Here is a 70,352-nt window from a genome sequence, read left to right on the forward strand (position 1 = left end):
GAGTGGCCAGTATAGGGCTTTCCTGGTGGCTCTGCGGTAAAGAATCCACCTGCAATGCAGGAGTCACAGGAGATGCAGGTTTGATCCCTGGATTGGGAAGATCCCCTGGAGGAGGGCATGGCAACTCACTCCAGGATTCTTGCCTGGAGAATCCCAGCGATGGAGGAGCCTGGAGGGCTGCAGTCCAAAGGGTCGTGAAGAGTCGGACATGACTGAAGTGACTTAGCACACGTACATGGTCAGTATCACATGACCCATAAATAGTCTTATGTATGTGCCCAATGAATATCAGTTTCCTTCCCTTTCTTTTATGAAGGAACTCCACCACAGCTCATGCTTCCATTTAAGGATGAAGAGAGAGCTTACTCCCTATGCTGTTAGGTCTAGACCCTCCTCAAGCCCCAGGAGCTGAGAACTGGAAAAAAATTGGCCAAACTCTGGAGCTCATGGTGGGAAGAGAGAGAGACCGAGGTGACAACTAAACAATGTGATTCTGTGGCTTCCAGGTCAGCTCCTCGCAGGCTGCTGGGCCACCCCAGGGAGGTTACTCAGGACATTTACCAAAACAAGCAGACCTGTACAAGGGGGCCTTTGTTAGCTGGCCTCACCCAGGCCAGAGGGAACTCTGAAGAAAAGGGAGGGAGACCAGGGACTGGAGGGAGGGAAGGCAGGCTCAGGTGTATGGCCTTCCCCCAAGCCTCTTCCCCATCCCTCCCCACCACATGTAACTTTCTAGGGTCCCCACAATCATTCAGTCCATAAAGCCTCCCATGGAGGAGCTAACTTTCCACCAACTGCAGCTCTGCTCAGAGTTAGCAGCTGAAACTCAGAGGGTTTACAATCAGCCAGCTCTGTGGCAAGTACCCCCACGAAGTTCCTCCTATAACCCTCTCATCATAGGTGCTGTCATTATCACCATTTTCCAGCTGCATTAGCTGAGGCTTAAGAGATCAAGTCACCAGACCTGGGTCAGGGGTTCCTAGTGGCAAAGCTGGGGCTGAGGCCAGACCTGTGCATAAGGCTGCCACACCACACAGCCCCCTTCACACTGGGTTTTTATCTGCTCAGGGAAGGGAAGCCCGGCAAGCTGCAGTCCATGGGGTTGCAAAAAGTCAGACAGGACTGAGCAAATGAACAACGGGGAAGGGAAACTGAGGCTCAGAACAAGGAAAGGAGTACAGTCACCTGCAGTGGGGAGGTGGGGAGAGAGGGCCGTGCCTGGGCCTTGGGGTCCTGGGAGGCAAGCCTCCTCTGAGGGGGCCACCCAGAATTTGGAACCAGTGAGGAAAAGCCAACCAGCTCCAAGGGTGAGACCCCAAACCACAGGCACCTGCCGCTTCAGCCATCCTGAGGTTCCCTGAGGCAAGGGGTGGGGAGGGGTGAGAGGCTGGGCCCCAGGCCACTGACCTGTGGTTCTGTCTCATACTGGCAACCATCACTATTTTCCCTCTTAGGTGAGAGGGTCTGCGCGTTCCTCAACCCTGTGCATGCCGCTCCACTCCACGGCCCCAAAGTGATGGCCACAGAATCTCCCATGAAAACTCCACACATATCCTTAAGTTAAGGGATGGACAGATGGGCTGGGGGAGGTAATAAGAGCCAAAGAAGACCTGGCTGCCCAGGAAGTCAGCGCCCAGGCAGCCACAAGTGTTCACCAGGCCAGAGGAGGAGGAAGCGAGAGTGCAAATATGAAAATATGAGCAGGAGAGGGAGAGGCTACGGTTATTGACCACAGTTTCACTGGGACAGGACCCAAGAGGGGAAAGAGGGGGGCAGGAGGGGCCGACCAGAACTGGCCTGTGCTGCCTAGAAGGGGCCAACCCTGGGCATCGGGCTCCCCCTGCTGGACACCCAACTTCCCCAAGTGGAGAAGCCAGGTAGGAGGAGTTGCTTAAATTCTTCAAGTCCCCTCAAACATCGGGGGCGGGGGACGAGACCAGGCTGGACTGAATATTTACATCATGCATGGCTGATGAGCTTTTATTTTAGACTTGGCACAGGGACTGTCAGACAGAGGAAAGGAAAGGAACAGCTGAGACCAGGCTCAAAGCAGGGGGTATACACAGACCCCATAACATAACAGGACAAGGTAGGGAAGGGCACTCCAGCACCCTCTCCTGCAAGTGGCCGCATTGTGCCTTCCTGCACCCCCCGGCTTAAGGAAGCCGGTGGGGGTGGAGGGTGGTCAACACCCAGAGGGCTGCTCTTGGAGGAGGCAGTCAGTAACAGACGCCAAAGCACACACCCATACAGTGGAATGAAGCACAGTTTACAGAGTTGCAAGCTCAATGGCCAATGTATGCAAACAGTCAGTTCTCTGATCCTGGCTTAGTCACAGCAAACATTTGCCCAGCCTGGCTCCTCTCCGCAGCCTGGAGGCCACTCATCCACGTTATCCCTGGTCACCAGACTTGTGCTCGAAGACATAGACTATAGGTCTATACCAAAGAATCCAGCTGCAGAAGTGGTTGGTTTAGAGGTTGAGGCTAATCTGGTTACGTGGAAGCGGGGGTGGTCTTGTTTAAAGCAGCGTGGGAATCAATGGATCTGGGTAGGCTCCCAGGGGAAGCCAAAGCTGCTGGCCTGTGGACTACACTTCAAGTGAATGAAAGTCGCTCAGTCGTGTCTGACTCTTTTCGACCCCATGGACTAGACAGTCCATGGGATTCTCCAGGCCAGAATACTGGAGTGGGTAGCCTTTCCCGTCTTCAGGGGATCTTCCCAATCCAGGGATCAAACCCAGATCTCCTGTATTGCAGATGGATTTTTTACCACCTGAGCCACAAGGGAAGCCCCACTGTAAGTAGCAAGGATCTATTAACATGGGCTCTCAACCTTGGCTGCACAGAATTCCCAAGGACCTTTGAAACTTCCCCAAGTCCTGGCTGTACTCACACTGGTCAAATCACCTTTGAGAGTGGGACTGAGCAGCAGGGTTTTTAAAGCTCCTGGGTAATTCCAGTAAAAATTCAGTAGGGGTGGCAGGGAGGTAAAGGGATACGTGTCAGAAAAGTATAAGCTCTATTATTTAATTTTATATCTGGAAAAAGAAATACATATAAATGTATGTGTATATGTATTTCACATACATATGTGCTGTGCTAAATCACTTCAGTCGTGTCTGACTCTTTGTGACTCTATGGACTGTAGCCCACCAGGCTCCTCTATCCATGGCATTCTCCAGGCAAGAACACTAGAGTGGGTTGCCATGCCCTGCTCCAGCGGATCTTCCAGACCCAGGGATTGAACCCACATCTCTTACCTCTCCTGCACCGGCAGGTGGGTTCTTTACCACCAGCACCATCTGGAAAGCCCTCACATACATCAAGTTTTTATAAACAAATGTGGAAAGGAAGGCCTGATGAAAATCTTCCTGACCACAGATACTAGCATGAGTTTCTTCTACAAAACTCCTGTCTGACAGGGACAGAACACTCACTACCTAACCTACTCCCTCTTAGGCAGCCCCAACTGAAATTTCTTCCCATACTGAGATAAAATCTAACTTCATGTAACTTCCACCTATGGGTCCTTTGGAGCTACAGAGAATAAATTTAGTCTCTTTTCCACATTGCTCCTCTTCAGATAATGGAGGGCAGCTATCAGTTGGGTAAGAGGTTTAAAAATATCCTACTAGTAAGTGAGTTAGTTAAGGTTCTTTTTTGTTGCAAGCAAATCAATTCTGACTGGTTTAAGCCAAGAAAAAAAAAAAAAACCTCTCTCTTTTTTTAGAGATAATGGGGGTTTTCTGAGGTAGAAGGAGGAATTGCACAACCCCAGGCATGGGAAGGAGGGATCCGTGGATCGTTCAGGGAATTTGCAAGAGCAGCAGCCAGAAGTTGCTGTTTCTAGGCCGCCATTATTTACTTGGCGGCTACAACGGTTCCGATGCTCTGAGTCTCTAGATTTCAAATTTCAAATTTGAAAGAAAAGAAAAACTGATTGGCTAGATTGCCTCGGGTGCAATTGGCTCTGGCCAGACTCTGTCATGTGATAACAAACAAGGCTGCTGGGGGCCCACCCCCTGTCACCGGAAAAGGGAATCACATCAGCTCCACCCCTACAGGGAGCTATTCCAATAAATCATAGTTAAGGTGGAGAAGAAAATTACGAGATTTTCCATTTGTGACCATCTGTGCCACTGTTAAACTCCACTAGACTAGCTGACTGCGGAGAATTCTGAGGGTGAACACTGAAGGGCCCTGAATGTCAGAGGCAGGAAGGGAAATGGCTTGAGTTTAGAAGGGTCTGGCCCCCCATCCCATACCCTCTCTGGGGCACTGGCCCCAGCTCCACTCCGTGCCAACAGATGGGGAGTCAGGGCGCAAGTCTCTCATAGAGCCAGTCTTCCTCCCCTTGGTGGGTCATGGGCCCCAGAGGGGCATCTCCGGTTAGTAGGCCTCGTCGAAAGACGATTCGGTCGTGCAGGCGGTTGGTTTGGCCTTGCCAGAACTCCATCACCTCTGGGTACAGGATGTAGCCACCCCTACAAGGAGAAGTAGATGGTTTGGTGCTCTGTGCATCTTTCTAACCAAGCAACCCTCACCACCATCCACGCCATCCCAGAGTCCCGTGAAAGAAGCTGCTGGCATGCATCTGACAAGGGTTGCCAGGGAGGAGTGTATCTGGAATTCCAAGGACAGCATGGCTTCAAGGAAGCATGAGGGTCCCAGTGTCCCTTTCTAGGTGACCCCCAGTATCACTCACCAGTATTTTGGCTTTGGCACCTCCTGTTCCTGGTAGAGTTGCTCCAGTTCCTTATTTTTCTTTCTCAGATACTGTCCAGGGGAAGGAAATGAAGAAAGGGCCAGACTCAGTCAGTGCTTCATTGAATCACCACTTATAGGGCCTGTGCTCTGTGCCAGGTGCTGGGGACACAGGTGACCTCCGCGGGCACAGTTCAACAGGAGGGTCAGACAGACACCGGAGGCCTGTTCCCTGCTCCCCATATTCACACCCCCAATTTTCCCATCCATTTCACTTTGCTGGAAAGAGAGAGCCCTGGCATCCCCTGGGGACAGCCTTTGGGGCTGAGTCAAGGCACCCAACACTCAAAGGACTAAGGAGAAGCCCCACTTACCTCCCTATCTGGGATCACGGAACTCTGGTGACTGACCACAGCCCCAATCTGGCTGCTCTTGGGGCGGGAGTGGAAGTAGCATTCAGCCTCCTCCTCAGGCAGCTTCTTCACGGGCCCCTCCACACGCACCTGCCCAGGGATGGCCTTGGTTAGACAGCATTCAAGGCCACCTGCCCTCCCAATCAGCACTGGCCCATCTTCTTTGTTCTTCTCTTTAGCCACTGCCCTATTGCACCTGACTCCAGGTAGCCCAGCTAAGTGAGAGCCATTTGAAAGGCAGGATGTTTGCGCAGCCTGGGGACCTTCACCAGGTTCATCCATAAACTCAGGCCCCTCCTACCTCCAGTCCACCCCCTATCTCCCAGGAATGCTCACTCACCTGACGGTGCAGGGGCTCCCAGTAGAAGACAAGGGAAGCAAAGGGATTCGAGTCCTGGAAATGGAAGAGAATCCACAGACAGTCATCAGGACAGGAGAGAGGATGCCTGAGCACAGGGGGAAGGTAGGGGGTCTGCACCGCACAGGCCCACTGAAGATGCATTTACTGTAGCATCTCATTAAGTTCTCAAAGGTAGGCCTACTTTTACAGGTGTGGAGATAGGCTCAGAGAGCTTCAGTAACACGCCCGGGTTCACAGGGTCAATGGAAGACCTGCACTGAAAACCTCAGCCAGATGGACTCCAAAGTGAGGCTTGCCATGTCTCTCACCCACAGATTTGCAAATCCTCTGAAATGCACATTTGACTGCACTGGACTTGGGGAGGGCTACTCATTTTGGATTCATTAACTGAACGCATACGAAGTGCCAGCTCTGTGCTCAACACCAGGAGAGGTGCTGGGGGTGTAACAGAGACACCTCAGAGGCAGCCTTGCCCCCACGGAGCTTACCGTTTAGCAGAGGACATAAACATTGATCACATAACCCCCCAAATACATGCAGTTAGAAACTAAAACAATGGCAGAAAGGAAATTTGTCAATTATAGTGACCGCACACAGTGAGAGGGGCTGGCTCAGCTCGGGAGTCCAGAGGCTTCCATGAGGAGCTGATGTGGGGGCTGAGACCCGAAGAAACAGGAGCTACTCAGATAAACAGCTAGGGAGGTGGAGGTGCTTAAGGCTTGCCCTCATTCACAGCAGAGAGAAGGCAAGTGCAAAGGCCTCTAGTCAGGACAGTGCCTGAGCACGGCTGGCAGGTGGACTGGGGCAGGCATGGCATGAGTAGGGGACCAACAAGCCAAGGCTGGACGCTGCAGGCCCAGGAAGGATTTACCGTGAACCCTCACCAGCTCTTTTCCCTTTCGACTCTCGAAGTTAGTGAAGAAGCGGAAGCCATCCTTGCCAAAGCCCTTCAGCAGCACCATGCGGGCAGACGGTTTCCCATCTCTGGGGCAAAGAGCAGAGCACCATGGTCAGAGACCCTCCCCAGAGGATGTCTGAGCACCCCTACACCTGTGCCCCCTTATTCTGCACTCTCTGGGCACTCAAGCTGCCCATGGGCATTTGTCCCAGAGGTGCAAACATGACACCGTTGCCTAGGGCCCTATAATGGACTCAACTGGGTTCCACTAACATTTTTGAAGCCCTCACTCACAATGTGACTGTATTTGAAGATGGGACCTTTAGGGAATGATTAAGGTTAAATGAGATCATAAGAGTGGGACTCTAATCCAGTAGGACTGGTGTCCTGATAAGAAAAGGAAGAGACACCAGAGAACTCCCTCTCTCCCTGCATACACAAGGGGAAGGCCATGCGAGAACACAGCAGAAAGGCAGCCATCTGTAAGCCAGGACTCGAGAGAGGCTTTGCTAGAAACCAACTCTGATAGCACCTTGAGTTTGGACTTCTAGCCTCCAGACCTGTGAGACAACAAGTTTCTGCTATGCCACCCAGTCTGTTATGGTGGCCCAAGCAAACTAGCTCTGGGGGATAACCAGGGGCACAGCACAAGAGCCCTGCCTCCAAAGCCTTACACTTTAGTGAGGAGGGAGAAGAAGAGTTGAATAAGAGGCTAATACAAGCGATGTCTGAAAGAATTTATGACAGATTGTCAAATGAATGATACAAACCAGCACTGTGCTAGATTTCAAGAGAGGGAGATAGCTTTATGGAGATCTACCTCCCCAGATGGGAAGTGGGGAGACTGGGAGCTGAGGGAGACAAGGGTGTGTGTACTGGGAGGTAGAAGCATCAGGGGCAGAGATGAATGAGGCACTACATTTTATCACTAAATGTAATTGAGTCAAGTGTAATCTTTGGTTTACAGGTAAGGACACTGAGGCCCAGAGAAGACAAATTACTTGCCTGAGGTCACACAGCATGTTAATAATAGAACTAGAGTCACAAAGTTGTCATCCATCAAACTGAGAGCTTCCTAAGTTTCCTACTTCATCTGTACCCACCTACAGAAGGGCCCACGGCTGTGCCTACCTCGTACACGTAGCCAGACACATGGCGTTGGCTTCCATTATCTCAGGACACTGAACAGCCTCCTCGAACCAGGCAGCAAACTGCTTCACAGGGTCCAGGGAGGTCAGATGAGTCTCCTCAAATGCCTGGGATAGGAGAGTTTTATTTCATTTAACAAACACATAGAGTGTTTACTGTGTACATGCTCTGTTCTAGGCACTTTTCAAGTGTTAACTCATTTAGTCCTCATAACAAAAACCCGTCCCCAGGAAGGTTCTGTTAGCCTCATCTTATAGGCGAGAAAACAGGTTCAAAATGGTGACTAATTTGACAAATCAGGGTTTCATGTCAAACCTATCACCTGGGAAGCCTAAAAAAAAAAACAACCCTGGGCTCCACCCAGTAAATTCTCATTCAGCAGGTCAATTGCAGGAAGGGGGACCCCTTCCAGGGCCTGAGAGCGGGCTCTTGTCTGACACTCAGAAATGAATTGTCCAAGGAGGTACACTTGCTGACAAAACAAGAGACTTTATTGGGACAGGGCGCCCGGCTGGAAAGCAGCAGGGTAAGTGGACCCGGGAGGACTGCTCTGTCACATGGCTTGCAGTTTCATGTTTTATGGTGATGTTGTTGGTTTCCGGGTTGTCTCTGGCCAATCATTCTGACTCAGGGTCCTTCCTGGTGGCACGCGCAGTGCTCAGCCAAGATGGATTCCAGTCAGAAGGATTCTGGGAGGTGGGTAGGACATATAGACTGTCTCCTCTCTCTTTTTGACCTTTCTCAAATTCTTCTAGTTGGTGTTAGCTTGTTAGTTCCATGTTCCTTCCCGGGACCTCTGGTTTAAAATAACTCATGCAAGTGGTTACTTTGGGGCCTGGCCAGGGCAGGCAGTTTGGGTCAGTGGTTCCCCTAACAAGTCTGAGATTTAATGAAAAACTGCATGTTTAACAAGCATTTCTGGAAAAGTTCACATGCAACTAGATTTGGTAACCAGGCTCCGGGCCCTAATTCCAAAATAGTTCTCTTGGTTTCTCTTCTGAGGAGAGAAAAGGAAGTAAGATCCAGGAGCTTTCTCCTGCACTCCTGGGTAAGTTATTCCTCCTCCTCAAAGTGTTATTTATTTATCAAACATTTATGGACTTCCCTGGGGTCCAGGGTTTAAAATCCACCTGCCTATGCAGGGTGCTGGGGTTTGATCCCTAGTCTGGGAAGATCCCACATGCCGGGGGGCAGCCTGAGGGCCACAGCTACTGAGCCCATGGGCTGCAGCTATGGGAAGACGGCACACCTAGAGCCCCATGCTCCCCAATGAGGGAAGCCTTTGCCCAAGGAAGACCCAGAGCAACCAAAAATAGACAAAATAAATTAACTAGTTACACTTAAAAACAACAAACAAGCTTCCCAGGTGGCTCAGTGGTAAAGAATCCGCCTGCCAATCCAGGAGACACGTGTTCTAATCCCTGGGTCGAGAAGAGCCCTGGAAATGGCAACCCACTTCAGTATTTTTGCCTGGGAAACTCCATGGACAGAAGAGCCTGGTGGGCTTCAGTTCATGGGGTCACAAAGAGTTGGAGACGACTCAGTGTCTAAACAAGCTGATTATCACTGTTCTAGGCACTTTACTAGCTTTACTACTTTGGCCACCTGATGTGAACAGTCGACTCATTGGGAAAGATCCTGATGCTGGAAAGATTGAAGGCAAAAGGAGAAAGCGGGCAAAAGAAGAGGGCAGCAAAGGATGAGATGGTTAGATAGCATCACCGACTCAATGGACATGAACCTGAGCACATTTTGGGAGATACTGAAGGACAGGGAATCCTGGCCCGGTGCAGTCCATGGAGTTGCAAAGAGTCTGACGCAACTTGGCGACTGAACAACAGAGGTATTTTACAAATATCAAAGTCCATAACATCCCCGTGAGGTCAGTGATATTACTTGTGAAATGAGGAAACAGACCCAGAGAGGTGAGTAAGCCGCCCAAGAAGTGTGCACAACGACTGGCAGGATTCCTCCCAGGCAATCCCCGAGTGAGCGTCCTGAGTGCCTATAAAGAGCTGCCTCTGGAGTCCACCTTCATCCTCGTTTCTCCAGAAACCCTCCCCCATTGATGGTCTTTGAACCCCCGCTTCTCCCATAGGGGTAACCCCGGGGTTAGGATCAGAAACCCCAGGGGATCCCTTCCATGCCCCTCCCCTCGGGAGATGACTGCGGAGGCCCTGCAGGGCAGCGCACCTCTGGGTCCCCGCGGTAAGTCTTGCGCATCGGTCCTAGGTCCATGGCAGCACCGCGGCTGCAGAGGTGGCGGAGGCAGCGGGGCCACTCGGCGGGTCGCCCAAACGTCACGATGACGCTCCGCAGCCAGAATGTCATGGGGCCGCCGGCCACGTGACCCGGCGTGGCTCCGCGCTGGGTTCCGTCGGGTTCGGAACCAGTGTCTTAGCCGGGGAATCTTCCGGTAAGGAAGAATTTACCAGTCACCAAGACAGGCCGACAGCCTAAGTCCTCCGAGCCAACGGGAGCCAATGGGAAGCCAGAGTCGGTGGAGGGAGCCGGGAGCGGAGAGGCCATTGGTTGGAGTTTTCCATGAGCGAGGCCAATTAGAACACGAACAGAGGAACCCGGCAGCCAATGGACGGCGCCTCCCGGGGCGGGAGCAGAGAGACAAGGAAATGCTGTCACCGCGGTTAACACGCACGTGGAGGTTTGTTAAAGGTATAGGGACCGCAGCGGCCCAGGCGGGAGGGGCAAGGGAGGAGCCGCCGCGGGCTTGTGGAGATAGTCAGTCTTAAGAGGCCTGCCCCTAGCAGATGCCCGAAGGCTAGCTTAGAGATTGGCGGCCTGGAAAGGACAAACGGAAAATGGAATTAGGGGCCAGACTCTGAGGCAAGGTGAAGTGGAGACACAGAAAGGGGCGATCTGGTGGGGGGATGAAATTTGGGCTCGAGAGTGGGAGAGGTTGAAATGTGACTTCGGGTCTCGCGGGATAGGCGTGTGTATATAGTGAGTATGGGGAGGTACCCTGGTGTCTGGGAGGAGCAGGTGGGTCAGGAGGAGACTATGGGTAGGAAAGCAGATGGCCAAATGGGAAGAGGGAAATTTGGGATCAAACCATCCCAGATGAGAACCATCTTCCTCTTTCAGCTCTGAATCGCCGCTCTCCAGCCTCATTTCTGTAATGCAGGTCAGAGCATGCTCCTCCCTTTCCTCATGGTTTCCTCTTTTGTGGTTGCCGCAGAGCTCATACTACCCAGTGTTCCAGTAGATGGAAGGATTGCCCCACTGCTCCGGGGCCACCTCCCTCTTTGTTGTTTCCCCCTTTTCACATTTTGCCCCTTCTAGGTAGTTGGAGTCTAGTTCCCAGGTCAGGGCCAACCATAATTAAGGGCACAGGGGAGCAGGTTGCCATGCAAAGTCACTTCCAGGCTGTGGACTAGAGGCTGAGTAATAGGACACTTGCCAGTGCCCATTCCAGCTTTGACTTGGCTGGGCAGCCTAGGGTCAAGGCCTCTCTGTAGTCCTTCCTGAACATCAAGAAGGAGAACTGCAAGAGCCTTTTAGGCAGGCACCCCAGGACTGTGTCAGGAAGGGGAACTTCCCTGCCCTGCCCAGGTGTTTGCATTACTGCCAAGCTTCATTAAGCCCTACGTTAGATGACTGTCATCCTTTATCATGTGCACGTAGCTTGAGCCAAATGGCATCTGGAAGACAAATTTGCTGCAAAGAAATAATTCATTTCAAGGTTTAATGATGTTGATCAATGGATTCTCCACTGGTTGAAATTTTTTTATGTGGCCATCATTTTTCTCTATTGACGCAACTGAGAGAGAGGTGACTGGACTTTCTTTCTTGTTGAGGTTGTTCTTCCACATATGACCATTTCTTCCCTCCTCCCAAGGCCCTGCACTTGAACCTGGATAAGGAATGATTAGTACTCTTCAGCTCACATGATTTTATTCATGGGGCTACACTCTTAGCACTGCTGGGTTATGCTACCCTGGGCCCAGATTCTGGGGCACCAAGACTAGGATCATTTGAATGGTTTGCTTAAAATTTAAAAGCCAAGGGCTCAGTGTAGTGGGGAAGACATGTGTTAAAGACCAGGCACTGAGCTAGGTCTGAGAATATGAAGACAAAGATGCATGGTTCCTGCCCACAGGGGGCTTACACTCTGTAGGGGGAGGCAGATCTGTAAACTAAGGAGTTACAGGAACTTTAACAGATGTATCTGCAAGGTAAAGGGGAGCAAAAATGAGAACATGGTCTCCAAGGGTTACACAGTCAGAAAAGGCTTCATAAAGGGAGCAGGCATTTGATTTGTCTTAATGAGTAAGTGATCTCCAGATGAACAAAGAACAGTCATTCCAGGAAGAGGGAACAACTTGAGTGTGATACTGCCAGAGCAAGGTGGTGAGAAAACAGGCCAGGCAAGGAGGCAGGGGCTAGGTGACTGCTAAAGATCAGACAGGTGGCAAGGGCCAGCTTTAGATGTCTCTTCTCAGTTTTCTTCCTGTGCTGCTGTCGAACCAGGGTGTCTAATTCCTGGTTTTTTAAGGCCAGGTAGCAAGAAAAAGTACTAGATTCTGACAGCCTCTTCCATTCTTGGCTGTTAGTGAGGAAATTTGCAACTGGTTGCCTTTTTATATTTCCCCTTTGTCTTGAAGATAATCAGTAGGCTTGTATTGCGCTTTTCTGCCCAGTGGAATTTGGTGTCTAGATCACAAAGGGGTCCTGCAGTGCAAACGAGTGGGGACATGACGCCCGCTGTGGGTGCTGATCCTGCTTACGACCCCAGCAAGGGGCTTGACTGCTTGGGAGAAATGAATTTCTTTTTTACTGCTTTTCTTAAATATTTTGCTTACCACCCCCCAACTTTGTAAAGTTACTAATCTTTCCTTGGAGGTCTTTAATGAATAGAAGCTATATTACAATACTGCATTGTACAGACACCCCAGTTTCTCAATATGCAGCAAAAGGTTGGAGACTTTGTTTGGGGACTACACCATGCCTGTTTTCTCTTAACGCTTTTGCATTTATGTTCTTAAATCACCTTTTTTAGTCTAATTGTTTGATTAAATTACACATTTCAGTTACATCTTGGTGATTGTATTTTTGTTTGGGGACATGGCTCTGGTGACCAATAAACAGGTGATGGGCAAAGGAGGGTGAGGCAGTGCAGGGAGACATTGGGAGATGCTGTTCTCTAAGCTAGAGCTGGGAGTGGGGAGCCTGATGCCTGAGTTTGGGGGGTATGAGGTAGAGAGGAACGATTTAACTCAGCAGGATGCCTTTAAGTGAGCTGGGCGGTGAATGAAAGTGAAGTTGCTCAGTCATGTCCAACTCTTGGCGACCCCATGGACTGTAGCCTACCATGCTCCTCCATCCATGGGATTTTCCAGGCAAGAGTACTGGAGTGGGTTGCCATTGCCTTCTCCAGAGGATCTGCCCAACCCAGGGATCAAACCCGGGTTTCCCGCATTGTAGGCAGACGCCTTACCGTCTGAGCCACCAGGGAAGGTGCTATTCTTTAAAGTGAGGGTGTGTTGGAGGAGAGGTTTCAGGGAAAGATGAAGTCACCATCAGGCCTGTTGAGTGTGAGGGTTTATGGGACAACCCTGTGTGGTCAGGTTGAAAAAGCACTTCTGAAGCTGGAGGAGAGGTCTGGACTGATGGGATGGTTTAGGTGTCATGAGCCTCCAAGGTGGCACTTGAAGCCATAGGGAAGGATGAGAATGTCTGGGAAGGGAAGGGAAGGGAACCTGGGGGAGTAGTTAATGATGCTTGTGCAGTACAGCCCCCAGCTTTCCAGGGAACCAACAGCAGGCTGGAACCAACCCCAGGTGTGCTGGGGGCCCAATCTCAGGAATTCTCTGGCCCGGCCTTGGGTGAACTCAGTGTGGAGCCTCAGAGCGCACAGATGGGTACTTGGTGCTCTGCTGGTAGATGCCTGAACCCTGAGTATGGTTACCAGGGGAACTAGAGCAGGGTGCAAGGAGGCTGACCCTTACCCAAGTGCCCCGCTTGTGGTTATGGGGTTAACTCCTCATGTGATCCTTTGCATGTGCTCACGGATTGCTCCCCAAATATGTCCCTTTGTTTTCATATGTGTACCCCATGAGAAGCTCCTTCATGGGAAGGACTCCTTAATATCCCCGTCTCCTTCTCACAATCCCAGCCAGGAAATGCTAATGTGTAATATTTATGCATAATCTGCTCTTCTTAAGCTTCTCTGAATCTGGTGAGTGGGGCATGGGGTTTTTGGCACCTGGTAGGACTGCAGGGATGTCTAGGTTTCCAAGGCTGGGTGAGCTCTGGGGCATCTATCTTAGCCCCGGCACTGAATGAGCCACAGGAGCGGGAGGAGGCCTGATGGGGTCTCAGCAGGCCCAGAAGATATGACCTGGTGGCGCCTTAGTTTTATTTAAGGACTCCTGGTCGATTATCTTGACCTGACCTGTGGTCATTTATTTCCTCTTGCCCACGATCCCAAAGAGCAGGTATCTGATGCTCCTCTCCAAGCCCTGATTCTCTGCTTCTCCCTCCATTCTTTGCTCTTTTCACCCACACCCCTGTTCTTTATTCCATCCTCCCAGGCTCACTTCCTGCTCTTCTACTCCCTGAGGGCCCCTTTACTAGGAAACCCAACTGTCACCTGTCCTGAGATTATATTGCAGTTCCTTGAGTAGCTTCATCCCAGCCCCAGAGACCTTGGTCAGGTCACAGAAGGTCCCTGACCCCCAAGTTAGATTCCCTGAATCCACCACCATCTAGACCTCAGCCACGAGCCCCTGACAGGTCCAGTGACCTGAGCTGCTACAGGTAGCTCCCGTCATTAAACTCAAGTGTGGGGCCTCAAAGGGTGATTGTCAAGATGGGCTGAGTAGTTTGAAGGATGCCTGAGTTCTACTTGCTGGTTTAGTTAGGAAAAAATAGTGCCCGATGTGCCTTCAGGAGAGGAGTGTCTTTCCCAGGCCCCTTTTATTTCAACCTCATAATCCTAGTATCTGGGATGGGTGAGCCGCAGCGTTGAGCTTTGCTGAACAGACCAGAGAGGTGGCCTTGGAGCACAGGACCCTGGGCGGGGAACTCAGACTGTGTGACCCCCCCCTCTCAAGCTGCTGGGGTGGCCTGATGGGGGTGGCATTTTCGACCAGGGCCAATCAGGTGTCCTGGGGAGGCCTCTGGCCTGGAGTGAGCTCGGGCTGCATCACTCTAGCAGTCCCCACCCCAGCAACTCTTAAGTCTCAGTAAGGGATAGATTGAAGCAGATGAGGGCTAATTAGCCACTGGGTCTCTCTGTTCTTTCCTCAGGCCATTAGCCATGCCAGGCAGAATACATCTTCCTGCTCCCCTTCTAACTCAGGCATCCCATAGGAGGCAGAGATGATCAGGTATGTGTCTCACTGGAGAAGGGAAACCCTGAGTGACAGCATGCTGTTCTGCCCATTAGGGGCTGGCACCTCATTTCCGAAGGATGCCGAGGAGTCAGGTCAGCTTCCGCCCTTGAAGCATAAACCACAGTTCCCAGGAAAGGATAGTTCTTTGTGCCTGAGAGCAAAGCCGGTGGGGAACATGTGGCAGAAAGAGATCAGTTGTTAACATTCCCCTTCTTTCCTCTAGTCCCAATCCAGAACACAGTGAGGCAGTTTTCTAGTCACACATTCCACGCTTGAGAGTGGGTTGAATATACCTCATGTCTTCTGCCTCCTGCCCGTGCAGCGATGACATGTGGGGCTGCTGGGCTGGGTAGGAGGCTTCATGTCAGGGAAGTCAGTGGTGGGTCTGGTATCACTCAAACGGCTTAAGTATGCTTGTTGGACGGGCCTCCCTGCCTTAATAAAGAAGTGATCAGGGCAAACAAACCTGTGATCCATCTTATTTCTTCAGCTGATGTGAGAGTGTTCAGGCTCTAAAGACAAGATGTTTGCTTGCAAAAATGCAGGCCGCTGGTGACAGAGGAAACCGAGTAAGGGGATAGAGAGCTCCAAGCGAGCCCTGCCACGCCTGCACAGAACAGCCACCACGGCTGGATCCTTCTGAGGCTGGTTAAGAGGAATTGTTGATATAAGAAAAGCACACACCGTTCTCTATATGCTTGAGAACAACTTGTCTCTTCCTTCAGCCCAGATGCTCTTCAGGCCCTTCCTAGGTTTAAACACAGGTACTGAACTGGCTCCAATCTCAGCCTGCCTACCATCACAAGCCCTGATCTCCTCATAGCCTTGCCCCATCCCCACCCCTCCAAAAATTCAGATCTGCAGCACTTGCTGAAACCAAAATTAGCCTGCTGCCCTCCCTGGGATGCTGGGGTAAGGGGATAGAAGGAAAACAGAATCTGTGGCCAGGGTTCTCTCTTGAGCTGGGTTCTGGCCTGGCCCTCCACCCTGGGAAGGGGTCTTGGGGAATTGTTTTCTCCAGATTCTTTAGCCTTCTGCAAGTGACTGAGGTGAGGTCCTTTTGGGTTTCTCTCCCAAGCTTCTTATTAACGGGCTCGGAGGCCAAAGCCCTCCTCCAGGGGTTGGAGAGTTGAGTGGAGGAATTCACTTGCTGGTAAGGAAGGCAAGGCATTGCTGTTGACTTGAGTCTGTGGACAGAGCCTGCCTGCTTTGATCTGGGCAAAACCAGGCAAAACAAAGCAAAAACTCCTGCACCAAGCCCAGCCCTCTAGAGTCCCACCAGGTGTTCTGGGGGCTTGTGCCAATGCCAGGTCCGTGTGGCTGAGGCCCTTTCTGGGCTGTGGCCTGGATTTGCCAAGGTCAGAAGGGCAAGGCCCCACCCTGGTCCCAGTGTGGATTGCTCTGAAGAGACCAGCGCTCCCTTCTCAGGATTCCCTGCTACAAGGGAAAAGACAAAGGAAGCTGCATTGCCAAGTTGCAGATTTTGCCTCAGGCAACTAAATTTATTAGCAAGAAAAAATTTTTGTCAGCCCAGCGCTGACCAACAAAGTACATCGTTAATAAAGGATAACAAATCTGTCACTTAATTCATAAAACATACCTCAAGCAGTTACAACTAAAAATAAAGTTGGATTTTTGTTTTAATTTAAAAGCCTCAAAAATAACAAGCAATATGTTTTTAAACATGTAGTAGACACAATTGTCTATTATACAATATACACTGTACACATGTAGGGCTTGGGCTGGTCGGGGTGGGTGAGATGATGAGGAGAGGGATGAGGTTCAGGATGGGAAGGTGTTTTATCTGAATCCAGATTTGGGTTGAAATGCTGTGTCATTTAGAAAAGAGAATTGCTAAAGTGAGAAAAAAAATTCATATGCTCATCATTGCCCCCCAGAAACCCTAAACTAAAAGCAGGCATGGGGGAGGTGAGTAACAAGGACAGGAAGAAGGGAGCAATTAAATAAACTTCTTTAAAGCACACACAATACACAGTGTTCATCATCGGAAGTAGAGTATAAGGCAACGTTCTCCATAGAAAAAGAGGGGAATCAGGGAGTGGGTGGGTAGCTTTACTTTTTAAATAGAAAGTTGGAATGTGCTGGAGGAGAGTCGGGGTGGGGTGGGGCGTGTGGAGCGGAGGCGGACTGGCTGCCAGTGGAGCCCTGGGGGCAGGACCCTGGGCGTCTGGGCGTCCGGGCGTCCTCGATGGCCGAGGGGGCCAGGGAGGTGGAGGGGAGGGAGGGGGCATGGCACGATGCGACTCCGGCAGTGTTGTGGGGAGGGGGCTCACTTCGCTCCTCGACGGAGTGAAATTCATGTTTTTCCTTTGGAAATAAGGGTTCCCACTCGTCCTGGTTTAGAACGTCTCATTGGGCATGGCCAGTGTCCATGGTTTGGGCAGGCCAGGAGCTTGTGGTGAGAGGGGAGGGCCAGGGCGGAGCCAGGGGGGCTTCAGAAGGAGGTGCATTTGGGGGCAGCAGAGCCCCTTCCTGTGGGGACAGTTGCACAACAGGAAGGGGGTCGAGGTGGGCCCATGAAGCGTGGGCCTCCTTTCTTCCAGAGGCCCAGGCAGGACACGGGCAGGTCTGCGTCTGTGGGGCCTCCTGCCTCAGTTGGCCTTACAAGTTCTTCGTGACCAGGTGGGTCTTATAATGCTTGGTGAGGTGGTCACTCCTCATGAAGCGCTTCTGACACTGGGCACACTCGAAGCGTTTGTCCCCTGGGAAGAGGAGATGCCTGTCACTCACAGATATGTGTCCCTCTGCCGAACCCCGTCTCAAAGTCCTCCCCCTCACAGAAGCCCTCTCCCCTCTGACCTGCCAGCCTGAGAACTAACAGCCCGAATCACACCCACCCACCGGGGCTGGGTTAGCTACTGTTCTGAGTATTTACTCCGAGGCTACAAGGGTGGGTGAGACCTGCCCCTCACACTGGCCTCATGTCCCAGGCCCAGGCCACGTGTCTGCTCACTGGGAGCATCTGCCAGAATAGCAGTTCTCAAAGCATGTGCTGTGGACCACTGGAGGCAGCCAGCACAATCTTAGGTGATAGATGGATGAACATTTTTCTACCTTATAGTTTTATATTTATTTGCCAGTACATTAAAACACTTAGCTGTGGTCTCAAGCCTGTGATGTGAAAAGTAATCCTTCACTGAACATAAAAGAGTAAAAAGAGTGAAATGATTTAAGGAAAACCATTTGTTAAATAACTGTAGGAAAGTTGGGAGCCAGAGGGCCTGTGTTTGAACCAGCTCCGCCAGTCACTGGCTATGTGACCCTGCCCCCTCTCCATGCCTCAGAAAATGGGCATAATCATAGTACTGTTCCCACAGAGTCGTATGGAAATTAAATTGTTAATGAGTAAAATGTCTACGAGATTGCAAGACTGAACATCGACATCTTAGGAATCAGTGAACTAAAATGGATGGGAATGGGCCAATTTAATTCAGATGACTAATTCCTTAGAAGAAATAGAGCAGCCCTCATAGTCTACAAAAGAGGCCGAAATGCAGTACTTGGGTGCAACCTCAAAAACAATAGAATGATCTCGGTTTGTTTCAAAGGTAAACCATTCAACATCACAGTAATCCAGTCTATGCCCCAACCACTGATTCTGAAGAAGCTGAAGCTGACCAGTTCTATAAAGACCTACAACACCTTCCAGAACTAACACCAAAAAAAGATCTCCTTTTCAGTACAGGGGTGGAATATAAAAGTAGGAAGTCAAGAGCGACCCGGACTACAGGCAAGTTTGGCCTTCCAGTGCAAAATTAAGCAGGGCAAAGGCTAACAGAGTTTTGTCAAGAGAACACACTGGTCATAGGAAAATACCCTTTTCCAACAACCCAAGAGACAACTCTATACATGGACATCACCAGACGGTCAACACCAAAATCAGATTGATTATATATTCTCTGTGTAAATAAACATAGAAAAGCTCTATACAGTCAGTAAAAACAAGACCTGGAGCTGCCTGTGGCTCAGATCATGAGCTCCTTATTGCAAAATTCAGGCTTAAATTGAAGAAAGTAGGGTAAACCACTAAGCCATTCAAGTATGACCTAAATCAAATCCCTTGTGATTATACAGCAGAGGTGATGAATAGATTCAAGGGGTTAGATCTGGTAGACAGAGTGCTTAAAGGACTATGGATGGAGGTTTGTAACACTGTACAGGAGGTGGTGACCAAAACCATCCCCAAGAAAAAGAAATGTAAGAAGGCAAAGTGGTTGTCTGAGGAGGCTTTACAAATAGCTGAGGAAAGAAGAGAAGCAAGAGGCAAGGGAGAAAGGGAAAGGTAAACCCAACTTAATGCAGAGTTGTAGAGAATAGCAAGGAGAGATAAGAAGGCCTTCTTAAAGGAACAATGCAAAGAAATAGAGGAAAACAACAGAATGGAAAAGACTAGAGATCTCTTTAGGAAAATTGGAGATATCAAGGGAACATTTCATGCAAGGATGGGCATGATAAAGGACAGAAACAGTAAGGATCTAACAGAAGCAGACAAGATTAAGAAGAGGTGGCAAGAATACACAGAAGAACTATACAAAAAAGATCTTAATGACCCTGATAACCATGATGGTTTGATCTTTCACCTAGAGCCAGATATCCTGGAGTCTGAAATTAAATGGGCCTCAGAAAGCATGACTACAAACAAAGCTAGTGAAAATGATGGAATTCCAGGTCTGAGGAGTTATTTAAAATCTTAGAAAATAATGCTGTTCAAGTGCTGCAGTCAATACGTCAGTAAATTTGGAAAACTAGGCAGTGGCCACAGGACTGGAAAAAGTCAGTTTTCATTCCAATCCCAAAGAAGGGCAATGCCAAAGAATGTTCAAACTATGTACACTTGGGCTTATTTCACATGCTAGCAAGGTTATGCTCAAAATCCTTCAACAATATGTGAACTAAGAACTTCTAGATGTACAAGCTGAGTTTAGAAAAGGCAGAGGAATCAGAGATCAAACTGCCAACCTTTGCTGGATCATAGAGAAAGGGAATTAAAAAAAAAAATCTATTTCTGCTTCACTGACTATACTCCTTTGACTGTGTGGATCACAACAAACTGGAAAATTCTTAAAAAGATAATACCAGACCATCTCACCTGTCTCCTGAGAAACCTGTATGTGGGTCAAGAAGCAACAATTAGAACTAGACATGGAACAACTGACTGGGTTCAAAATTGGGAAAGAAGTACAACAAGGCTCTATATTGCCATCCTAGTTATTTAACTTACATGCAGAGTACATCAAATGAAATACTGGGCTGGATGAATCACAAACTGGAATCAAGATTGCTAGGAGAAATACCAACATCAGATATGCAGATGATACCACTATAATGGCAGAAAGTGAAGAGAAACTAAAGAGCCTCTTGATGAGGGTGAAAGAGGAGAGTGAAAAAGCTGGCTTAAAACTCAACATTAAAAAAACACCAAGATCATGGCATCCGGTCCCATCACTTCTTGGCAAATAGAAGGGGAAAAAGTGGAAGCAGTGACAGATTTTATTTTCTTGAGCTCTAACGTCACTGCAAACGGTGACTGCAGCCATGAAATTAAGACACTTGCTGCTTGGAAAGAAACCTAGACAGCATATTAAAAAGCACAGACATCACTTTGCCAACAAGCGTCCATCTAGTCAAAGCTATCCTTTTTCCAGAAGTCATGAGAGAGTTGGACTATAAAGAAGGCTGAATGCTGAAAAATTGATGCTTTCAAATTGTGGTGCTGGAGAAGACTCTTAAGAGTCCCTTGGACTGCAAGGAGATCAAATCAGTCAGCCCTAAAGGAAATCAACCCTGAATACAGGAAGGACTGATGCTGAAACTCCAATATTTTGGCCACCTGACGTGCAGTGCCAGCTCATTGGAAAAGACCCTGATGTTGGGAAAAATAGAAGGCAAAAGGAGAAGAGGACAATAGAGGATGGGATTGTTAGATAGCATCACCGACTCAATGGACATGAATCTGAGCAAACTCCTGGAGAGAGTGGAGGACAGAGGAGCCTGGTGTGCTGTAGTCCATGGGGCTGCAAAGAGTCGGAGATGACTTAGAGACTGAACAACAACGTGCTTGGCACAGTGCTTGTTAAATAACTGTGCAGCTGTGGCAGAAGTCATCAAGGCCATGTCGTGCAAGTGTCCTCACTGTGGGAAACACTGTAGAAAAGGAAAGGCTTTCGAGAACCTCCCAGTAGGCCTGCGCTGGAGAAGACAGTCTGTGCCCTGCGCTCAGTGTGGCTGGCAGTACCGTGACCAGGCCAGGAATCTCCATGTCGCTGGTGGGAAGCTGACATGGGGGTGGGCTGGAGGGCGCTGCAGGGGAGGGAAGCAGACCTGTGTGGGTGCGGGCATGCCGCTGGAGCTCGTCGCTTCGTGTGAACCTCTTGCCACAGAAGAACCAGTTGCAGACAAAGGGCCGCTCGCCGGTGTGCAGGCGCACGTGAGCCCGCAGCAGGGACGTCTTACGGAAAGTCTTGCCGCAGTCAGGGATGTGGCACACGTGCTTCTTCTTGCCCTGCTCTCCAGACCTGGGAAGTGGGTTGAGGGTAGGGTAGAGGAACAAGCAGAGAGAGCGGGAGGTAGAGATGGGGCAGGACAGGGTGGAGAGAGGACGTGGGGTCAGCACAGGAAGGGGAGGAGGCCAGGTGGCAGGAACCGCTGCCCCATCCCCTCTCTGTGTCCCAGGGAGGGCTTGGGGAACAGGGCACATGCTGGGCTGGCCACTTGGCCAGTTGCCTCGAATTACCTCTTGTCCCCATCCTTGCAGTTGGGACACGTGCAGGCCATGCGGCGCCGCTTCTCCCCAGGCTGGGCCTCTCCAGCCAGGGCCTGTTCCATCTGCAGCTGGATCTGGGTGGGGCTCAGCCCACTGATGGTCAGGTTGTTCCCAGAAACATTCTGCACAGTCAGCTGCTGTTGTCCTGTGGGGAGGACGCGGACAGAGTCCAGGGTGAGGAAGCCCAAGGGGGCAGAGGAAGGAGCCTGACCCCTGTCTGCCCTCCTGCACAGGGTGAGGTTGAGAATCATAGTGGCTAACAGTTTTCAGCCTGCTTTGTGCCAGATACCATTTTAGAGATCTTAAATGTATTTAACGCATTTAAGCTTCCTAAGCCCATGAAATAGGTACTGTCATCCCCCTTTTACAGATGGAGAAACTGAGGCTCACAGTCACACACAGTTCTACAGGCCAGAACCTGTAGAACTTGGATCTGAACCCAGGTCGTCAACTTCAGAGTCAATGCCCAGAACCACTATGCTCCACAGGCTAAAGTCACTTCCAGACAACTGCCCATCTGGGTCTTATCTTGAAATGCTTTCCTGGAATCTCCTCCAGCTTTAGGTCCTTGTGAGACACCAACTCTGCTCCCAGAAAAGCATCCAGGAATTATTATTCATAGAGGGAGAGACAGTGCTTTGCGCTCTGGAATAAAGCAAGTCCCCTGGGACCTGCACAAAGCCATCAAAGCAGGGGAGTGCCTGCAGGCGGACTCCTCCCAGCTGCTAAACCAAAGGCGTAAAGTGCCCGAAATTCATTTAAGGATGAAGAGAGGAGATTCAGACAGATTCCACTACTCTGAAAAGTGCCCTTCACCCAGCTAAGGAATGCAATGCACCATTTTTGCTCGGTAACTAGTGTTTGATTATCTGCAAGGTGGTTTTCATACTGAAGATATTACTAAATATTTTGCCACTGAACTGAGTGCCATACAAGCCAGTCTTGCTGCCAAAGGTTCCCTTCTCTTCTATCAACCTTAAGTCAAGACTTTATCAAGAAGCCTTCCTTCAAGTACCTTTACCCAGAGCCTCCCTTGAACATGCCTTTGGTCTGCACCAAACTATTTTGTATGCATATGTTAGTTGGAAAGTTTTCCTGAGTGTATCTTATGCTCTCCATCATATTCAAGGTCTTTAGCTGTCAGGAAGGGCCAATATGTGTCTTAAACTATCTTACAAAGCTGCTCTAAGGACCAAGGGAACATGCTTTTAAGCTGGAACGGACCAGGCAAACGTCAGGCCTATGTGTGGGACGCACAAGCACGCTGCCCACACCCCGGCCCAGGGGACTCCCCTCACCGCCAGTGTTGGTGATGGTGACGGGCACGCCCTGGACCTGGACACCGTTGATGTTGATGGTCTGCATGGCCTGGGCGGCCGCTGCCAGCTGTGCTGCGTTCAGGCTGATGATGCTCCCCGCAGGAGCAATCTTTGGCAGGGGTCGCTCTTTCCGGAGAATTGCCGCCGAGTGCTTTTTGCTGGTCCCACTCAGATGGGCAGCACGGGACGCGGGGCTACTACACGTGGTGGTGGAGGCAGTCGCAGCTGTTGCCGGGGGGCTGTCCTGGACAAGGACCGTCTGTACCTCACCAGAAGGCGTACGGATATAGACCTGGGAGGGGCCAGAGAGAAAAAGTCAGTGCACCCTGAGAGTCCTGGCGCCTGCCACCTTTCAATGCAACGCCATCTCCCTGCCCCAAGGAAGAAACGGGGACCTCTTTGTCCACTCAAGCCTTCTCCAACTAGCCCAGACCTACATTTGCCCGCTGCTGATGCCCAACAAACAGGGCTGATGGCATCCCTGTACTAAGCTGACAGATGTTATCTGCTGATTTGAAACAAAACAGTTTACTTAGCATAGAAAAATATAATGCCAAATCTCTGAACTGAAGAATTAGAAGGCAGCTAAATGATGATCTCACAAAAGACACACTGTGAATGCTCATTGAACAAATGAAAACAGCCTTTAGGAGATTCTTTTGCCACAAAGGAATCTCTGGGGCAAGTGGTGAGACCTGAATGGAGTCTCTGAATTAAAAGTTAGTGTGCTTCCTTGCTAGTTTTCTATGCTTGAGGGTTGTGCTGTTGTTATATAGAATGTCCTTCTTGTGTATGAGAATTATACACTTTCTATAAAACATTCGGGAGTAACAGGGGCAAGATGATAACTTATACTCAAATGATTTGTTAAAAAAAATTCTGCTATGATTTTGATTGGAGTTATTATTTTTTTTTTGATTGGGATTATTTTTTGATCCTTGAATTATTTAGGACCATATTTCTCAGTGAAAAGCAAACAAACCTCATGTTATGTATTATTTAAGTATACATCTCATCCTCAATTTTCTGGTATGTGCCTGCCCCTTTTGCAAATCATTGCTATTTTCTGCATATCTGAAATTTCTGTTACTAGAACATTTTCTTTCTCACAATATAGAGCAGAGTCCAACACACTTTTTCTCTACAGGGAAGATAATACATATTTTAGGCTACGCAGGTCTTGAGGTCTCTGTCTTAACGGTGAATAACCACAAAAATTGGCCAGATGTGACCTCAGGACTGAGGACTGAGAACCTCTCTCATAGAGAGTACAGTACATTTTTAAAAACATGCCTATCCTTTGACCCACTGTTAGGAATTTAGTGATAAGATTGAAATTAGCCTAGAAGATCCATAGTTAATAGCTGGGTTTTAGCTGGATAACAGACAGTACCTCAGGAAATGTACCATCATTAAAACATAACGTTGTAGCACTAAATCATTCTGCACATGTATTCTTACTTCCTTAGGAGAACCCGATTTTAAGCCCTGCCTCCATCAGTCTCAAGACCCAGGACCTTGGGGAAGAGAGGGAGGCACCTGAAGGCTGCAGCACCTGAGCAGTATTGCCTCAGGTCTTCACCATCAAGGTAGGTCTGATAAGGGAGGCTCACACATGCTATAACAAATTACACTGATTCATAGAAAGCCACTTGGCAGTGTGCAATATACCAGAAGGGAGGAGGCACTTGAGGGCAGGCCTCAGATTCCCTCCCCGGGGTGCTTCTCCCCTGCACAACTCCCTACTGTCATCTCTCACCCTGATGCCCTGCTTCTCTCTACAGACAGCTGGATTATAAATTCCTCCGTGGCAGGAGCTGGTTTTTTATATTCAAAAAGAAATCCTTATACAATTTTAAGTGTAGCCCCTGCCACACATAACACACAGTGAGCCAGGGTGGAATAAGGGAAAAAAAAATGTGGGTCTGAAATCTGAGTTGAATCCTGGCTCTTTGGGTTGAATCCAGTTATTTCTGCCCTATTAGATCTGGATATTAATAATTTCCCTGAGTTTCAGGTTCTCCACCTGCAACATGGGCCTAATCTCTGGCTTTTACTAAATTTACACAAAGTATAAATGCTGCCCTGCAGAGCCACATAAATTTGAATATTACAGCCCCCTAATAAATGTCAAAAGTAAGTTCCTGTTTAGGTCAGCATCACAGATGGATCTATCCTAAATGTTCCTGCTATAAAGCTAGGGAGGGGTGCCTCTTCTGAACTTTTGTCATTAACAATGATTAGCATTTTTCTCATTAGTTTTCTTACTTTTTATCAAATTCTATGGTTCTGACTAGAATTTTTTCATTCTTACTATCATTCTGAGTACATAGTTCTAGAATAAAAAAAATAAAATTTTTGCAGCATGTGGGATCTTAGTTCCCCTACCAGGCGTTAGACCTGTGCCCCCCTGCAACGGAAACAGAGTCCTAACCACTGGATTGCCGGGGGAAGTCCCTGAACTTTACCTATCTGCCACCTACTCATCCCCCTACCAAAAGACTCCCCTAAAGGAAGTTTTCAAAATATAGGTATATATGCATGTTGTACCTGATTTCTAAAGACAAGCAGTATGTGGCCCTACGATCTGGCAGAAATGGGCCCTTACTACCCATCCCAAACGATCCTGACTCCCAACTCTGAGGTCAGATGGGAAGATGCATCAGCATCACCTAGGCAGGCGAGCCAAGTGGAACGGAGCATCAGCCGTTTCAAGCCGAGGAGAGGGGAGTGCTGCAGGAAGGTGAGCGTGGTACCTGAGTAGGTGACGGCTCAGCAGCCTGGATCTGGAAGTTCTGGGAGGGCTTCTGGGGGACGGTGGGGAGTGTGGCGGACGCTGCCTGCACCACCCGCAGGGCCTGCTGTGGAATCTGCACCACCTGCTGCTGCTCGGCCTTGGGGGGCACCACCTGGACCTGCTGGACCACGGCTGGCTGGCCCCCGCCAGGGCTCTGAACAATGAGCAGGTTGTTTCCAGCTTGGATGATGTTGTCCGCGGTGGTCTCAATCAGCACCGTCTCCACCTGTTCGGCCACGGCCACAGGGGGCTGGGCAGCAGGAAGACTCTTCTTCCTGGCTTTCTTGTTAGTCTTAGACAGCGGGGCAGGGGGGCTCTCCGTGAGGAGCTGAGTGGTGGCCCCGGGGTCGCTGGTGTTCACGAGGTTGTTGACAGGCAGAGTAAGGGTAACATTGCCGCCGCCACCTGTCAGCTTCACCACATTGGCCCCACTCTGTGCCGGAGTGGTGGTCGTACTCGACTTCTGGACAGGGGCTGGCTTGATGGGGACAGGCTTGTGACTGGACGGGGATGGGGTGATGATGGCTTGGTTGGTGCCAGGGATGATCTGGATCTGGTTGGCGAGACTGGGCTGCACCTGGATGGTCTGAGGACTGCTGGCCTGGATCTGAGGGACCGCCTGGTACTGGATACTGGTGTTCGATCGGGTCCCTTTGTTGACCACGGTGGGGTTCTGTATAGCAAACACCAGCTGCCCCCCAGGGTAGGACGTGCTCAGCTGTGACCCCTGAATCTGAAGTATGTTTCCCTTGGAGGACAAGATTCCAAAACTATTCTTGCCGGGGCTGAGAGGGAGAGGGGCGGGTTTGATAGGGACGAGTTTCCGTGGAGTGGGCTGGGGGGGAGCAGGAGGCGTCACCGCAGCTTCAACAGCTGGAGGGCCGATTTTGCTACATGTCGCGGCAAGCAGCGCTAAGGGAGATGGCTGGGAGTCCTGCAAAACACCAGGAGGAGACCAAGAGTGAGACGTGAGGCCTGCTGCCCAGCCACCCCGCCCTTTAGGATCCTCTCCTCCTGGCAGGCTCCTCCCCACCTGACGAGTGGGGTGCCAGCATCCTTCCCCTGAGTTGTCCCCGTTTCCCCATCCCCAGTGGTTTCTCCACTGAGGAATTAGCGGAGAAAAGGTAGGAAGTATCCTTCTCAGGAACTCCCCAGAAGTACCCCTTGGCAGGGTGAATTAGCAACATGAGCTGACCTCTTACTCCCTGGGCCTAATGGTGTCTAATGGGGACCTGGAATCACCCTCAGTTTGTAGACGGAGCTCCGTTAGCCTCAACCCTACCCCAGCGATAAAGGATCCTTGAGTCATCAAGTGAGGAAGAACTGAGGAAGGGAAGGAGGGAAAGACAAACGGAGTGGGGCAGGAGGAATAAACCCTTTGTAAAAGGGTTTTCCAGTGCTTGGGACATGACATTTTCAATGGAGGAGGGCTGCTCTTTCGAAGCTACAAGGAAAGAGCTGCTGGGGTGCAGGGACAGTCTCTGTTTTCCTTGTATGGTCAGTGGGGTCTGGTGGAAGGACCTTGAGTTGCATCCTGCTTTCTCCCCTGACTCAATTGTTGCACCTTAGATGAGCTGCCTTGGTTTCTTACGTCAGAAAAAGTGAAAACCTGAACCCTCCCTGGTCTCATAGCCTTGGGGAGTTACAGTGAGCCAGCACAGAGCTTCAGTTGTGGTTTCATGTCAGCTTCAGCAAGTCCTTCCGGGCTGATGCAGCCCCCAACCCCCAGAGCCCACTGCCCACTCGCCTGGGTGGTAGAGGCGGCAGGCTGCAGGTAGTCACTGGGACTGACAGCGGCAGTGGCAGCCATGCTGGTCTGTGGATCTGTTGGAAGAAAAGCGATGGAGTAACACCCATGATGCTTGAAAAGAACCCACGTCCCGTGGCCTCAGATTTTCTTTTTGCCTCTACTGGCCGTTGCTTCCCCATGAGAGGTTGATGACCTTTCCCCACACTACCCTACTCAAGGTTAGCAACCCTACAGAGACCTTCTCTCTTTCTCAGACTTAGCCATCCAGGCTGTGAGGACAGCTGGTCAGGCCTCCACTGGGCTGTCTTCCAACCATCAAAAAGTCTAGAATAACGTAAAGGTACCATGAAAACACGGGCTTCAGTAACTAAGCGGTGCCACCTAATGGAGCCCCTACATGGTTGGCATGGGCGTCCCCGCTCCCAGCTATTCCTGTAGCTCTGACAAGGGCTTCTGCTCACTCCTGCTGTAACCAGATGCCAAGCCAGTCTGGGAGAGGTGCATTGCTGAGCTGGGATCTCTGACAAGGAGGACACACCCACTCCATGTAAAAGTCTAGATAGCTTTATGCTCAGCCTTTAACACATGAACACAATGGACTAGGTATCGAGCTATATACATATACAGAGAGAGAGAGAGAGAGAGAGAGCACGTGCGTGCATGCACATGAGTAATTATTGTAAATGAATTTATGGTTTTACACAGGATGATAGGCATGGCCACATAGTATCACCGAGACTAGGAGAGTTAATAACTGAATGTAATGAGAATGAAATATCATAAATCCTACTTTTTCTTAAATGTGTATGTAATTCTATATATGAATGTAGCAGGAAAAAAATCTATTAAAAAAAAAAAGGCTACAATGTTAAAAGCCATTATCTCCTGGTGGTAGATTTTTGCTTCACTTAAAGAATTTTTCCCATTTTTATGTATATTCTCATTTTCCCCACAATGAACATACTCTACTATACTTTCGTTTTAAATAAAGGAAAATAAAGAACGTTGAGGAAGTAATGAAGGAATCTCTACTCTGAACTTAGGTCTGATCTAAAAGAAACTGAAGACAAGTAAAGTGGAAATCAGGGGAATTTGAGACTCAAAGCCATCTTATAGTTTATAGATCACAAGGAAAAGAGCACCATGCAGAGTCAGACTTGTATATACCTCAGACCTTTGGAAAGCAGGTTTCAGGAAGTACAGAAACAAGAAGGGTATCACTCAGAGATGGGGAGAGGCAGAATGGCTCAGGCCTTGAGCCCCTGGAACCACTCATAGTTTGGCTGGTCTCTGGCTTCTCTTTGGGAGAATGATGCTTAAATGGGAAAAAGTAAAGAAAAGGTAAAGTGGGAACTGCAGCCCAGGACACGTTAGTAAGCAGGCTCCTCAATGCCTTAAACGGTTTCCGGACCCCGAGGCCACGTGAGCCGCACTCCACAGTAGGCAGAGACTTTGCAGCAAACTGTGTGAGGAGCCAGAAGGCAGCTCTGGGCAGATCGCACAGGTGGATCCTGAAATATCACAGACACTGATCCTCAGCAAAACCCTGAAACAAATAGCTGAACAGCGCTACAATTACTCAGGTAAGGAAGGCAGTGATCTCAAGGAATAAGCATGGGGTTGCTAAAACCGAGTCATGCTGAACAAACCTATTTCTTTTTTATGGGGCTTTGGATGGCTACACTGAGAGAACAGTATACAAAAGCTCCCTGTGTATCAACAGGGCATTTGACTGAAATGGTCATAGTATTCTTATGAACAAGAAGGGAAAGAACCACACGCAGGATGATAGTCTAGTTTGGGGGCTAAGCTGAACATGCCTCCACCTAAGTGCTGAGATCCAGTCTGTCCTGAGCAGGGTGCTGCTGTGAGGTCAACCAGGGTCTCCTGCTAGAGGTGGGTCTCCCGACAGAGTCAGCAGGGTTCCCCTCGGAGGCTCATGCTTTCTCTAGCAGAATGTTTTATTCTTGTGTTTTCACTGCGATGATCATCTTTTAAAGATGAACATACACTGGGACTTCCCAGATGGTAGAGTGGTTAAGATTTCGCAGTTCCGCTGCAGAGGGCATGAGTCTGACCGCTAGTCAGGGCTAGGATCACACACTGACTCGTAAAGCAGCCAAAAAAGAACATGTAACTACAGATGACTGAGTAACTGCTGCTTCACCAAGATTTGCACGTTTCTGGGCCTCTGTGAGTGTGTACAACTGTATTGGTACCAAGTGGCACCACTCTTAACTACATGGGCTTAAGACAACTTAATTCTGCACATTTAATTCATGGCACATTTGTGCAAAGTGAGGGATGATGGCTCTTCAGAAGCCTGGGAGGACCACGCTGCTGGACAATAGACGCTGCAGGGTGGGTGTGCAGAACTCAAGGAGCCAGGGTGTCAAATCTGTGCTGAACGTATACTGATAGCAGCGATTTAGGTTCAGTCAACTTTTCCCCCCACCAAATGAGGCTGTTGATTATATTGGCTTTTCTTTAGTTAATTAATTTTATAGGAACTACATCTATGAACTGATAAAACAGATTGAGGTGTATACATAATTAAGTTGCAGTCTTACAGTGAAAACAACCTAAGTTGACTGAAAAAAACATCTTCCCTTTAGAGCAGTGTTCAAACTATTTAGACCATGAACCACAATCATAAAAACAATTTACATCAAGAGCCAGTATATGCACATACACCCCCACATACTTCCCTGTCCCGTGCTCATGCAAGAAGAATTTCCTGAAATAAAATTTGCCCTTGCTACATGTGATCCGCTTTGATATTTTTCTACCCTATTTCATTTTTTTTAATGCCAGTTGTGACTCACTAAATTGGTTTTGTGCCCTACAGGCTGGAAACATGGCTTCAAAGCAGTCTATCCACCACCCAAGTTAGGGAAACCATGCAAAGACCTAGAAGGCATTTTAACTTTATGAATGTCACAAAACTGAGGATTGTAAACACAATGGGTGTCTGTACTAGGGTTCAAAGAGAACTTAAAGAACCCAGTATGTGCAGTGCTTAAGAGCATGAGGCTCCAGACCAAAATGAGCATTCATACTGTGGGACAGCTGGGGCATTCCTCTCCTAGCCTCAGCATACCACCTGTAAAACAGAGGTAATGTCATCCTGACACGATTCTAGGAGGCATCAGTAATGAACAATATTGAGCCTAGAGTGGGTAATCAATAAATGGTGGTTTAAACTTAGAAGCTGAGTAAACACTGCATTTGAGTTAAGAAGAAAAAAAAAAAAAATCACATGCATATAGGACGGGAAGACAGAGCTTAATTGTGTTTCTCATGTGAAAAAGCCCCAGTGGTTTTGACTCAAAGTTAAATGGGAAGCAATAGAACCTAGATGTGGTTGCCAAAAAAGCTACTGCAATCTTGGACTGCATTTCCAAAAGTTCAGTCATAGAAGAAAATAATAGTGCTCGTCTGCTCTGTACGGGGCCCCGCCTGGAGTGTCAGGTTCCGTCCTGAGGGATGTTTTGAAAGAAGGACTTTCAAGTGGAGCTTGAGGGCAGCTGTGGTGGTGACCAGGACACCAGAGCAGCAATATCCACCAGGACATTTATTCCACATGTGTACTGCATGAGAAGAACCAAGACTGTGGGGTGGAAATTTCAGTTTACTAGAAGGGAGAACTTTCAAATGATGGGATCAGTTGCCTCCTGAGGAAATGTTCTCCCTTCTCTGGAGTCATTTAGCCAGAGGTGGGGTGTGTGTCCCTCTGGTGGGGTGGGAAGGTGGATGAAATGATCTGATCTGAGAATTTAAATTTTTTTATAATCCTCAAAACTCACTGCCGATAAAAACACAGGATAAGTTAGTTGCTGGCAGGGCTGGGAAGGGCAGGCAGGGGCTCTTCCAGGAGGCTCCCCTGGGCTCAGGTTCACTTAGCTAAAAATGGTGAGTGACTCTCCCTCTGACATCCCCTGTTATGAAACAGGAGAACACCAGAAAAGGATAGAGTGCAAACAAAATGACAACTGGCCCAGTGCTTATTCACCTCCCTTTCCCATCTCTCTCCCTCTGCGGTTATTAGCACCCTGGACTCAAAGTGTCTAGAGATTTGGCTGGGCTGAGTGGCTTTTCAGTTAGGAAGTTATAGCAGAGTCCTGATGCCAGCGCAGGCTGAGGGTGTTCCCCCTGCACCATCTTGGTTGGTTTCATTTTCCTCCCTGGCCAGCCCCTGAAATATTCCTCTAGATCTCAAACCACTGGCTTCTCTCCTAGAGTCTCGCAGAGCTTTGTGGCTCCCGGGCTGTGGAGCTGGGCAACCAAACTGGAGACTCATCTCCCTGCCACTGCAGAATGACATCCTGGGATTACCCATGAAAGGGGAAAGACACATTTCCAGCTGGTGTTTGGAAATGAACAGTGGTTAAGAAGTGATACAGATGCATAACTGCAGGACTAGAGTCAAAGGTACTTTAGAACCTCATTAATTTGGAACCTTATGTTTAAAATGTGTAATCTGGACATAAATTGTACTTAACTTTCCCTTCATACTTTGAAAGCTAGGCTAACTAGTGTATGAAGCCTGCAAAGGGACTCTTAAGGCACCGTTAGGGAACTGTTTCACACCACTGCCACTTTTAATTGCACCATTTGCTTTAAACAGCAGTTTATAGCTGTTCACTGAAACCTACTTTAGCAACATTGGTAAGTGACACTGTTGCATATTCTTGGAAGAAAAGGCTGCATTTTCTTCAGAGTGCTATCATTCAGACTTTCATTAACTTGGGTTGGCTAAAACTTTCCCACCAGCTCCCTGGCTCATGAAGTTTTCTGGTGATTTGCTATACCAGCAATTGCAGTTCTTTTAGGCCTCAAGGAAAATTTCCAAGGCTGTCACACAAGGCTTCCAGGCAGGGGTTGGGGGGTGTTCAGTGCCTGACCAGTCCACCCTTGATTTTCCTTTTCCCTATACTGGAAACCAACTTAATTCCAATTTAAAACTGGGAGTGTCCCAGATCTGGATGAACAAATGATGGTTCATCTCCACCTCCATCCCTCCAGCTGTAGCTTCCTCACTCTTTGGCCAAACTTAGTGGAAAAGCTGCCAGCATCCTGCTGTCCCCCTCCCCTCTCACCTGCTCACTTGGACTTTCACCCCAGGTCTCTGCTGATACTGCACTTGCCAGGTCACAAGGGCCCTCCTCATTGTTAAATCCAAAGGACCCCCGACCCTTTGACCATTCCCTCCTTTTGATCCCCCCAGATTTTCTACCTCTCCAGCCACCTCTTCCCTTTGTGGGCTCCTTTTGCCACTCCTTCGATACGGATGTTCTTCACTATCATCTTTCCCACCCAACACCCATTCCAGGAGTGACTGTGCCCACTCACATGGCTTCAAGTACCTTCCCCGGGCTGATGAGTCCCAGGTCTATGAATGGCCTACACATCTCCCCTCTGAGTGGAGGACTAGTACCTCCAGCCCTCTGTGGGCTGTTCACCTGGGTTGGCCACAGAACTGCCAATGCCAAGCTGTTACCTGGGCCAGTTCTCTCCCCGGCCTGCTCATCCCCAGTCACCACGGGCCTCCTTCCAGATTCCTGAAGAGCCTCCATCTCTTCCCTGTTCTCATCCCTGCCCTGTCCTTGCTCAGAACTCTTTCTTTTCTCTTCACTAGCTAACACGACTCACCCTTCAGGTCTCAGGCTGTTCCCCCCACCCACCTACCCAAGAGCCCACTATGTAAAAGGCATGTTATTTCCTCGGAGAGGCCTTCCAGGAGCCTTGAGATGAGGTTAACTCCTCTGGTAACTAACCACGCATTAAATCATCATGGGCTTAATGTCTCTCTTCCACACACAGAAGTCAGGGGGCTCAGGTCTGTTTTCACTGCTGAGCCACTACATCAAGCCTATTACACAGTACAGTAACACCAGCGCCTGAAGGCTGAATGAATAATAAATATTTCTGATTAAACCAGCCCCTCTTCTGGTACTTCCAATCACAACGAAACCGGAGCTACATCCTCATCACCACCCAATCATCAAGTCCTCCTGGGTCTGTCTCCTAAATACGAACCTCTCTCCATCTGCCTTATGCTAGAGTTAACCACCTTCAGCTCAGCCCGAAATACAGCCCAAAGCCTGCATGATGGCTCCCTAACCTCTGGCCTAGCCACCTCTCATCCAGCCTCCACAATCTTGTCAGAAGAATCTTTTAAAATGTAAATTCACTCAACTACTCTCCCAGATTAAATCCTTCAACAGTTTAGGGCAAAACAAGCTACCCCTCCCTGACCAGCCACCCCCCCCCAAACTTTCCTACTTTATCTCTTGCCCTTTCAACTCTCTCCACAAACATTTCAGTTTTTTTCCATTTCAGGAACTACAACACATCCTCTCACTTGGAGGCTAAGCACACACTCTCCCATTTGTCTGGCCAACTCCAGTCCTTCTTCAGAGCTCATCTGTAACTCTCCTGATGTCTGGGGCAAGTGCCATTGCTCTGTGCCAGTGTATATGCACCATGGCACCCTTCACAGAACTCTCCCCCGACAACAGGGCAGGGAGCGCAGCTCGCTCTTTCCATAGGCTGACTCAGGGAGCACCACGTAACAGGAAGAGGCTGCAGACGGGACCCTGGAGCCCTGGCCATCAGACTCGGGGGTTGTTCCACTAGTCTTTCACTTGAGAATACTACTCTTGAGCCAGGGGATGAGAGAGAAGGGAAACAAAGAAACACCACAACTGAGAAAGAACTTGGCTCAAACTCCACAGCCAGGCCTTGGGGGTACTTGGATTTTATTGTGTCATGGGGTCTTACCACCCTAACTATGGCTTTCTTGGCTGTCTGCTATGCTGTTTCCCCTAGAGGAATTTCACTCTGCGCAAACAGTTCTTCTGTTGGCTATTTTGGTCAGCTCAGCTGGGCCTGAAGCCAGCACAACAGTTCCTAAGCCCAGTCTTTTCCAGTTGCCTAGCCTGGAAGAATTCAGAGCTGGTAAGGGAAAGACTAAACCATAGCTGGTTTTAGGAAACTAAGTTGGACCTCAAAGGGAACTGACAATGGACTGAGACAGAGAAAGGATCAAGAAAGACTCTAAAATACTCTGAGCAAAAATCCAACAATTAGAATAATCATATAAAAGAGATCCATAACAGTAGAAGGAATTTCACTGATTTTCATGAAAAGAGAATAGTTCCAGGTGTGGCTAATGCCAGAGGAAAGTAGACTGCAGATCCTGTCTCCACCCACTTATTGAGCCCTCTAGTCTTCTTCCAATTTTGACCTCAGCCTCAGCCACAATTTCATCAGAAGATTCCCTTTATCAGCCAAGATCCATTATTTCTCTCCTTATCGAATAAAACTCCTTGCAAGAACCACTCATACTTGCTGTCCCTCATTGCTCTCCTTCCAGTCTTTCTTGAACCTGTTCCAGCCAGGTTGCCCCCTCCCATCCACACCACAAAAATCACCCCCACCACCAGGGACCTCCACATTGCCAAGTTGGATGGTTCTTAGATTTAGGCTTGTGTTATCTGACAGATGGCCCCTCTTCCTCTTTGAAATACCATCATCACTTGGCTTGCAGGGTGGCCTTTTACCCCTCTGGCTGCTGCTTCTAAGACTCCTTTGCTGGGTCTGTCTCTCAAATTCTAAATGTCTGCTCCAGGGCTCAGTCTTAGGTCCTGTTTTTTTGTTTTTTTTTCCTGTCTACACCTGTTTGTGGGGGGATTTCATCTAGTCTCCTAGCTTTAGAAACCAATAATATATATAGATTCATACAGACCTAGTCCGGGCTTCCCTGGTGGCCCAGTGCTAAAGAATCTGCCTGGAATGCAGGAGACACAGGTTCGATCATTGAGTTGGAAAGATCCCTTGGAGAAGAATATGGCAACCCACTCCAGTATTCTTGCCGGAAAATCCCATGGACAGAGGAATCTGATGGGCTACAGTCCACGGGATTGCCAAGAGTCAGACACAACTTAGTGACTAAACCACCACAGTCATGATGACTCCTAACCATATCTTCAGACTTGTATATCTTGACTGCCTAATGTTATCTCCACTTGGATGTACTACTGGTAAGCAACTCAAACCTGCTCTAGCCCCAAAGAGGGCTGCTGTTATCTCCCTAATTCTGTGTCTCCTTCAAACTTCCCCAGGGCAGTGAATGGAACTCCACCTTTTCAGCTATTCAGCCCTAAAACCTTGGGAGGCATCCTTGATCCTTCTTTTTTTCACTCTGTGTTAGTTGCTCAGCCCTGTTGGACTCTTTTGTGTCCCCATGGACTATAGCCTGCCAGGCTTCTCTGTCCATGGAATTTTCCAGGCAAGAATACTGGAATGGGTAGCCATTCCCTTCTCTAGGGGATCTTCCTGACCCAGGGACTGAACCGGGTCTCTGCATTGCAGGCAGATTCTTTACTGTCTTAGTCACTAGGGAAGCCCACTCTTGACAAGCCCACTTGTCAAGAAACACTTGAGCTCTATCTTCAAAATATATACAGAATCTGACTGCATTCACAACCACTTCTTTTTATCACCCAGGTTCAGGTCCCCATCATCTCTCGCTTGAATAACTGTGAAAGTCTCCTAGCTGGGCTTCTGACTTTGTCCCTGCTGGTTTTATTCTCAAACCAGCATCCAGAGATCCATCAATGCAATCCTGTTACTCCTCTGCTCAGAGTCCCTAATACATCCTATGTCCCAGTCAAATTAAGAGTCAAAGTCCACACCATGACACATAAGGGGTCTATGTGACCTCTCTGACTTAGCGGTCACTCTCCCTCACTCACCGCTTAGGCCATGCTGGCCTCCCTGCTATTCCAGTACATGCCAGCTAGGGCCCCTCTTCAGGCCCTTTGTACTCACTGTTCTCTCTGCTTGAGTTCTCACCCCCACCCCCATCTCCCCTCCCCAGATTGTTGCTGTTTAGTCGCTAGGTCATGTCCCAGGCCCTTTGTACTCACTGTTCTCTCTGCTTGAGTTCTCACCCCCACCCCCATCTCCCCTCCCCAGACTGTGGCTGTTTAGTCGCTAGGTCATGTCCGACTCTTGACGACCCCATGGACTCCCCAGATTAAGCCTGGCTCAATCCCTCCCCTCCCTCCTTCAGGGTTTTCTCAAACTCCCTTCTCTGACAACCCTATGTAAACCATACCCCTCAATGTTCTCCTGTCCTCCATTCAGTTTTCCCCTTAGCACTTCTTATTGTCTGATATCTACTAGTAACTTAATGTCTTCTACCAGATGTACTTTCCTTACCTACTGGCACACAGTAGATGCTTCATATGTATATTTGTTGAGTGGATGAATGAATGAATCCTGGAGGCTGCGGAGCAGGACAGCGTGAGTAGCATTTTAGAACCAAAGGAGAAAACCCGCAGATCTGCATATCCTGGCACTAGGTGCTGGCATCCACTCACCAGGTCAGCTCAGCCGATCCAATCCCAGAAGGAACTCAACCCTGCCGGTCACCTCACATGGGGACAAGAGTCTGTGTGTAGACCAGCACAGTCGAGTCTTTCTCCTGGACAGAAACCTCAGACACGCACCTCATCACCACACACCAGGTGCTGCATCTCAATGCCTCTTTCAATGAACAGGTACTGGGGAGAAATTCTTTCCCAAGTGAGTTAAGACGATGCAGGTCCCTGTTGTCTGAATACCTCTTATCTGTCTCCACCCTGCATCTCTCTCCTGAAAACGTGACCGTGTTATCACTGGCTAGTTCATATCCTATCAGACTGGAAGGGACCCTAGAGAAGTGAGTGGGGACACGGGACAGCCAGCAGGGGATGGTGAGAAACAGTCCCAGGAAATGGTACAAAATACTGGGCCTCAGAACTCTGCCAAAAACAGAAAAGAAGACAGCAAGACACACTTTTTCCCCTCTAAAGAGTATCATTATGTACAAACTTTATGTACATGCTTTCTCTGTTTTGACACATTTGTGAGTCACTCTGCACATTCATCTGGGACACAACTGGTTAAAGTGAGTGGTGACTTCATTTCCCCTGGGACGAGAGGCTCACCATTTATTCTTCTGATGGCTGAGAAATGTTTTGGTCTGTTCTGAGGCTAGTCTGAGAAGACTTCCAGTTAGACACTGGCTGGGGGCAGAAATATTCCACATCCACACAGCCCTGCCTGCCGTCTCTTCCTCCCTATTTACACCCTCTGAAAGGCGGCTTTGTGGTTCCACCGAATCCCCTAGGAGAGACAACAAACACCCCACAGAGGAAGCTCTAGAAAGAGGACATTTGGGAGTGTGTGGGCCAGTGCCTGCTGCTCCCTGAGCCGTTTTCACTGCATGGCTGAGATGAAGAGACCACCTAACAGCTTCAATCATGGTTTGGGGACAGATGCATCCAGTGAGGTGGGGCTTCTGGCTAAAGACAGCATGCAGTGCTGATGCTGAAACAAACTGTAGCTCAGGGAAATGAGACGGGCAAAGGGAACATTCAGTTGGGTTTGCAAACACCTTCTTCCTGTGGTAAACAGCTCTGACATCTCAACGTTGCTTGGAGTTGCTCACAGAGGGTAAACTGAGAAGCAGCAAAACTGAGTACTTTGTTCTTTGTACTCCTCGGCTCCTGAGCAGCACTCATCTCCCAAGAGCAGGCCAGCTTGAAGGTCAAGCTGATGAGAAGCAACCCCCCAGGCCAGTGGGGGCCTCAGAATATCCAGGAAGAGTGTAAACTAGATGAGCAATGGAAGTGGCAGTGTCCCCAAGCTGCCAGAGCTGATTCAGCTTGCTTCTGGGCTCTCTTCTCACCTTGAGTGAGGCAATACAAAAACCCGTTTTCCATTTCAGAATCCTGTCAACTGGAACAAATCCACCAGTGGGAGCATCTCCACAAGGGCAATCTCTAACCTCTTTCCTACTCAAACAGATAGTGCCTTTGAATTAGTACTGCCCCAAGTTTTTACCTTCTTCATTCATCTTTCCACCCAGCTTCAACAGACAACTGACAAACTGACAGCAAAGTGAGACCTCCCCACCCTGAGGTCTCCAAGAGAATGCTGCTAGCCAAGGAAAGACCTGATAACTGAGGAAATAGTTCTTAACAAAGAAAAGTGACTTTGAACTATGTTTCAGAAATACAAAGATCTAAGTGTTGACTCTGTGTAGAAAGGAATAAAGAAAAAGTTCTTTTCCCTTCCTTCAATAGAAGGAAGTCACTCGAGGAGATGCATGTGAATTCAAAACAAAAGCAAATCAAAAACAAAAAAGCATCAACAAATGCATTCCATAATGATGTCCACTTCTCAGCCCATCTTGGCTTCCAGCCCAGCTGGTTTAGAACTTGCTGGGAAGACATTCACAAATCCAGTTAAGCTGCTCAAAGGGAAACTCCAGATATAACACCCAATACACTAATAAGAAAATACTAGAGCGCCTCCAAATAGATTTTGCTGTAAGTCTGCAGCTCACAAATTTTCAGATTGGACAATGTAATCATTTAAACTCAGAAGTGCTCACATCTCTACATTTTCTGATACTCTATGCACCCTTTAAAGCAGTTCTCTGCACCTTTCATTCTGTGGCCACTGTCTATCTCCTGCAAAATAATTCCTAAATTTTTCAATCTCTGTACATAAAGCTTCCAATTTGTGTGTTGACAGAGAACAAAGGAGGTTTCGTTACATCTTAGAAGAATGTTACACTTCATCATAGAAATGGGGGTGAGCAAGGTCTATAAGATTGCTAAACCCAAGCCAACACTAGGGTCTACTGGTTAGCTGCAACTTAAATGTTTTCAAAAAGGCCTTGGTTAGGCAATCCTTGCGTAAAGCAAGCTTGTGAATGATCACATACCTATAGCGAAAGCAAGTGTTTAGGCTACAAGAGACTGTACAACTTCTCCAAAAGGCTACTCTTCACCAACAGAAGAACGCAATTTCAAGGTCAAAGATATCAAAATGAATTGTCCTCTCTGCTGTTACACCAGGAGGTTCCTTTACCCAGACATTTGCCAGAATCTTCTTAACGCTTCTTCTCTCCTTTGACAGGCCTGCAGAGGCCCAAACTTAATAGAATCTGAGAGAAAAGAGCCCATTGGTCTATAAGAAGCCAAATAGTGAGGCCAAACTCTTTCTCTTGGCATCAGTTCTCCCTGCAGAGCTGTGAAGTGACATTCCAATGATGAACTAACTCTACTTGGGTCTCCTTGGCAAAGAGACCATGTCTTTACAAGCCTAGTCCAGGGGGTTCATAATTATGTCAGACCAGTTTTTTTTTTTTTTTCTCATTGTTGCTGCTTTTAAACAAAGAGGTTAAGCCTCTGTACAACCTAGTGGAAGAACCAGAATTAGAAAACTTACCAATCGCCCCAGCCAATGAGAATCCATTTCCAACAGGTATTAAGGCCTGTTAGAAGCCACTGGAACACTGACATCATCAGCCCAATTGATAGGTTGTCTGACAGATTCGCCCCCTTCATCGCACACAAGAATTTAAAACAAAACAAGACACTGCAGTTATATTCATTATTGCAGACAAGACGTTTCTTTATCTAAGTTACTCCTATGGTGCGGATTCTACCATCATTCCCTTCAAAGCCTCTCTATGAGCTGGCCAATACCCTAAATGTTCTAGCCTGAAAAATCTTATCCAAATACCAACTCAACACTTAGTCCTCCACTATCATACTTAATGCCTTCTGAGGTACAGCATGCAAGTTTAGTGCATGCCAGTGTACTGCCCAACAGTCATCACTCTTCTATCTGCAATGAAACCCGTGTAATGGGTGACCATGGGTCAATTCACTGTTTAAAGCAGATTTACCAGCTCCCCCCTCCCTTTCTCTAAGAAAGCAACAAATAAGTGAGCAAGAAGTAGTCTCAGAAGAAGAAACAAACTTCGGGACAATATGCACTGAGAAAAGCCAGACTGAGTCCCCCTGGATCAAGTTAATTAAGAAACAATTAAACATGACAGTATCTTGGAATCAAAACCAAGGAATGCCTTGAGGACAGGTTTCTCAATTGCCCAGAGGAGAAGACACAATTCCTTTTCATCTAAAATTAGAAAGCCACTCGGAACATAAGCCAAGAAGCATGGGTAGGAAGGAGGCTGAGAATCGTAAGTTAGCAATGGGAATGGAGGTGGGGTGGAGGAAGAAAGTAAATATCCATTTTGTTTTACTTCTTCTGTCATTCATCATCACGGCCTTTGGGATTCGGCAGTTCCACCCTCCCCACTCCCATAGGATGTCAGGTAACAGGCTGGGAGCTCTGTCCACAAGTTCTTAAAAGTCTCAAAATTCTGCTAAGCGCTGGCAGATATCTAGCTGGAAGCTCAAAGATGCAAGTGAAAATATTAAAAGGTTTGTGCCCACTCCTCAGTCCAAGGCGAGAGGTCATCTACTTAGGGAGCGCCCTCGTGTCCTGACACTACCTCTCGACTGTCTACCCAGAGAACTAAGTTGGCTTCCACGCCCATCAGTGTCCATGTGTTGGAGCCGTCGGAATTTCAAGTATTCCCCAGCCCCTCTCTGCAGTCGGGAGAACACTGAATCGCTGGTGGGCACCTAGAGTCAGAATGCAAGAGGGTCCCGGAACACAGGACAAGCGCACAGGGAGCCGACCGCCTCCTCAGAGCAGACCCAGGCAACGTCCCCGGGCCGGGAAACACTCAGGTGGGTCGGCGACCAGGCAGACGAGGTGCCAGGTTTGCCCTGGGTGCCCGCTCCTCTCGCCAGCCCCCGGAAGCGCCTCCCTCCCGCCTAGCGGGCTCCGAGGGGGCGGGGAGTCGAACGCCCCCTTCCGGGTGCCTCCGCCTGGCTGGCCAGCCCCGCTCCTCCTCCGGGCGGGAATCCTCCCTCCCCGCCCCTACCGGAGCCGGGCCCCGGCGCCAGGTCCGGCCCCAGGGGGGAACCCCCAGTCCCGGCTCCCTCTCCCTGCGGCCTCTGCCCGTCTTCCCGACCCTTGAGAGCCGGGAAGACCCCGCCGGCAGCGGTCAGGACCCACCGCTCATTACGACATCTTCCTCCCTGGCCTCCGCCGCCTCCGCCGCCACCGAGAGCCTGACACCGCCCGCCTAGCACCCGCCAATCCCGGAGCCCGCCACCGCCCGAGCGACGGCAGCGTTCACCAATAAGAGCTCGGTACATTGGGGACCGACAGCACTATCAACCAATCAAAGAGAGGCATCTAGAGCGACGTTGGCTTGGCCAATAGACCTGTGAAATGTCACTGATGGACGGTAGAGGGCACCAACCGGAAGCTTACTGAAGAGTGAACGACATGTTCGCTAGCCAACTGAAGGGAGGCAAAGTCCCACCTACCAGGTGGTTGATGGACAGCAACAGGAAGCTAGATGGGGCGGGGCTTAGCTAAGGAGTGGTTTTGTATTGGTCGTGGTTGACCTTCCACCCACCTCTAATCCAGAAGATGAGTGATAGATCTGCCCTAAAGCCAATCAAAAGTCCTCAGGGTGAGGCCGACAAATGCCCTATAAATAGCATCTACTTTGAGCCTCCAGCGTCGCCCTGGTGTGGTAGGGGCGTCTCGCTCTTCGGCCATTTCAACCCGTTTCCTGGTGAGTTGAAAGCCACCAGTCTTTTATTCAATTTTTTACCTTTCATCGCTTCTGAAGAGGGAAGTGAGCCTCCAGGCGACTTTGTCAGTGAGACATTGGCGGCAGGCACAATAGCGGGAGTCGGGGCTGCGTGACACCTCTCAAAGTACTTCCACCATCTCAGTTCAAATCCCCCATAATCCTCACCTGGTTATTGCATCAACCTGCCAACGTGGGCATCAGAATCACCTGAAGCTCTCTAAAAGATTCTGGGACTGCCTCTCGTGTCCGGCGCACGACAGAAATATGCATTCTAACGAGCGCCTCTGGTGGACAGAATTGGCCTCTGCCCCCACTTACCTCTTTTAATGAAGCGCTGTGAGACTTGGCAGGCGCAACCTGGGTAGGTTTATCTTCCCTATAAGATGTGTGACTTTGGAACGCGTTAGTGAGAAGGAATCCACTCTGGTGTCAGACCAGCCTGGGTTCGAAACTCGCACGGCCTACTTACAAGAGAGGCAGGGTACCGAAACTCTGTGCATCTTACGTCCTCATCTGTGAAATGAGACTGCTCACACCTACACCTTAGAGCAGTGACTTTCCTTTTTTTTTAAAATCATAACCCCACAGTGAGAAATACATTTGCATCCTCACCCGGTACACTTATACTCCTGTGAGTGTATGATAAAATTTTACAAAAACAATACTTACCTTTCCTAACCATGATCCACTGATGTTTTCTGTCCTGTCCTATCTTCTTTTTTCCCTCCCTCCCTTCCTCCTTTCCTTTTTTTTTTTTTTTAATATTGAAGTCTAGTTGATTTACAGTATTGTGTTAGTTTCAGGTGTATAGCACAGTGATTCAGATATGTGTGTGTGTGTGTGTGTGTGTGTGTGTGTACTCCTTTTCAGATTCTTTTCCCTCATAGGTTACTACAAAATACTGAGTATAGTTCCCTATGCTATACAGTAGGTCCTTTTTGGTTATCTATTTTATATATGCATGCATGTTCAGTCGCTGAGGTGTGCATGACTCTGCGACCCCATTGACTATAGCCTGCCAGGCTCCTCTATCTGTGGGATTCTCCAGGCAAGAATACTGGAGTGGGTTGCCATTTCCTTCTCTATGGGATCTTCTCAAACCAGGGATCAAACCCACATCTACTGCATTGGCAGGCGGATTCTTTACCACTGTACCACCAGGGAAGTTGTTATTTTATATATAGTAGTGAAAGTGTTAGTTGCTGAGTCATGTCCAATTCCTGTGGGGGATCCTCTGTCCATGGAATTCTCCAGGCAAGAATACTGGAGTGGGTAGCCATTCCCTTCTCCAAGTGATCTTCCCAACCCAGGGATCATACCCAGGTCTCCTGCATTGCAGGCAGATGCATTACCATCTGAGCCACCAGGGAAGCCCTATGTGTATATGTTAATCCCAACCTCCTGCTATTTTATCCTTTATCCCTTTCTTTTCTTGATCATGACTGGCAGTTTGAGTAACATTATCATGAAAGGTTGATATAATAAAATACAGAGCAGAACGCCCAGCATATTGTAATTGTTGAATAATTGTTACTAGTCTCTTCCAGGCTACCCCTTTGAAAAAATAGGATTTCAAAAGAATTCACTTTTTCAGTTAAGATATTTCATTGGCTCCCTTCGCCCTTCTAGATAAAAAGTCCATACTCCTTTCCAGGCAAACAATGGCCTTCACACTCTTTGTGTACCTTTCATGTTTCATCTCCCTCTGCCATCCTATTCTCTTTCCATAATCCTACCTTTTTGCCTCAAGAAGAGGTTCCACAGTTTCTAAACACATGCTCATCTATTTCCTGTCTTCCTTTTTCCTGGTAAACTCCTATGCATCCTTCAAGAACTTGCTCAAAGTTTGATCTGCTGCTAAGCCAGATCCTTTTCCTTCTCTGGGCTGTTCTTGGCACAGGCAAAGGGCTTCACTGTCTCACACTGCAGTGCCCACTTTCATTCTTCTGACTTCTCTCCTGGACTGTGGGCTGCAGTGGAAGGTTTGAGGCCAGTACTAGAAACTGGCAGGAATTGCACGCTGAGCTAAAGAATGAATATTTGCATACAATTACATCTACATATGACTTGTTTATGTAGACCGTCCATTCTGTTCCCATGCCCTTATTCAAGGTAAGATTGCTTCACTGTTGAGCCAAGGACTCCACCCGGGTTCCATGAGTCAGCTATTTTAGGGTGCAGGGATTTGAGGGGCAAGGTGGGGTTGAATTTCCTGCTGGGCTGCTGCCAGACCTCTTGTGAGATGAAAGCTGGGACGGCTGTGCTTCTTCCACCCCAGAAGCCCTGTCATGAAGCCAGCAGAAGCAGAAGCGGGAGGGATTTGCATGTGTGGGCAGGGGGCAGGGTGCAAAAACTTAAAAGAATTTGGCAGCAGTTTTGAGTGGTTTAAATGGTTCTTCCCTTTAAAGACCACCATGTTTCTTGTTTCCACTAGAGGTACAGCTGAGGAAGGGGGCACCTGCTAAGGAGAGGACCCGCTTGTACTTTTGTCGGGACCCTTGGAGTCTTTGAGCCTCACTTACAACACACTAAAGCCGTCACACAGTTTCTCTTCCCACAGATTGCTTCCCGCAGATGGCCCCCAGACTCTACAGAGAGGACAGGCAAGGTTGCCAGCTCCTAATGCCTGCTTTCCCCTGGCTGCTCTTTAGATTCACTAGAGATTGTTTATTAAATTCTAAACCATGGCCAAGAAAATCAGTATCTCTGGGGGTGCAACCCTGGTGAGGATATTAAGTTCTTCAGGTTGTTCCAACAGGCAGCCAAATTAGAGAACTGCTTGTCAGCCCAAAGATGTTTTCTGGTGGGGATCCTCAGGTAAACCACTATGAATAGTCTATAACCTCCACCTCTACCCGTTCCTGTCCCTCCTCTTCCTGAGTTTCTCCCCTGCCCATCCTACCTGCTTCGATCTCCACGGAGCCAGGGCGGACAGGTGGTTCCAGCTGCAGGTCTCAGCATCAACCAGAAGACTCTCTTCCATGGGTGCATCTGGGCATAGCTTCTCCTTCAGTGATACCTGCCTTGTTTCCAACCACTTTCAGCCTCTTCATGCTCTAAGTTGTCACTTTCTCCCCGTTTCTAATTTGTAAAGTTAACCTGTTCTCCACCGCAAAGTCCCTGTATTTGTCTTGTCCACCACAGCACCTTCCACTCCCCGCACATTGCTTGATATATAGTAGGTACATGGTACATGCTGAGAGAATGACTGCATCTGAAGGAGTCCTTGGGCCTAGAAAAGAACACAATGGTCTCAAAGGCCTTTGCTGAATCATCTAACTTCGGGGAAAACAAAGTGAACTTTAAGTTCTGCCCTGATGCTCCAGGCCAGTTGCATCTACCTGGGACTTAATCGCCCCCTGCCCAAAACCTCCCACCTACAAATGCCATCTCAACCAAAAATTACCCAAAATATCCCGCCTGACTAACGTTTCCCTTATTGCTTCCACAAACCTCCCTTTAATAGGAAGCCTCCCAGATCCCTCTCACACTCAGCCTGGTCATTAGGCTGACTGTCGCCCCTCCTTGCCTGAATAAAGGTAACCTACCTATGTGCAGGTCATCTCTCCTTTTCTGCCTCTGCCCGCACTATACCTTACATTCTCAGTGCTGAAACCCAGAAGAGGGCGAGGCACTCGTCTCTCTCTCTCTTTCTCACTCTCACTCTCTCTCCCTCTCATTGTTTCCCCTTTTCCTGGAATCTGGGAACGTGAACTCACTTTCTGCCAGGGCTCATAAGTTCCCCTCAGGGACAGCTAGTGCCTTTGTAAGTGGTGCAGGCCTTGTCCTAAAGCTTTAATGGTGCTTTATGTACCCGCAGGCCTCCGGCTCTGTCCTCTTTTCTCTCTCTCTTTCTCTGATGACCTCCGGAATAGGGAACTCTTGCCATTCAACTGCTCTACATGCAACACTCCACCCAAGCCAGCCCCTAGATTAAGGTAAGATCTGGACAGTGTTCTAGAGGCACCCTAGAACCCAGTCTTCTCCGGGTCCCGGGGACCCACGGCCTAAGGCCACTCTGTAAGCAACCGTGGGGGACGCTCCACCTCGACACAGAGCTCTTTTCTCATAACTCCTATTGTTGTGGGTGACGACTCGAACTCCCACTAGGAGCCTCTGCTTGCCTTTCAATTACGGGGTCTGGCCAGTCTGTCCCAAAAGATTACCCTCTGGCCTGTGTTTTCAAAAATCTCAAACCACTCTTACTCACTGAACTCAAAGCTAACCACTTAACTCTGTATACAGGTCTGGCGTCAATACCAATTGGACAGTCAAGAACCGCTGACCTGAATTTGGCACATTTGACTTTAACATTCTTCAAAATCTCACCAACTTCCTTAAATGGAATGGCAAATGGTCGGAGGTCCCATATGCCCAAGCCTTTTGGGCCCTTCGGAGCAGGCCCTCCCTATGCAAGGCCTGCTCTACCCATGAGGTCCTTCTATGCACCTTGCCTCCCAAACAAAAGGGCTCTTCTTCAATTAACTGCCGATGGTGACTTTCCACACCCCTGGAGTTTGACTCCACTGACGAGCCCCCTCCCTACCAGCCACACCTCCGACCCTCTCCTTCCCCCTCATCCAACTCACCTACTGACTCCGAAACCTCTCGACTCTCCCTCAACCCCACTACCCCATCTCCCAGGCTCCTCCCCCCTTTTCTCCCCCTCTGCCACAGGGTCAGTACCCACAGGGTCAGTACATGATTCCTCTGAGAGAGGTGGCAGGGCCAGAGGGCCCCACCCGAGTCCACATGCCATTTTCATTGTCAGACATAAGCCAGATAGAAGAAAAGTTAGGATCATTTTCTGAAAATGTATCTGAAAAATCCTACCAGATACAGAAAAGAATCCCTGAGACTCTCCCAGACCTATAACCTCACATGGAGTGACATATATTATATCTTAAATGCCACTCTCACCCCAGATGAAAAAGACCATATCTGGCAAGCAGTGAAAGCCCATGCTGAATCACTTACATAACCAAGACCTGGATAGCCCAGTTGCTCATGAGGCAGTGCCTCAATTAGATCCCCGCTGGACATACCAGCCCGGTGACCCAGGTATCAGGAGACTCAATCATATGATTACCTGCCTTCTAGAAGGAATGCAGAAAAATACTCATATCCATGTCAGTTATGATAAAGTCAGGGAAGTCACCCAAGGGGTGGACAAAAATCCTGCCTTACTCTTGTCATGCCTCACAGAGGCAGTTCAGAAGTATACCAACCTAGATATCACCACCCCTGCTGGGTTACTCTACCTTCATGTTCAATTCATCAGCCAGTCCACCCCTGACGTTAGACGCAAGGTTTGACAACTAGAGAAGGGCCCTGAAACCCCCCCCCCCAAAGAGACCTTCTAGAAGTAGCCTTCAAGGTGTTCAATAATAGAGAAGAGGAGGCTAAGAGAGAAAAAGACGTGAGAGAAAAGCTAAATATGCCTTATTGACAGCAGCAATTAAGGGAAGAGATCAGCCCGGCCCAAGTCATCCCAGAACGGGGCTTAAGACCTGCCCCCTCCCCGGACCCTGCTTCTTATGCAACCGGTCAGGACACTGGGCAAAGGCATGCCAAAACCCATGGCCCCCCACAAAAGCATGCCCAAACTGTGGTCGATGGGGACACTGGAAAATGGACTGTCCCCAGGGACACCCTGGCACTCTTGGGGAGGTCCCCACCTCCCAGACCTGGAGAGTGGAATGTCCACAGGGATGCCCTGGTGCCCCTGGAGAGATCCCCACTTCTCCCTGGAACCCCAGCCCAACCCTATGAGAGTTGTTCCAATGATGGCACCCGGGTTCCAGCCCCCCAGCCCATGTCCCGAATACAAGCTTGGAACTTAGGGTAAGATGGGGTAGTGGCCGGGGAAAAGACCTCCTTTATAGTAGACACTGGAGCCGCTTTTTCTCTCTTAACTTCCTACTCTGGCCGAACTCAAGACTCAGAACTCACAATCGGGGCAGGGGGCGGGGGTGTCTCTGGAGTTCCCTTAAGGCCAAAAATCAGCCCTCCGTTACTCTGTCAGTTTGGAAAATCGACCCTCATACATTCATTCCTCATAATGCCTCAGTGCCCGATGGCACTCCTAGGGAGAGATTTGTTATCCAAATTGGGGGTCTTTATTACCATACTCCCCCTCGATACAGTCTCTATATTCTGCATGCAGATGGCACCTGGACTGTCCCTATCCCTCACTCCTGACCTTCCCTCGGATCTACCCGCCTTAGACCCCCAAGTCTGGGACACTGATCACCCATCTGTAGCCAAACATCACCCCCCAGTTCACATTACCCTAAAAGACTCCTCAACTATAATTACCCAACAATAGTACTCTGTCACCCTGGAGGCTCACAAGGGACTTAAGCCTATCATAGACCATCTTCTTCAAGTCTCCATCTTAATTCCTACCTATTCACCACACAACACCCCTATTCTAGCAGTAAGGAAGGGACCAAACTCTTAGAGACTGGTCCAGGATCTGCGAAAAATCAATGAGGCTGTCACGCCGACATTCCCAGTAGTCCCTAACCCTTACGCCCTTTTGTCCGCCATACCTAACCCACTCACTGTACCTGCCATGCTGCAACCCACTTCACGGTATTAGATCTCAAAGACGCCTTTTTCACCATCCCCCTCCACCCCCTCTCCCAACCCTTTTTTGCCTTCACCTGGCAAGACCCCGAGACTCATGTTTCCCAACAACTAACATGGACAGTTCTCCCCCAGGGGTTCAGAGACAGCCCCCACTTTTTTGGACAGTGTTTACAAAAGGACATACACTCAACCTAGCCCCCAGTCATCTCCTCCAATATGTAGATGACCTCCTCCTTTATAACCCAACCGGAAAACTCTGCCTCCAACATACTGCCAGACTTCTTGGGGCCCTGGGATCCTGGGGTTATCGGGTGTCCCAATCCAAGGCCCAAGTTGTACAGATAAACGTTACCTACCTGGGGCTCTCCATATCCCACCAACAAAGAACTATTCCCCCAGACAGAATCCAGGCCTTAATTAATTGTCCACTTCCAAAAACAAAAAGGGAACTCCTGTCTACCCTCGGCCTCCTAAACTTTTTCTGTATCTGGATCCCTAACTTCTCCCTCCTTGCAAAGCTGCTCTATGAAGCAACTAAAGGATGTCTGGATGAGCCCCTCTTTAACCCCTCCTCGCTGGCCAATCCTATTTGCCAGCTCACCAAGAGCCTCCTCCGAGTGCCAACTCTCCACCTGCCAGATCACACCAGACCATTCTTTCTCTTTGCCCATTCCAACCAAGGACAGGCCCTGGGACTTCTATGTCAGCGGGCTGGAGACACCTGGGCTCCCGTAGCCTATCTATCAAAACAGCTTGACATGGTGACCCAGGGATGGCCTCCCTGTATATAGTTCATGACAGCTGTTGCAGTGCTCGTACCCGAAGCAAATAAACTCTCTAGGCATGCCCCTTTAACAGTCTGTCCTCCAGTGTGGAGATTCCTTGAAAAACTGGAAATAGGACTGCCATATGACCCAACAATCCCACTCCTGGGCATACACACCGAGGAAACCAGAACTGAAAGAGACACGTGTACCCCAATGTTCATCGCAGCACTGTTTACAATAGCCAGGACATGGAAGCAACCTAGATGCCCATCAGCAGACAAATGGATAAGAAAGCTGTGATACATATACACAATGGAATATTACCAGCCATTAAAAAGAATACATTAAAAAAAAAAAAAAAAAGAATACATTTGAATCAGTTCTAATGAGGTGGATGAAACTGGAGCCTATTATACAGAGTGAAGTAAGCCAGAAAGAAAAACACCAATATAGTATACTAACGCATATATATGGAATTTAGAAAGATGGTAACGATAACCCTATATGCAAGACAGAAAAAGAGTCACAGATGTATAGAACAGACTTTTGGACTCTGTGGGAGAAGGCGAGGGTGGGATGATCTGAGAGAATAGCATCGAAACATGTATATTATCAATTGTGAAACAGATCGCCAGTCCAGGTTGGATGCATGAGACAAATGCTCAAGGCTGGTGCACTAGGATGACCCAGAGGGATGGGATGGGGAGGGAGGTTGGAGGGGAGTTCAGGATGGGGAACACATGTAAATCCATGGCTGATTCATATCAATGTGTGGCAAAAACCACTACAATATTGTAAAGTAATTAGCCTCCAACTAATATAAATAAATGAAAAAAAAAAAAACCAAAAAACAAAAAAACAGTCTGTTCTACACACACCTTCCAAGAATTACTATCACATCAGGCTTTCCTCTCCCTTCCCCCTTCCAGGGTTCAGGTCCTACATGACTTTCTCTTCGACCCTCAGCTCTCATTCTCCCCCTGCTCTCCCCTTAACCCTGCCAGCTTATTACCCATGTCCTCTACAACAGACCCCCTCCTACATAGTGCAGCCTAACAGTAGATCTTACCCAAAACCCCTTCCAACATTTAACAGATCAGCCTATCCTAGACCCAGACACCCCACACTGGTTCATTGATGACAGCTCTCAAAAATCCCCACCTTTCGCAGCAGGATATGCCATCATCCAGGGGGACCTTCGTCACAATCACGGGACCCAGACAATTGAAGCTTCACCTCTGCCACCTCACACTACCTCCCAACAGGCAGAACTGATAGCTCTCACCAGAGCTTTGACTCTGGCTAAAAATCTAAGGGTTAACATCCACACAGACTCCAAATATGCCTATAACATACTTCACTCAAACATCCTTATATGGAGAGAAAGAGGTTTCCTAACCCCAAAGGGATCCCCCCATCATTAATTCAGCCTGATCCACAAACTTCTAGAGGCAGCACTTTTACCAAACAAAGCCGCCATCCTCCATTGTAGGGGACATCAAAAGGGAAGTCTCATATCAGCCTACAACAATGCCGCAGACCAGAAGGCAAAGGAGATAGCACTGTCTCATCCTTCCCTCCAGTCCCCTGTCATCTTAGCCCTGACTCCACCCAACCCTCCCACCACCAGAGAAATCCTCTCTTATCTACACTCACTCTTTCATCCCTTGTCCAAGACAGTCCAACAGTTCCTCCGTAACCACTTCCCCGTATCAACTGCTGACCAACAATATTTAGATAAACTTACCTGCTTCTGTCAGACATGTCAATGTACTAATCCCAATTCCAACCTTAAACCTATATCCTTTCCAACCCATCAAATGCGAGGCAGCCTCCCAGCACAGGATTGGCAGACAGACTTTACTCATATGCCCCCCAGGTCGGAGAGTCAGATACCTCCTGGCCCTTGTGGACACCTTTTCGAGATGGGTAGAAGCATTTCCTACCACAAATAAAAGAGCCCACACCATGGCCCAAATCCTCCTCACAGAAATTATCCCCAAGGTTTGGCCTACCTTCATCCCTACAGTCTGATAATGGCCCGGAATTTATGTCCAAGGTCACCCAACAACTTGTCCAATTCTTACAGATACCCTGGAAATTTCACATTCCATATTGTCCCCAGTCCTCGGGAAAGGTAGAAAGGATGAATAGAATAATCAAAGAAACTCTTACCAAAATATCCCTTGAGGTATATCTGGATTGGACTAAACTTTTGCTGATTGTTCTCCTCAAAGTACGGGCTTTGCCCAGAAAGCCCCTGGGGCTGAGCCCCTTTGAGGTGATGTACGGAAGGCCCATGCTCCCTCCTGGACTCCCCCTGAACCCCCTTCCATACCAAGCTTCCTACACTCCCCTCTGCTGATGGAACTCCGCAATGCCCTCTGGAAATATGTCAACCACAACTTGACCACCTCTGACTCCCAAGCCCCCTTGCCCCCTTTATAAGTTGGGGACATGGTCTACCTGTCTGATAATCCCCAGGATGACCTAACCCCAAAGTGGCAGGGACCATTCAAAATCATCCTCCTTAACCCGACTGCAGCTAAACTCAAGAAGGTCACCTCCTGGGTACACCTCTCTTGCCTGAAACAGGTCACCTCCGATCCTGTGCTGCCCTCCCTAACTGACCCCTATCAGGTCTCCCTCACAGGACCCACCTCCTTAAAAATCACCCAGCGACAACCCATGTCAACCATCCGAGAGGACACTGAATGACCTGGACACTCCTTAACCCACAACTGTTCCCAATCCAACTGCTACAAGACCTCTGGACCAGCACCCCGACCGGAACCTCCTTCGAAGATCTGACCACGCCGGTGTCTCATCCATGGCTTCAGGGGACCTTCTACAACCTAAGTCCAGAAGAAATTGATTTCTTTACTCTCATACGTGAACACTGTTCCTCCTCAGATTCAAGCAACCACCAACTTGGGGCCTTCCTCCCCTCACCCTGACTGGCCTCTCCCTGTCTCTCTAACTATAACTGCACTCTTAATCTTAGTCCTTGCTATAGGCCCAGTAGCTGTCTCCACTCAGGGTTGGTCACCTATCCTTCGTCTCTTCGTCGGTATCGCCTACATTGTTAGCTGTGTTCTACTCCTGGGGTGCTATTTCCTCCACACTGCCTAACTAACAGACCCATGACTCTCCCGTTCCTTATCCTTGCTGCACTCCCCTGCCTTCTGGCTAGTCCCTGCCCCTGCTCAGACATTTATTCCTATGTTCATTCCTCATGTTATAATATGGCTCCAATACCATGCACCATGAACCTCGGGGAGGGGGGAAGTCCAAATCCCTACTCACTGTTAAAGTACAGAAGAGAGGGAGTTTCGTGAGCACCTGCCATAAACCAAATGGAAGAAACATATGTTTCTATCCCATTACCCACTGGGGATACTCAGACGGGAGTGGCTGCTGCTGCTGCTGCTAAATCGCTTCAGTCGTGTCCGACTCTGCGCGACCCCATAGACGGCAGCCCACCAGGCTCCCTCTTCCCTGGGATCCTCCAGGCAAGAACACTGGAGTGGGGTGCCATTGCCTTCTCCGACGGGAGTGGGGTACTAGATTAATATCAGGAAAAGAAACAAGAACAAGTCATAAAGAACATAATTTCCCAGTTACAGGCAACCCCTGAGCCTTATAAATGCCTAGACCTCCTTTCCCAATTACAGCGTTTCCTAAAACCTCCCTCTGACAACCAACACCTTACCCGCCTTCTCAGCTCTTCTTTCCAATTCTTCCAGCACACACAACACACATCCCAGTGTTGGATATGTGTGTCACTGTCTCTCTCACCACACATAGCAATTCCCTTGCCCTCAACCTGGTTGTCACAGGGCAACTATACCTCCCCTCCCCGACAAAAAACTACACAACTCTGGGCCAGTCTCTGACAAGGTCCTTCTCTCAGCCTCTTCAAACCTAACCTGTATCAGCGACTCTAGTCCCAACTACACTGGTCTTACAAACTCCGCTCCCTCTTTCTGTTCCACTTGGGTTCTCTGGAACAGCACAAATAATTGCACCAACCTGGGACTCTTCATTCTCTGCGGGACCTACACATATTCATGTTTTCCCCTTGACCCCCTGGACCTTGCATCTTGGTCTTCCTGACCCCGGGTCTAACATTCCTCAAAGAAGAAGAGATAGAACAAATAGTCTACCCCCAAGGGGAACTTTTCCACAGGAAAAGACAAGCTGTCATAGCCCCCCACCTGATTGGAACCGGCATAGCAGCAGCCCTAGGCACCAGGATTGGAGGCATCTCGACCTCTGCCCATTTGTATTACAAGCTGTCCCAAGAACTTAATGAGGATATGGAGCAGGTAGAGAAGTCCTTTGTTTCAGTCCAAAGACAAATTAACTCATTAGGTTCTGTGGCCCTACAAAATAGGCGAGCCCAGGACCTTCTTACCATGGAAAAGGGAGGGACCTCCCTTTTCCTAGGAGAGAACTGCTGCTATTTTGTTAATGAAATGGGCATAGTCCAGGGCACAGTCAAAGAACTTAGAGACAGAACTGAACGCCATAGAAAAGACTTACAAAACCTTTACACTCCCCAAAACCTGTTCCAACAGATCCTCCCTTGGTTGCTCCCTTTCTTGGGACTGTTGGTACTTATCGTTTTATTCCTCTTATTTAGACCCTGTCTCTTCAGTCTCTTTGAAAGGTTTCTCTAAGAACGGATTCGGGTCATCTCTCGAGGCCAGATCAAGAGCATTCTTCTTGAGAGCCTCACCCCGACCTCAGGAAAAGGAGACCCTGGGCCCTAGGATGATCCTCCCTTCCAGACCCAGAACCGTCGCCTCTATCCAGCAGGAAGTAGCCAGAGAGATACAGCACCCTTTTCCCCATTTCTTATTATTTCAAGGTCTGGAATGAGTCCTTGGGCCTAGAAAAGAAAACAACGGTCTCAAAGGCCCTTGCTGAATCATCTAACTGCAGAGCAAACAAAACCAAACTTTAAGTCCCACCTTGGTGCTCCGGGCCAGTTGCATCTACCTGGGACTTATCACCCCCTGCCCAGAAACCTCCTACCCCCTACATCTGCCCGGGACTTATCGACCCCCTGCCCAGGGGACTTATCACCCCCTGCCCAAAACCTCCCACCCTCTGTGCAACTACAAATGCCGTCTCAACTAAAGATTACCCAAAACGTCCCACCTGATAACATTTCCCTTATCGCTTCCACAAACCTCCCTTTAAATAGAGAGCCTCCCTGATCCCTCTCACGCTCAGCCTGGTCATCAGGCCACCCCTCCTTGCCTGAATAAAGGTAACCTACCTCTGTTCAGGTCATCTCTCCTTTTCTGCCTCGGCCCGAACTATACCTTACAGCATCCTTTTAAAATTTTTCATGTACTTATCTCTCTCTTCCAGTCCCGGCTTCCTCCACCTCCACTTCACTTCTTCCCTCTCTGTCTCTTAACCCCTTTCCCTCTTCATTTTCCCATGTTTTTCCTGCTTCCTGACATTTTCCTTTTCTTTTCTGCATGTGGTTGCCCCCGTCTGATTCATCAGTACCAGAGAGTGAGCTTCTATCCCTGAGGATGCCGAGGGCACCAGAGGGAGGGAGGAACCACTGCAGAACCACAGTCTTTGCCCTCAAGAAGCTCCACATTCCTTCTGGGACCTCTTATGAAAGGAACCACCTGGCGCAGCTGCTGTTGGATGATCAGAAATTAGAAGAATATCAATCTCCCAGCATTCGACTATCTGTTGATCCTCACTCATTGCTACAACCCAAGTTTTCTTGTTGTTTTTGAAGAGTCACAGCCAACTCAGCCTTCTACAGGCTGCTCGTTCTGCCTTAAGGATTTCCCCAGTAGCCTCTGCTTCTCTCTTCCTCCTCTGGTTTTCTACATTCTCATCTCTCCTCTTTCCACCTACAGAAAAATCAAAGTTGCAGACTTTTCAAACCATTCCTGACACTCTTACATGCCAAGAGGAAGATTTGATGGGACACAGACCTAGTTTAAATGAACATTGTTTTTTTTCTCCCAGGTCCATCTAGGGTTTCAATTATCCAGATTTCCTTAAGTCTTTTCTGAGCATGAAAAATTTAACAGAGGCTGTAAAACGTATCTCCCGGATTTTACTTTGGCAGCTACCCCATCCTCACCCCAGGTGCACACACAGCAACCCCTCCTCCTCCACGACCCAGAGACTCCTATCCTAATACTGACTCATCAACTCCCTCTGTCCCCTGGCTCCCCTGCCCAGACCTATGGCTGTCCTCCACCAACTGCCATGGAATCTTCCAGCGAGGACATTCCACTCATCCTTCCCCACAGAGTTCTTCCCCTTCCCCTTGGGATGAGATCTGTGAAACCTCCTCCAAAAGGCAGCCTCCACAGGATCCTTTTAGGATGGAAGGCGCTGGTGGCTCCTTAGCCTTTGTGTGTTCCCACCAGGGGGCGTCCAAGGCATTTCCAAAAAGCGGATGCTGGGGTTTTTTTTTTTGTTTGTTTGTTTGTTTTTTTAATATTGGAGCAGAAAGACAAGCTTGAAAATTCAATTTCACAAGCATTCATTGAGTACCCACTGTTTGCCAGGTTTGTGCCCTGATTCACCTGAACACAGAGCACTTTCCAGCCTCTACAAACACTCCTTGAAAAGAACCATTTGCCTCTCCAAGGAGTCATTTTCTACCAACCAGCTCCTCTGACTGCCTGTGGTAACAGCATCCTTTCTCCCCCTTGGCCTCTTGCCTGCGCTCAGCCCCTCCCCACCCTTCCTGACCTTGGGAACACAGCTCCATGGCTGCTTCTCAGAGCCCAGACTCCCCACAGCAGACTGGAAACATCCCTAGGAACGCAGAGCGGTTGTGAATTTCCCTGGGCAGGCACTTTCTCTTCTGGATCCCCAACGCCCTTCTGTCAAAACTCCATCTCCTCCTCCGTCATTAGCCTCCTGAGAGTCCCCCAGACCGCCTGAGTGTGGAGAGTGGGCATTGAGTGAGGCCATTATCTGGGACACTGGGCTCAAGATCATGACTTCTTCACTTGGGAGCTCTGACCCAGCTGGCAGAGACTCGGGAAGTGGTGATAACAATAACCATAATAATATTAATAATAATGTTGGGGCCCACAAAATGGCTGTGAAATCCTCTCTAATGATCCCTTATATTTATAGATCTCCTTCTTCCTAGACACTTCAGAGCCATTGCCCAGCGAACCCTGCTAGCTTCCCTAGGAGGGACAATTAACCCTCTATTTTATGGTTGGAGAAACTGAAGCCCTGAGAGGGTGAAGGAGTTGGCCGAGGTTACACAGGGCATTAGTGATGGCAGAATTTGTGAAAGTAGCACTCTCGCCTTCCTTTCCTTTCCATCAAGACCCACCTAAGCATGTGTGCCCAGGAACACACACACACTCATTCTCACTGTCCATCCCAAATCGGCCTTGCCAGGGACCTCAGCGTCTGGGAGAAGCCGGAATCCGAGTAAAGGATTGTTGCCTAGGGCAACAAGGAAGGCCAACCTTGTCATGACCAAGGAGGGTGTCTCAGGGTTGGCCAAGGTTCTGGGGAAATCTGTCTCTGTCCTGTTGGACGCACCTCATGTCTAGCGGCATGCCAGTCACTACCAGGCCTCTCCAGACTTCAGGACTCGTGAGGAAAGAAGGGTGGGCTGTTTGCACAAGATGTCCTCCAGTGACAGCGCCAAGGACGTGTTCACCCGGAAAACCAGTATGGATGCAGGATTCCATTAATCCCGTCCAGCCACAATATTAAGGATGGCAGTGTGGCTCCAGGAAGAAGAAGAGATGTGGTAGTCCTTGGGGGGAGGGAAAAGGTCTCCCAAACAAGAATGGCAGTGATTTGGCCTACATAGGAAGACACTGTGGTCAGCAGCAAGGAGGGAGGCGAGAGCTGCTGCCGGCACGGCTGACTGAATCTCAGCTTCACCAGGAGAGTCCAAAGAAATAAGAAGATGTGTTTTTCTAGTCTGAACTCAGAATGGAAAGGGGGAATGTCTCTCTTTTGCAGCAGGAGGGAGTAAGTTTATCTAATCTAAGAGCTTCCTGGTTTACAAAGTAGTGCCCTGGAGCCAGTGACAAGGATGAGAGCAGTGACTTGTGGCCAATGTGAACACAGGTTCCAGTTGGCTTGGATGCTGGGACTGGGAGAGTCACACGTGGGTGGGTCCCTCCTTGGAGAGAAGAGCAGTGGAGACAAGGGTGACCGCGGCCTGGCCTGGATCCTTCCAGTCACTGATACTTCCTGACGGGACCCCCACCCACCAGCTCCACTCCTGACTCTCTCTCTTCTCATCCCGGAGCCCTCAGGGACAGTGCCTCCCCCAGCTCCTGGTTTCCCCGACTGAAACCGAGGCTCCGCATTGCTGAGATTTTACTAGAGCGCCCAGCTGGATCCCACCTTTGATCTGGCTTCAAAAAATTTAAAAAAAAAAAAAAGCAGTACCAGGAGAGCAATTTTGCCGACCTGCTGGCAAGGAAGGCAGGCTGGAGGCAGGTCCTGACCAGCCCGACCCACTCCTCCTTGGGCCTGTCATCTGAAGGGGGCTGGGGACCAAGGGAGCAGAAAGCCCTCTCTCCCCTTTGACGGCCCCCTCCCTTCTGGAGCGCTGACCTTGAGTTTGTCCTCCTTCCCTGCCCTGCCTGCCTGCCCACCAGCCAGAGAAAGGCCAAGAGATCAGTACAGCTGCACCCCACCTTCTCCCCAGTGAACATGTGGCTCCCCACCCCAACCTCTTCCCTGGTGGGCTGGATTCACAGGTGCCCTGCTTGCACTGGCAGTGCCTCCGTCTCCTCCCCACCGTGCCCCGGCCTGGCCCTGGGGGTGCTGACCCACCACTCAGGGTGGGGCCTGGCAGTGAGTGCGTCTCTGTCCATCTGGCTGGGCACCCGAGACATTACTCAGTTGGCTGTCTCAGGGCCAGCTCCGGTCTTGGGAGGCTGGACTAAGGGGCGGGGAGCGGAAGGCTAGGCTGGAGAGAGGGTGGGTCGGCCTTTTTACGGCGCTTCCTCCCGTCCCTCTCCCCGTGGTGCTGCCAGCCTGGCCCAGGATTTCCATCTTCTGGCAGCAGCCCCGCCCCCTCCCAGTTCAAAGGCTCTGGATCCCCACCTGTCCCACGATGCTCGCTGGGTCCCTTTCAAGTGGTTTGCAGTGCACCCCTCCCCCACCCAGCTGAAATTTAGGGCTTCTCCATACAGGTGCAGGGGATGTGGGGGACCAGGATGATGGGGTGCCGAGTCCAGAGTCAGGGAGGAGACCGAAATACACCCTTGAACCGACTGGTCTGCCCCCAGTTTGCCCCCAGTGTGGAGCCCTAGACACAGATAATCTTGCCATGGGTGGGGAAGGAGCCAGAGGTTTGGCCCAGGGGAAAACTGGCAGCTGAGTTGAGTGGGCAAGAACTGAGGGTGTGGGGCTGAGTCAAGTGCCTTCCACTCCTGAGAGTCCCAGCTCAGCTTTTTGGCTCATTGGCTGATCTGCGAGATGGCCACTGAACTCTGGAGTTTTCGTTGTTTCTGTGTCCTTATTGGGCCATCCTTATCTCCCTTCAGGTAAGACTCCTACCCCACGTACACACTCTGAAAGCTCTCCCTAAATGTTGAGTTTCTCCCAGAATTGTTGGGAACCCACCCACACTCCTGCCCCCACTTCCAGGCCACTGTTGCCCTTTCGCGACCCTGGGAGCATGAGCCCCACCGCCCCAGAGGGAGGCCCTCCTGGAGGTGGTCCCCTCTTCCTCCCCCCCCCCCCCACATAGCCCCAGGCACTTCTCCCTGACCTGCGGGCAGAGAAGAGTCCAGGGTAGGGGAGGAAGTTGGGAGTCACCTGGTGGGGCGGGGTCCCCACAGTGATATCCATCTTTCTGGCAGCTCCAACCTGTTCTCGTGGTGAGTAATTTTTTTTTCCTAGAGGAGAAAGGTGAAGGCTTTGGTGGGGAGTTACTCTGGCTCTGAAGTGTCCTCGCAACTTCCCCAGGTCCCCTCCAGGCCTTGTGCAAGAGCTGTAAATCTCTCACCACCCACAGGCCTGGGGGGTGGGGGGAGGCTGCAGCTGAGACTTTCATGTTTGGAGGTTTTATGCATTTGCTCCTCAGTCAGGCTCCACAGCTCCTGCCTGGGGCCTCTCCCCAGCCTGTAAAAATCCAGTCCCATAAATCTCAGCTGCCCCTCCAGGGGCTAGCAGCGTTGCTCCCACTCCACCCCCTACCCATAAGCATCCCCCCCAACCCCAAGAGACAGCAGATGCAGACCAGCGGCAGGGGATGGGGAGGGGGCAGAGAAAGTTCTGAGCAGGGCAACAGTTGGGTGAGGGGTTTCCCTCTCTTGCTGCAGCCTAGCTGGGTCCTGACCCTGTCACTGGGTGATCTGTTGCGGCAGCTTCCAGTGCTGGAGGGGCTTCTGGGGGGTCCTTGATGGGGAGCCCCTGGCCTCCACTGCCTGCCGGCATCCACCTGAGCCTCCTGAGACAGGTGGCTGTCTGTCTGCCAAGCCCCCAGGTGCAGTCAGAGGTGGCAGGCAGCCCAGTGACTATGCCGTTTTCCTGGATCAAAAATAGGGAGCCTGAAGAATGGGAAAAAAGGGTTATCATGGCTGAGACCCAGAGGGATGACCTGCATGCTCCAGGGGGATCAGTAGTAAGACACAGGTCGCAGCTTCGAAGGCTGATGGGGGAAGCTGGACACTCACCCAGGACCGAGGGGAGAGACGGAGGGTCTCAGGTTGCAGACCCTGGGGAGTCTCAGGGTGGGGACAGGCAAGGAAGGGATGGGCTTGTGTCCGGCACCGGAGGGGCTCAGGAAGGAACAGACGAAAGCTGCAGAGGGTGCAGGGTGTTTCCCAGAGGAGGGAACAGTCTGTTCGAAGACTCCCAGGCGGGGAGGATGCAGCCTGGGCGGCAGGTTTGCCAGGAATGTGAGGAGCCTGTGCTTGGCTCTGCCCTTCCTGGAATCAGAGGTAGGAAGAGAGGAATAGCTTTCCTGCTGAAGGTCAGGAGAGGAAAGGTGGGTGGTGGGAGAGAGGGCTGGGGGGAGCTGAACACAGCCTCTATGGCAGAGGGTCTCCCATCCTGGGGTCTCACTGACCCTCCTGGCTTTCAGGGCTCTCTGGCCCAAGCTTAGAAGCAAGTAAGTGCAGGTGTTAGTCGCTCAGTGTCCGACTCTTTGCAACCTCATGGACTGTAGCCTGCCAGGCTTCTCTGTGCATAGGGATTATTCCGGCAAGAATACTGAAGTGGGTTGCCATTTCCTACTCCAAGGGATCTTCCTGACTCAGGGATCGAACCTGGGTCTCCTGCACTGCAGACAGATTCTTTACCATCTGAGTCACAGGGAAGTTCTAAGCTTAGAAGGTTTGCCCTCAGAGTGGGAAGGGAAGAAGCCATCCAGCGTGGTGACTGTGCAGTCTCTGGCTAAGACCCAGGTAGACAGGTCAGGTCCATTATCCCCAAGAGGAAACAAGGAGAATGTGTTCAGCATGGGCAATCTCGGAGAAACCCTTTGGAAACTGAGCTTCTCTGCTCCAGAAATCATCTCACCTACCCCTCCCCCTTGCCCCCATGTGGAAATTCAGCCTGACTTACATCCCATCTCTTCACTCCCATCGCCAGGCTAGGACAGTGCTAGTGGCTACAATCATTCAACACTTATTACATGCCAGGCACTGCTCTAAGTGCTTTGTATGTGCTTACCCCCACTTTACAGATGAGAAAGCTGAGGCACAGTGAGCTTAAGTAACCTGCCCAGAATCAGCAGCTGGGTAATGGCACAGTCAGTTGCAGCCTGGCTTTGGAGCCCGTCTTCTTCTCCCCTGCCCTCCACTGCAGAAGCAAAGGTGCTGAGGCTGAGGCCAGAGCAGAGAGCACAACTGCACTCCTCCTGACTCCCCCAGAAGCCAGGGGGTGGTGTCCTCTTTCCCAGGTTAGAAGCAGTGTGGCCTACCTAACATTCTGGTCCTCTCTGGGGCCCTTTGCCTCCCCGGGGGATGCCTACTGCAGAAGCATCATCATGTACTAGCAGCTGACTCCCACTGGGTGCCCTGCTTCCGCTAGCACCCAGCAACCATGGGGAGGCTGCAATAACAAAAGTGAAACTAACTCAGCCGGTTTCTCGGCCCCCACCAGGGGAAGAGGGAGCAGCCTCATCTGGACAACAACCAATTAGGCACTTTTTATTGCCCACACTGAAGACTGTCATAATCCCCAGAGCTTGGCCAGGACGAAGAAGAGGAAATGGGATGGGACGGAAGTCCAAGATGCCTTCAGAGTTCATCCTAGCCGTCTCCCTTTTTCCAGGTGGGAGAATGTTCTTCCTTCAAGGGAGGCCTGCAGCCATGGAAGTCAGAAGGTCTTTGTGTTTCACAAGAATTCTTCAGCCTTGGAAAAGGGTTTTCTCTTGTCCTCGGAGAAGAGGAATCCCAAGTCTGTTTATTCCGGGGATAGGGTCAGCAGGGATCTAAGCTCACACCTGGGACCTGGACACAGACATGGAAGCCTCTGGCTGGTACCACTGGGATGTTGGCATCAGGGATCAGGAAAGCACTGTTTTTTCAAGTACATTCTGACTCTTTTCTCAGATCATCAGTGCCCTCCTCCAGACTGAACACTTCTCAAGACAGGTGTTTTGGGACTTCTGGTGGTCCAGTGGCTAAGACTTCACACTTTCAAAGCAGGGAGTGTGGGGTTGATCCCTGGTTGGGGAACTAAGATCCCACATACTTTGTGACCAAATAAATCAGTAAATAAAACACTTTTAAAAAGAGATGTCATCCCAAGAGAGGGCCAGGCGTTTGTCCACTGTCCCTTCCCTCAAGTGCCCAGAGCCTTGTCCACAGTGGGCACCCCCTGCTGTCTATCAAACAGTGATTCTGCCTTTGGCCCAAAAGGAGGCTGGGGAATGTAGCCGTAACCTTCACTTCCTCATCTATAAAATGGAGTAATAATAAGACCAACCTTGGGGTTTGTCGTGAAGATTCAACCAGAAACTGTGTGTGCTTGATCCACAATAAGAGCTCAGTAAATGAGAGCTCTCATTAGCTCTTTGGGAAGCTGGCAAAAGGGAAGAGACTCCTTCCTGGGCAGCAGCTTTCTGCCAATCAGAAACTAGATGGGACCCCAGTCTCCTAGGTTTAGATGGGAGTAGCCAACACCAACCAGCCTGTTGGCTCTGTGTGGGTCTCTGCATTTCATTGCTTCAGAATACTGGGGAGAGATGTGGTGGTTTCTTTCTCTTATTTTTTAACCATCCTGCGTGGCTTTTGGATCTTCGTTCTCTGACCAGAGATTGAGCCCAGACCAATGCAGTGAAAGCAAGAGTCCTAACCACTGGAGTGCCAGGGAATTCTCAGGCATATGATGGTTTCTTTGCTAGGGTGGTGGTGGTCTCAAACCCAACAGAGATGCTCATTTAGCATGGGCAGGAGGATGGACACAATGACCCCTCCGAGACCATGGATTCTAAAATCACTTGAAGGAGGTGAAAACGCACCCAAGCTGAACACACACACCTTCTCTGTCGTGGATCGAGAAATGCCCCTGAGTTCAGAGTGGTCCACAGGCTGCTTCACATATTAATACGGCATCTTGTCACGTGGACGGGGGCCTTGCGGTTGACAGGTTGACAGATGTCGGGAGGAAAAGGAGGTGCTGCCTCCGCAGCTGGTTCCGTCCTGAGTAAGGACCCTGGGTGGGGCTGGGCAGGTTGACACTTGGCTTGGAGCCAGGGCCCTCAGGTGGGCGGGACAGGCCAGTGGGAGGAGAAGGGAGAACCATAAGAGTCCAAAAGAGATGGGGCAGACCCTCTGCCCTTGGTCTTGGGCCTCCAAGAAAGAAGCAAGTGAGAAGCGGAAGGCAGGGCGGGATGAGCCACGCTGAAACTCTTGGGGGAAAATGCCTTTTCTTTTTCCTTCTTTTCAAATTAAAAGTCTCCCCCACTGGGAAGGAAGCCCTTCTCATAAGCGCCTATCACTCCCTGGGTTTACCTTTGGGGTGATCTGTTTACAAGAGTGGAGAAATGAATGTGCCTGTCTTCTTCCACCCTCCTCCCTCTCCAGGGCTGGCTGTTGGCTCTGCCTGCCAGTGGGCAGGGTCCTGTGCCCAGCGCTGGGAACAGGTCCAGAAGGAGACTGTTTCAGGGAGCTCTTGGTTAGGTAGGGGAGACATGGTTCTAGACCACAAAGATTTCCCAGTCTGAGGGGAAAGACAGAACACATCCCTGATTCGTCATCAGAGTCCAGAAACAAGGACACACAGCAAATGAATGAAGTCTTGAGGTGGTGCTGGAAGGATGGGGAGAAAATCTAGGAGAGGGGCTTCCTAGAGGAGAAGGTGAAGGAGATTTAGGGGGAGAGGCAAGTGAGTGTCATTTATTCTTAAGCTATGCCCATTTATCTGAAGAAGAAACTGCCTGAGACTTCACGGTAAATCTAAGCTAGGATTCCAAATTCCCCCTTTTTCCCAGGCTGGGGGAAGTTGCAAAGATAAGGTGCAGAGGAGGGGAAGCGGCAGACCCGGAGGGGAGGGGGTAGGGGAGTGTGTCATCTGGTGAAGTTCCTCCCTGGCCCATGGATGACCCAAAGTCACTGAAATGACAAAGAGAGAGAGGCAAGTTGAACAGGTCCCTGTCTGGTGAGTCAGGGAGCCGGCTGGCTGTCTGATCCTATGAGCTAAATCCTCAAATCTCTGGGATTTTAAAGGCTCCCCGTGTCCAGCTTTGACCACCACATAGGAATCTGCCCCCCTCCCTGACCCCCTCCTCTTCCTGCTCTCTGACCTCCAAGCCTGGGGCCTGAGGGACCTGTTCTCCCTGGAAGGCTGAGTTACTTCTCCCCCTGCCCAGATTTGGGGTAGATCTGGATCAAAATCTCAGGATGGAGAGGCCATGCAGATGGGCACAGGGCAGCGGAGGCCAGAGAAATCCGTGCTGTCCAGCTACTGAGAGACCTGGTGACTGCTGGATCCTACTCCAGTAAATTCCAGTGGAATTTACCCTATTTAAGAGGGTGCCAGGGCAGGAGTATGTCACGGGAGAGAAGGAAGAGTTCACAGGGGTCCCCGGAGCCCCTCTGTGTGGGTGTTAATCACCATTAGAGGGAGATCATTAGAAACAAACACTGCACGGACTTTCCTGGCAGTCCAGGGGTTAGGCCGTCCAGGCCTCTGCGCTTCCGCTGCAGAGGCCTGGGTAAGATCCCTGGTAAGGGAACTAAGACCCCACAAGCAGTGTGGAAAAAAAGGGAAAAAAAAAAGAAGGAGAAGGAGGAAGAAATACTGTAGGGAACCAGACCCTTTGGCTCTGAGTCTGACCCCTTGGGGACATTAGGAATCTCCCATCAGTCCCTGCTCTAGGCTTAAGCCAGGCCAGCCCAGGGGGCTCCCCAGACACTTTCAAATCCAGACACTTGAACTGTGTGGCCTCTCCATGGGAAGGCCCTCCTGAGGTAGTGTCTAAACCATCCCCCTGTCCCCAGGCACATTCACAGGAGTGGGTCTCCTTGGCAGAGTCAAAGGTCCACTATGTCCCTTTTGGGGCAGGGTGGGGCATGGGGAGCAGGACACGAAGTCCTCCACTTTGTTGGAGGCAGACCCTGAGCCCTGGACGCTCTCCCCCCGGCTCCAGGAGTTGGCACCGCAGGCCTGCGCCCGACTGGCGGGGGAGGCTTGGAGCCTGGCTGAGCCCCAGTCTTAGGAGGGAGGGAAGACGGTGGCGAGGGGGTGGGATGTCTCTTCCGCCTGGTAGATTAGTGACTCTGAGACAGGAGAGGGCCTGTCACCGGGCCCATAAATAAAGCAGCTGAGTCTCTCCCTCCATCTGTGTTTATCTGTCTGGCCTTGAGTTTCCGGGAGAGGAGATGTCTCTGCACCCCCAGCATCAAACGCCAGGCGCAGAGGGGAGGGGGGCAGCTTCTTCCCTCCGCTCTCTACCTCTACCGTTTCTGCTTCCTCACGCCCTTCCTCTCAGCCCCTCTCTTTAGCCTGGTCACTGACTCCACGAGGACCTCTGAGAGCAGGAGGAAGGGGCACATGGGGTGGGGAGTATGGCCTGGGGTCTCTGCCAGATGGCTCTGCCATCCCTCCCGGTTGGTGCTGACCCTCCATGGACTCCAGAGAAGGTGCCCTGCTCCCCGAGGGAGGTGAAGGGCAGGAATCAACAGGCTGCGGTGGAGCAAGGCCCTCCTCAGGAGAGGGAGCCAGGCCTGTTCCTTAGGAGACAGGGACCGTGAGGGACCAGCGAGCCGCCCTGAGGAGACCCTGCACCTCCCCTCAGACTCCCCGCTCATTCTTCCTCTCAGCACCCTCCTCCCCTCTTTCTGCCTCCCGGAGGGGGTCTCAAAACTCCAGGATGTTCTTAGAATTCAAAACATACCACCAGGGATTTATAAAAGACTTTTTAAACATTAATCATTCTTTTTTTTTTAATACTTATTTACTTATTTGGCTGCATGGGGTCTTAGTTGTGGCACACAGCTTCAAGTAGTTGCAGGGCAGGCTTAGGTGCCCCGTGGCAGGTAGGATTTAGCTCCCTAACCAGGGATCGAGCCCACGTCCCCTGCATTGCAAGGTAGATTCTTCTTCTTCTTTTTAAATTCTTTAAATATTTATTTATTTATTTGATGGCTGCAATTTGTCTTCGTTGCTGCACAGGTTTCTCTAGTTGTGGAGGGGGCTACTCTCTAGCTGTGGCTCCTTTTGTTGTGGAGCATGGGCTCTAGGACCTCGGGCTTCCATAGTTGCTGTACATGGGTTCAGTAGTTGTGGCACATGGGCTTAGCTGCCCTGAGGCATGTGGGAACCAGTATCTCCTGCATTGCAAGGCGGATTCTTCACCACTGGACCACCAGGGAAGCCCCCCTTTTTAAAAAATGTATTTATATATTTTTGGCCTGTGGAACTTCCCCAACCAGGGATTGAACCTGTACTCCCTGAATTGGAAGGGTAGAGTCTTAACTACTGGGCTACCAGGGAAGTCCCTACCAGGGTTTTCTGTCCCCAGACCACTTGCATGGATACCACTGGGCAAGGGAAGGAGAAATGCTTGTCTAAATGCACATTCCCAGGACCTCAGAGACTTACTAAATCAAGAGGGGCTTGGGACTTTTTGTTTTAATGAGCATCCCAGGTGATGCTGGTGTAATTCAAGTTTGAGAACAACCCCCTTGTGCTCTATGAGGGCGGGCACTCTTCACCACACCTGCAGGCCCAGCTCAGTTCTTGGGACATGGTAAGTGTTCAATAAACACTTGTCAAGTGAATGCATTTCTAGCGATTACTTCTCCGTTCACTCCAGCTTTATTCCCTGGCCCACTCCAACAATCCCAAATCTACACTTTCTGCTTTCTGCTGAGGTGATAACCCATCAGCCAGACTCCTCAGTGTCACAGGTCTTTAAATAGATGTCACCTGCATTTATCACTGGCACTCACAGAAACACTCTAATAGCAGGGATTTTAGGTTCATGGGCAGATTGGTGGGGAGCACCCACTGGGGCAGGTGAGGCCCCTCAAGAGTCAACGTGGGGAACCATCTCTGTCACTCAACCACGGGGAGTATGGGAGGGTTTGGGGCTCCTGTGCAGAGGGCAAGGAGAGACAGGAGCCAGAGAAGGAGCAAGTCATAGAGAAGGAAAAGTGTATTAATAGAAACTGTGTGAAAAAAACCCACAGGCTAGATGAGGTCCAAGGAAGAACAACTCAGGTCAGTGGCCCCTGGAATCTTCCAAAGGCCCCAGCATCCCAGCCAGGAAAGCATTCTATCTAAGCCTCAGTTTCTCTGAAATGCAAATTACCACCTCTGGAAAGAGAGGCAAGTCTCCTTCAGATGTGGAGCCTCTTTGTATCAGGTTTGCATTGTATTTGCATTAATTTTCTTGGGCTGGACAAATAAATGTAATATACGAACTAATACCAAGTGGCAGGTGCCTAGGTAAGGAGTCTCTCTGAAGTGAAGACAGAGAAGATGTGGATGAGCAACACTCAGGAAGAGGCATGCAGTGTCAGTGGCCCCCCCACCCACTCAGGCTTACTCTGACAGGTTTTCCAGCCCTGGAGTAGAGAGGATAGACTAGGACTTTCAGATCACTGACACTGCCGGCCCCAGGAAGCCTAGGAGGGCAGTGAACAAGGGACCTCCAAGCATTCTGGTGGTGGTGAGGGCAGTTCTGATGAGAAGTGTTCTCAGACCCCCCAGCGCAGCAGAGAGACTGGGAGCCAGCCCCAGGATCGCAGTAACAAGGCAGATGGCAAATATTTGCCCTGAGGTGTTAGAGAGGGATGAGGGAGGCAGGAGGCTAGGAGAGGAGGAGGGGGAGGAGGAGGCAGATTCCAGGCCAGTTTCCTGAGGAAGGAAGAGGCAGAACGACCCCCAGGCAGGAGAGGGAGATGGCAAAATCAGCCACCTGGCCATGGCACAAAGTTGAAGGAGAAGTTGAGAAATCAGCCAGTGAAGAACTGGGAGAGGCAGACTGTCTGCGTCCTTCCTCCCCTGAGAGGGCCCCTCCTGAACAAGGCTCTAGGCAAGTCGGGGAGGCAGAGTCCTCAACCCTAGGGGAAGGTCCTAATCTGATGGTAGAGACACAGTTCCACCCAGGTGGGGGCCTCTGTCCCAAGGACACCCTCCAGGCCCTTAGGAAGGCCCTAGTCCAATGGAAGAGACACAGTCCTTGCCTGCAGCCTGTGCTGGGGGCAGGGGGCGGGGGCAGAAGGGGATATTACACACATTCTCAAAATTACTTAGGAGTTCTTTCAGCAACAATAACAACACAGCCAAACTTAGGGGACAAACAATGCCTTTCACAGACAGAGGGGCCCCAACATAAGGGAGCAATCAGTTCAGCAGGGTTAATCAGGGGAGGCTTCCTGAAGCAGATTCTGAGTGAGATTTTGAAGAGAGAGTCAGGGGTTAGGGGTTCACTCTCCGTGGAACTGGAGCAGGGAAGGGTGGGAGCTGATGGGGATGAAGTTGGGGATGGTGGTCTCAGACATCTCTGAGCAAGAACACCAGATGGCCCTGATACATCTGGAAGAGCTTTTTTACAGAGGTGGTCATTTGACATTCAGAGGAACCAAGCCTTAGGTTTGAACCTAGAGAAGTAACTTGAACAAGATAACCCAGCAAGTTAGGGGCAGAGCTGAGACCAGAGACCAAATTTTAGGGCTTCTAGTCTGAACTCTTCCCCCTCCCACAGTTGGCACAGAGATAACCTAGAGTTGTTGTCAGAAGGCTGCGCTGCCATCCTCCAGGTGGGCTCTTAGTGCAGGGGAAAGTACCTGAATTTCTTGAGGCCTCTTTTTCCCCATCTGTACTTTGGGCTCTTTCATCTAAACAGGGGAAAGTCCTTTGCAGGAAGGCCCTAAATGAATCCAAGGTATTAAAGGACTTTCTAACAGCTTTCCTGTAGCAAACACGGGTGGATGGAGAGTCCGGGGGAGGGTCATCAGAGGCTGAGGTACTCCCAGCTCGTCAGGCATACCTAAAGGGCATAATCCAGAGATTTTTGAGGGGGGTAACAAAAGAAGACAAATTTGCATTTGATTTGCATATCAACTGTGTGAATTCCAGGTCTGGCCACGTGCTCTGGAATCTCCCTGGCTCCTGCTCCCTCCTCTGTGGTTTCCCACCTGCCTGGGAGCCTCCCGGTTGCCAGTTGTGTGGCCACAGCTGGGGGAAAGGGGTGAGGGGGGTTCAGATGCTGGCCACTGGCTTCCCCAGGGCTCGCACAGAGTCGTCCGCGCCCCAGCCCCGCCCTGGGTCCTGCGCGCCTCGCCCTCCTGGGTGCCCAGGAGGCCTCCCCGAGGCCTTGTGGGAGGCTCCGGGCTGGCTGAGCGATGGCTCTAATCATGCTGAGGGCCTCCTACCGCTCTGCCTGCCCCAACCGGGACCCCCTCTGAGGGTAACCCAGCGGGAGTCCCTCGGGCCCCCTGCCCCGCGGGGGCCGGTGAGAGCGGTCCCTGCTCTCTCAGCCCCCGCGCCCTCGGCGAGGCCGGGTGCTCAGCGGCAGTGGGCCGGCGAAGGGCTGTCCCCTCCCACTGGAGCCAAATAATTGCCTCCTGCTTTGTTGTGTGGTGTCTGGGGCCCGGGGCCTCTCATTTGTGGGGACGTGCTGTGGCGAGAGCCTCCCAGCGTAATTACCCTCCTCCCCATCGCCGCCGCCGCCGCCACTGAGCCTCCTGCGTCCGCTGGGCCTTACTCACCCCCGCCGGCCTGCAGCTCCCCCCGCGGCCCAGACACAGGGAACTCCCCTCCCCGGTCCCCAAGTGTCCTTTCCCGGCAAACTACCTCTCGGCCTCCCCCCCCCACCCACCCTTCCCCGTCTTCCACGGCCGCAAGCCAGAGTGGGGAGGAGCGGTCCCGACGGCGGCCGGGGTCTGTGTCCGGGACAGGGGCCTGAAAGGCTATTTCTGGTCTGGACAAACCCCCACCCCTGTCCCTGCCCCGCAGCCTGATCCAGGCCCGGGCTGTGGGCACGTGCCTCGCTTTGCGCAACATCTGGACAGGCGCTGCACCTGTCCGGACTCGTTCCCAAGGAGGGCTGGAGCTACCTGCGACCCTGATACCTGGAAGAAAACACTCCACTCTAGCTCCTTCTGGTTTGTTCCCCCCCCCCCCCCCCCCATTTGCCATTTCTCAACCACCTGTTTACCCATTTGCTGTAGAGGAAAGAAGGAAAAGGGAGAGAGATTGAGAGAGAGGGCCGGGGGCACACCCAAAGACAGGAAGAGGCAGAGACACCCACAAAGAAATAGAGACTACAGGGAAGGCTACTCAGAGAGCAAGAGGCCCACAGAAAGGACAGAGAAATGCAGAGGCCTTCACTCAAAACGGTGACACGAGAAGAAACAGAAAGAACAAACAAAATTAGAGAAAACAAGCTCCTTATTTCTTGTATTCTATTAAACCGTGGGTAACTCTTGGAGCATAGATCATTGAGGTTGAATGAAAGTTGGACTTGGAGGATGAA

General features: G+C 50.1%; 2 protein-coding genes and 1 long non-coding RNA gene across 4 annotated transcripts; 1 reads left to right on the plus strand and 2 right to left on the minus strand.

The window, feature by feature from the left end:
• Window positions 1-1,964: 1,964 nt before the first annotated feature.
• PNPO (pyridoxamine 5'-phosphate oxidase) lies at window positions 1,965-9,986 on the minus strand. The gene is made up of 7 exons (XM_043904329.1): window positions 9,721-9,986; window positions 7,510-7,634; window positions 6,365-6,464; window positions 5,460-5,513; window positions 5,081-5,209; window positions 4,708-4,778; window positions 1,965-4,486 (listed from the first exon to the last, which is right to left on the minus strand). Exons 1-7 carry the CDS (start codon window positions 9,856-9,858, stop codon window positions 4,318-4,320), a joined length of 786 nt encoding a protein of 261 aa, XP_043760264.1. The 5' UTR covers window positions 9,859-9,986; the 3' UTR covers window positions 1,965-4,317.
• A 95-nt stretch (window positions 9,987-10,081) lies between these two features.
• LOC122694932 lies at window positions 10,082-25,718 on the plus strand. Its single transcript, XR_006341281.1, has 3 exons — window positions 10,082-10,200; window positions 14,797-14,876; window positions 24,455-25,718. It is a non-coding gene; the product is annotated as an uncharacterized LOC122694932 (long non-coding RNA).
• On the minus strand, window positions 16,353-41,653 carry SP2 (Sp2 transcription factor). Of its 2 annotated transcripts, XM_043904328.1 has the most exons (8): window positions 41,471-41,653; window positions 39,824-39,936; window positions 27,530-27,606; window positions 25,742-26,716; window positions 22,965-23,277; window positions 21,637-21,811; window positions 21,225-21,418; window positions 16,353-17,605 (listed from the first exon to the last, which is right to left on the minus strand). In XM_043904328.1, exons 3-8 carry the CDS (start codon window positions 27,590-27,592, stop codon window positions 17,505-17,507), a joined length of 1,821 nt encoding a protein of 606 aa, XP_043760263.1. In that variant the 5' UTR covers window positions 27,593-27,606; window positions 39,824-39,936; window positions 41,471-41,653; the 3' UTR covers window positions 16,353-17,504. The 2 variants fall into 2 exon arrangements, with proteins under 2 accessions (XP_043760263.1, XP_043760262.1); XM_043904327.1 differs by lacking the exon at window positions 39,824-39,936 and having other exon boundaries at window positions 41,471-41,652.
• Between the last annotated feature and the right edge of the window lie 28,699 nt (window positions 41,654-70,352).

Source organism: Cervus elaphus, chromosome 5 (genome assembly GCF_910594005.1).
Source record: "Cervus elaphus chromosome 5, mCerEla1.1, whole genome shotgun sequence".
NCBI classification, from domain to species: domain Eukaryota; kingdom Metazoa; phylum Chordata; class Mammalia; order Artiodactyla; family Cervidae; genus Cervus; species Cervus elaphus.

Bases quoted from the DNA above. Each gene is read 5' to 3' on its own strand.
- PNPO (XM_043904329.1), bottom strand. From the start codon at position 9,858: ATGACATTCTGGCTGCGGAGCGTCATCGTGACGTTTGGGCGACCCGCC. The intron at 6,465-7,509 runs GTAGGCACAGCC...TCTTTGCCCCAG, and splicing joins TGTCTGGCTACGTGTACGAG to AGATGGGAAACCGTCTGCCC. The intron at 5,210-5,459 runs GTGAGTGAGCAT...ATCCCTGGGCAG, and splicing joins GGGAGCCCCTGCACCGTCAG to GTGCGTGTGGAGGGGCCCGT.
- SP2 (XM_043904327.1), bottom strand. The intron at 21,419-21,636 runs GTAATTCGAGGC...CCCACTTCCCAG, and splicing joins TGCAAGGATGGGGACAAGAG to GTCTGGAGAGCAGGGCAAGA. The intron at 17,606-21,224 runs GTCTGCTTCCCT...TCCTCTTCCCAG, and splicing joins GCATGCCCGCACCCACACAG to GGGACAAACGCTTCGAGTGT.